Source organism: Daphnia pulicaria, chromosome 3 (assembly GCF_021234035.1).
Source record: "Daphnia pulicaria isolate SC F1-1A chromosome 3, SC_F0-13Bv2, whole genome shotgun sequence".
NCBI lineage: Eukaryota > Metazoa > Arthropoda > Branchiopoda > Diplostraca > Daphniidae > Daphnia > Daphnia pulicaria.
The window spans coordinates 6,830,874-6,902,962 of NC_060915.1; the positions used below are offsets into that span (position 1 = coordinate 6,830,874).

A 72,089-nucleotide genomic window follows, 5' to 3' on the forward strand; every position below is an offset into this window, starting at 1 on the left:
AGCGCACAACCCTGGTGACGATCCGTTACTGTTTTTCAATGGCCAGCGTCTCCGCACGGTACCACCATAGACTACAAGGTAAAAACTGAACTCCCCTTTAACCCTCCTGAGTCCTGAAGCGATGTTCCTGCATGTCGGTAGGGGTTAGGTCGTACGAGGTACCAAGGATATCAGTCATTCCCCTTTTTATTTGACGATTGAATTTAAAAAATCGCGCATAAGACTTTTTTTATGCACCCGAATTTGAAAGTAAAATTAAGTAAAAATTCAAGAGACACGGGGAATGGCTATATGAATTTATAGTATAAAATCTAAAAATCTATATGAATTACATATACCCTGCGTGTGTGTGAAGCACGTAATCCGTAGGGAAACGGGGAACGACTGATTTTCTTGGGAAACCGTACGACCTGACCCCTACCAACATGCAGAAGCATCGCTTTAGACGATTCCTCTCAGGCTTTTGGAGCCAATTGCCGTCTTTACTTCGTAGTCTTTTATTGTGGTATGGCACACCGAAACCGACACATAAAAAAATAAAAAAAAAAAAATAATAAGTTTCGTCGTGACGCCATCTAGCGGTCAAATATGGAAATACACGCAAAAATTCCTCTTTCTTGCCCCAAAACGCGAAAATTTGGTTCGCTTATTCGTCAGTACGTGAGAAGAGAACTCAGATCACTCAAACTAAAAAAAAAAACGCTTGTAACCTAGGAAAATCATTTCATCTGAGTCAACAGAGAAATAAATCAAATATCGCATGATTACTAAAAATAATACCATAACAACTTATTTCAGTACGTAGGCTACGCTTATAATTTTAATTTTAAGCTTCAGGTAAATGTAACTGCTACTACCAGCCAGCTATTACCTCCCACGCTCAAACTTTTGAGCGGCATACAGCTCAAATAAGTTTGAGCGTGGGAGGTGCGACGCACAAAAAAGTTTGCGCTGTGAACGCTCAATCTTCCGCTGAAACGTATCAGCCAATCAGGGTCGACCAACCCCTATGGAGCGGGAGATCGACAGAGAGTTGGCGATGGCGAGAGGGAAGAAAAGAGCCCAACGGAGAGAGCGATTGAAAGAGACCTACGGGAGGAGAAGGTCGAGAGTCTGACAGCAAGGCGACGGCGAGCGATAACGGAGAGTGCGAGAGACAGAGAAGAGGCGGAGAGAGAGAACAAGCGACAGAGGAGAGAGCGACAACGAAGAGAGCGAGCGACGGAGGAGAGAACGACGGAGAGCAAAAGTGACGATGAGAACGGTTGAGTGTTAGACCACGGTTTACCAGGAGAGGTAGCCAAACGCCCTATCCCTTTCGTCAGCCAGAATAATCAAGGGACTTGATAGGGGGAATCCCAACCCTAGCCGCCAGCGGCAATTGGCGGTAATGGCAGCATTAAAGAGTTGTGACCAAGCTACGCCCGCGATCCAAGCGGCATTTTTAGGGAGCTTCTAAGTCCCTTGATTATTCTGCTGCCATGGCGTTTGGCTACCTCTCCTGGTAGACCGTGGTTAGACGAAGGGAGGGAGGAACCGAAAAATTATTTTTCCTGTTGTCACGTTATCTTTTTAAAATTACAAAACAGTGGTTGCTATCGATAGGAGAGACTAACGGGTGACGATCTGGAAGTCGAACTGAGTTAATTGTTTGTGTCATTTTGTACGAGATTTATTTTTCAGATGGTTGCGGTAGTTTTTTACATTTTTTTCAAAAGTCTTTGTACTGTTCCGTTTTTCTTTGCCACAGAGATGCGTGGCTTAGTGTTATATTAATTCTGTGCGATAGGGAAGCGTGAATGAATTATTTTTTGCGCTGTAGATGCGTGTATTTTTTTCGTGTAGATTTATTTTGTTGCTATTATTTGTTTACGATTGCTTTTTTTTGTCCTTACTTCTCGGCCCTTTCACGTGCGAGATATTTCCCGACGAGTGATTTATTTTTGCTGATGTGAATGTTTTTATGTGTAGTTTTGCGTGTTGTCGAATGAATTTTGTCGTTGTGTTGCCCCAGTCGAGGACGACTGCAAGTTAAAGAGGGGGATGTCGCGTGGTCAATGACCACGCTATGTGAGACGACTGGTATGTATTCCAACCGGACGTATTGAATGACTGTGCCGGCCTAGCCGGGTATATAAGCGTAGAGCATCAGACTGATCAGGGCTGTTCTCTGGCTGTCCGTGGCTGCCTTACAGTGATTGTAATAGAATGTAGCATTATTAATACACCCCTTAACCTGGTACGTTACAATAGAGAGGATCAATTTACCACTTCTTTGAGATAATCTCAAAATACTCACGATACTCTCTTTCATCAGTGCGAGAAATAACACCCAAACCTGTATATGAGATTACCAGCAAACTGTCACCGATGCAGCAATAGTGGATCTTACACTTTACTGTTTTAAAATGTTAGCATAAAGCATAGATAAAGAAGAATGGTTTCCCATGTGCTATCCTTTTACTTCTATCCCTACTGACCCCGAGTTCTTGGAGTGCTTGTAGTGCCTCTAGCGGATAAAGTACTGTACTGCACCGAGGCTACGAAGGGTTTTGCAGACGAAGATTGTTTTCCTTCTGTCTTGGTAAAATTCTTTGCTGGCGTTTAAAAGTCCTAGGTAATTTTGTCATAAAAATTTTTATTAAGAAGTCATATCTGGGCACAATTGCACCGTTAGTGGGGAAAAAATTTGCGCATTTTTCCTGTGTTTTTTTATTTCTTGAATATCTCAGGAAATAACTATGAGATTTTCATGAAAATTATAACAGTTAATGTTTAGTGTTTACACTACAAAGAATAAACTGTAGAAAAATTGGATTTTTAATTTTTAAAATCATTTTTACTATTTTTACCGACCCTGTCTATTGTGGTACAGTGTCCAATATGGGTCCGGTCTCCCCTACTCATATACTTGATTTTTGCAGACCAGACTGTAATTTTTCTTTCCACCTTTTTCGTCATGATCTTAATAATTTCTTCTTGATGATCGAAGACAGAATCCAATTCTTTCTCCTCGACATTTTGAGTTTCCGCCTCTCTAAGTTTGAGTTTTAAAATGCCGGGAAATATTTTTTGACCAACTGTAAATGGAACATATAGTTTAAGGAAGCACTTTTTAAATCTCCTCCTTGCGCTGGAGTTTGCCGTGGCTCTTCCTCCGGCCTTAAGTTCACCAATTCCTGGCGGTCCGCAACGAAGAAATATCTACGAACCTTTTCAACAGTTTTACGTGAACGACTTCCGTTTTTTCTTCCCCGGTAAATGTACCTCGTAGTTCAACGGTGTCAGGGGACGCAACACCGTATATTGTCTTTGCCAACGGTGTAGTAGCTTCTAAGCCTTTCCAACCTACCGGGTGGGTCGATAAACTAGTAATAATTGGCCAACCTCTAAGATGTCCACTTCCTGGAGTTTCTGGTCGTAGTATCGCTTGTGGTGGTCCTGCAGTGTTTAACTACGCCTATCAACTTCTGCGAACGCGCGGTGCAAATTTCTCAGCATCCACTCTTCGTAGCTGCCCGGTCCTCCCGACTAACACTTCGCCATCTGTACCCGATTTGGGTCCGCTCCGAAGATTGCGTCGATCGGAAGCATTGGGGGCCGGCCGTGCACAAGGGAAAATGGCGACTTACCGGTCGTTTCCTGGCGACTCGAGTTGTACGCGAAACGAACGAAAGGTAAGGCCAAGTCCCAGTCCTTGTGGTCTGCACTCACTTACATCGACAGCATGTCCCCAACGTATGTTTCAAGCGCTCCACCTGTCCATTCGCCTGGGGGTAGTATGCTGTTGTTGTACGTTGATTCGTTCGCATGGCTTCCAGTATTTCTTGCATGATTTTTGCTAAGAGGCATTTTTCCTGGTTCGTCATCAAGTTTCGGGGTGCTCGGCCCACTTCGTCACATAATCGACCGCCACGACAATATTTCTGTTACTAAGCTTGAATACTGGAAAGGGCCCGAGGACATCCATCCCCGTCCTATCCCAGGGCCTTTCCACATGTGAAATCTACAAGAACCCTGGAGGTTTCTTATACACTCCTATCTTCCTTGACTGGCATTTCATCGTAGCGTTCCACATCATGTGGCAAGCTATACCAAAAGTACCGTTGTTGCACTTTGTTGATCGTTCGGTTTCTCCCAAGATGCCCCGCCATTACGTCGTCGTGGCAATCTCGCAGCATCACGTAGTGCCTTTGGTACGCATAGCCGAAGAGTAGCCTCGCCGGGCTCGTTGTCCGTTAAACGCATTTGGAATAGCAGCCTGTTGTGAATTACGTAGTTTGCTGTCTACTTACCTTTTTCTCGGTTCACATACACATAGGCCCATTCGGACCGTTGTCCTTCTTGAAGCCCGTTCTGGTCCCCCTGTGTCACTAAATTTACTTCCAACGGTAGTACGAGTATTGTAGACGACGCTCACCAAAATCACACTTTTCGTATTTCCCCTTAAGGCCCTAAGGGCGAAAGAGGGTTGTATTCAGCCGTAGGCAGTACGAAAAGGGTGATTTTGGTGAGCGTCGTCTACAAATTCATCACAAATTAAGCATCGCCCATCAAAAATGGCTGAGACCCAGTTTTGAAATGGGAGGCGCTTATTTGAACTTTGAACTAGAAATACATAAAGTTAGGTTCATTTAAAAAATATTTAAAAAATACCATGAGAATCAGCGTGAAAAACTGATTCTCATGAAGTATGTTTAAAACAAATCGAAATTTCATGCAACGACCCTATTGTGACGACGACGAGATGACATTTAACTGAGCGATTAGGTCGGTTGGGTTATTGCAAGGGAACTCGAGAGGATGATGTCACAAAACAGGAAGACTCACTTTTGTTATAGTCTTTTCCAACTCATATTAGCTGGTAGATAAAGTAGAAAGACGTGGTTTTTCACTACGAAATTACACGACTCTTGACGGCGTGGCCATAATACGCCATCGTATTCCATACGGCATGTATAGTATCCGCCAAGGAAAGAATAAATTGATCCTTTGTACCTTTATACCATTCCAGACTTCTGTGACCTGAATCGACATAAACCACAATTCATACAGCGGCGGCAAGTATCCTAATACCTCGAATGATTTAGCTCTTTGAACATGAAATCACCTTTGACGTGGAGTTGTCGACAAATCGGAATCGAACGGCCAAATACACGCAGATTTCACGTGGGGATGTAAGCCGATTATTACAGAATGTAATAGGCTACTACTATGCATTTATGGAACGAGCTCTTGCGGTGGCTTTGAATATTTCTCCCCCAAATTGCCAGGAAACGGATATGATAAAACAAAACATCGCCGTGGACTTGATCCTTATCCGCTCGTATAGTGCATGATGAGGTTTACAGTTGTAATGTTATACAACTGCTGTACTACTACTAATACTACTAGTCTGTAGTACATAACTTTGTGGTACCAATCGGAACCAATTACTCGACCATAGAAACAACAAAAGCGTTCGACGCTGTGTCGTCACGACGCTTTGTCGGTCGTGGGCGATATCTGGTTCCTTTTCACATAAATTTTTGGGGTATCCTTCAAAATGCTTTCTAGACTCTATACTAGTTTATAGATGAACTCGTCAGCTAGATGGAAGGGGATTTTCACCCACTTTTAATTCGATTATCACAACAGATTAGCAACCGGATGGGAAAAACTATTTTCACGCGTGACACCGCCGGAATGACGGAAAACAAGGTCTTGAATGTTCGCCTTGCGGAATGATGTGCATACCATCGGTTAGCTATATAGCATTCCCAGTATGGCATGTACACACAACGGCTTGATTGCAGTCTCTTTTATTTCATTTCAAACTGCTAATTCTCCGTCTCGTGCCGCATATTTGTAAATCGTCGACCGTGAATTATTGCGATTTAATCCATTTGAAATTCCTTTGAATCCGTCGTTATTATCTTTTCAATTATCGATAGTTTTGGAGCTGTTTTACGACAGCTGACATGCATCGATTAATTAGACGTCCAGAAAAGAATATACTAGTGGAAAATGTGTTGTGCGCAATTCGACAGGCATCAGGAACTACGTCGTTGCCGCGGATCGACAAGGGCGTCGTCGTCGTCGTTTACTTTGACTGTTCCGTTTGTCGCGTCTCCTCGTCTCATCGTCTCATCCGGAACGAACTTTGGGGCATGGGTTTCCCGGATAGCGGACGGACGTCATCTCCTCTTCGTTGTCTTCAATCAAGTTTCGCCTCTGGCCTAATGACGCTTGAGAGGATTCGTCGTGACAAAAGAGAAGAACCCGAGCCTAATTCATTATTGTATCCAGAATGAAAGCGCCCTCCAGCTTAGCTCCGTGCGGTTGAAGATTACAAATGGGGGGATCCATCTATATATATAGTCATCACTCAACATTCAGGTTCAAGTTGATCATGCAAACAGTTGAAAAGAGATTTCGAGTACACTTAAACGTCTTGGGGTTCGGGTCGGGGTTTCGATCCCCTGCTGAACCCGTCATAAAACTGTTGGCCTGCGCCTTGAGGCTGCGGCATAACACTAAAAATGTTATTAGACAGGATCCTTGATTGCTTTCAAGGATATGACGTTAAATTCGCGTCATTAGAACTTTACTTGGATAGTGCGCGTTACAAATAAATAAAAAAATAAAAAAAATCAAACGTCTGTCTGTATCCAGTTCCATTCAGAGTGCAAAAACCCATGAAACTTATTTCTGTCACTAAATGTTAAGGATTCTCTATTCCAACTTGCTTTCCTCCTCGTATTGCCCTTATAGAGTGTATAGACCGGCGGAAATTTCCCGCTCTTCGCCAAGTATAGTCTGACATGGAAAACGTCAAATTTGTATGAATGTGAATAAAGGAAATATTGATTCGTCATATAATAAAAGCCGAATAATATAAATAATGCCGATATCCATGTTTTATAATCTCTAATGCTCTTGAACTGCACAACGATCTCGGATAATCTTTTGCAAAAAAAAATACCGCGCTTGAAAAAATGAAAGCTGTAAATTCATTATATCGACACTAAAATACGATCCACTGTCAATGAGTAGCCTACTGACACTTACAACGCATCATCTGCGTTACCTTCACCACCCATGATATTGCCAGGTAATAGATTCTGGTGTTAATACTTAATAGCCTACAATCTAATAAAAAAAATAAGTAAATATTTTATCAAGTAATTTTTCTCGCGTTTTTAAACTTGAATAAGATTATATTTGTTGTGGAAATTTACTTTTTACACAATTTATACACAATTTTTACACAATTTACATTTATGAAAGAAGAGTTAAAGATGTATCAATTTAATACACACAAACTCCCACGCCACTTCTAATTTTGCGTCATAACCGTGACTCCAGAATTGTGTAATAATAATAAAGGGCATCGGATTTAAAAAAAATACTGAGATTGATAGTAACTAACCCGTCTTTCATAGCGTGTGAACGTAAGCTATCTCATATTTGCACCTCGATTGCATTTACCTTGACCATGCAGCTGATTAAATTTTTTTTTATTTAATCGGCCGACAGCAGTGGGTTCGAGGACACAAATCACTGTGTTTGGTACACTTGCTTTGCACCGAATTACACCAAAAACCTAATCAAAATCTAGGCCTCTTAAAAAAAGAATTAATTAAAAAAAAGGATGTTTCTCAGATGTCTGTCCATCACCTTGGTCACAGTGGCATTTCTGACCCGTATGCAAGCAACGGGAATGGATTCACAAGGTATTTTATACTATATCTTGGCCTAATTTCACTTTGGTTGTTATTCTTGCATAATTTGATTGAGCAAGGTATTTTAGCTACGTATAGTTCAGATAAACCCACTATTATAGCCTTATAACCTGCTTATCATTTAGAATTTCAAGGCGTTGTTACTACACGTCGTCTACCATTTCCCTAATTTTAACGGAAAATCACATATACAATCACACAATCACATATTACTAATAAAAGTTTAAAACAAATTTATCTTTAGTTAAGGATAGAATGAATTTCTGTATCCGGTGTATAATTCACGATTGGATCTAACTGCATTAATGATAAGTAATTTGAATGAATTTGAAATGTGTTGATTCCCTGTAATTGACGCTAGATTTATTCATTTTTAACTGGACAAAAACACAATGCTGATTTGCTAATCAAAATGTTAAAAACATTTTCCCTCCTAGAAACCGATGGGCGTGTTTCCGTGTGTCCAGCAGATGGAGTGTATCCAAATTACTACAATTGCTCAAATTTCATTACCTGTTCGAACGGTATTCAATATGTGATGGCTTGCCCGGAAGGACTCATATGGAACGTAGATACGAACGCTTGTGACTGGCCTTACAATACAGAATGTACGTGTTGCCTATCCACGGAATATCAATTTAGGCAAGTTGCATAGTAACAAAAATAAAAATAGACCTAGTAAAGTAACCATTGATTTCTTTTTCATTATGTGTAGACGGATAGAGATATAGACTACTGGGTTGTCGTCGAGCGCCTTTATATATTAATCAGCATTTATTATTACCGGGATCTAAATTTAGTTTCTGGATTAAGAAAAGTAAAAAGATACAAAATTTTCCTCCTGTAGTCTATTTTTAAGAATGTATTATTGCAATTTTGTGAGTCGTTGTGGTCCAATACCACGAAATCTATTAGCCTACCTTCCCTTATGTTATGTAATATTGATCTATAGTCCAATAAACAGCATTAGAAATCTGGCCTTCCATCTCTAATGTTTTAACTGAAACAAAACATTTCCTAAGTCACATAGGTTTAGATTAATTTTTTTGTATTGTATTATTTTTATTATTTTGTTGCAGTTTATTACATAATTCGATTTGATGTGGTGTCTCTTTCGGTCGCTAGAAGGCGTCCATTCACCTCCCAAAAGAATATTTTTTAAAAATAAACAAAAATTTGAATTTCTGTTTTTTGAAAATAGCTCCAAATTAAAAAAAAAAAATGTCTTAAATAAATTTAATTTTGCATTAAAGTTTATTTTTTGAGTACCGTCTGTTGAACAGTAGCCGCCTAGTATAAAACGTCTGTCTGTAGGCCTATCCAGTTCCCGTCAGAGTGCAAAAACCCATGAAACTTATTTCTGTCACTAAATGTTAAGGATTCTCTATTCCAACTTGCTTTCCTCTGGCGGAAATTTCCCGTTCTTCGCCAAGTATGGTCTGACATGGAAAACTGGATTTCAGGTATTTTTGTTCCGGCTGTGTTTTGATTCCTTCATCGTCTTGTTTAGCTATCTATCCAAAATTTTATGATTAAATACTCTAGTTCGCCGCTTTCGAGATACGGATACAAGATTGGAAAAATATGAACCGTTCCATAGTTTAACAGAAAAAAAATTTTCCTCTTTATAAACGTCAATGATCCTGCAAAGAATAGAAAATCCCTCGCACATTCAGGCTGCCACTTTTTTTTCAGATTTATTCATATCATATCCGCCCTATTTTTCACGGATACTTGTATAAAAATAATTTCGTCGATCCCCCTCCTCGATTGTATAACAGTATAACAGCGCGGATAATTGTTATTCAATGTGAGATTAAAGTGTAATCCGTTCTCCGCTAGATGGTTCCATATTTCTCGATGTAACTGTACATATTTTCTTTCCTTTTTTTTTATTCAGTTGAACCTGACGAAATAATAAATTTATAACTACTCAAATCCATCAGTTGTTATTCTTTCCTTTTGACGGACTCAAACGAGTTCATTGTGTTGCGACCAGCCGCTTCTTTCAATTAATCCAAATTAGTCAAAATGATGGAAGAGCACACATAAGGGGTCTTCCATACAATTTTGAGGGAAATTCAAAAAAATAAAAAAGGAAAGATGATCGTGTCGTCAATGGTACAGGATAGGAAGATGAAACAAGTCTAAGAGAGGAAGGGGGGATAAGAAAAAGGGAGAAAACGAGCTCTTTTACGTTTCAAAGGCCTCACACCAGTGCTGTGTCTTGTTCTTGTGTCGCGGAGCTCATTTACATAAGACTCTCTCTTCATCTTGGCCCGCGTTCGTGTCAATTAACTCCGGAGGAATATAATACACACACAGAGGGAGAGACTACACATAAAAAGATATAAATAAAGGATACAAAAAAAAAATAACCTTCTCACTCGGTGGGAAATGGATAAGAGATCGGAGATCGTTCGCACCAGACTATGTCATTGAAAAATTCGATCCCCCACCGTATTGTCAACTCGCATCCATTTATTTTTTGAAAATATCAGACTGTATGCCTGCACACGGTATACACTACAACCTAATATCAAAGGACTGATGCTCCCACTCCATCCAGCTCCCGCCCCACTTCCCGCTGTTCCCGTTGCTCGCAGCACGTCAAAGAAAGATACGCCTACTCCGAAGGCTGTTGCGCCAACTCTTGTTAGTTCTGCTGTTTCAAGTGCGTCTCAACCAATACCGCAAACCTCGAGTATGTCTATGTCTAATCCTCTATTGCAAACCTTGGCATCAATTGGCGGAACATCAGTGAGCGGAACACCTACATCGGCGAGTTTAGCTGGTCTTGGAATGATGGATCCAGCACTTTTAGCCATGCTATCCATGCAATCCTTATTTTAATCCGATGAGTATATGTTCGGGATTGGATGACCAATGGGAGCCGTAGATGCATCGTCGATGTCTAAAATGCAGCAAGATTATCAGCAACAATTGTCAAATTGAATGCAGACGGCTCTAGCTCAGTCTTACGTTATGTCGAATCTAACCCCACCTTACTTCCCTTCAGCGCAGAGGGGTCGTGGCCGTGGGATCCGCAAATCATCGTCTAATTGCCCAAGTGCAAAAATGAGCTCCAATACAACGAAAAGCTTCAAATCCACTACGAGTGCGGCCAGTGAGGCTTCTTTTGGAGTGACTAATCCAGTAAAAGCGTCTACTCCAGGTGGTTCCCGAAATAAAACCGCTGGATTTTATGAGGCGGAGTGATTCCACTGAGGGAAGCAAATCAACTGGAAAGAGTAACGAAAATCGGGCGAGTTTAACTGCAAAGTTTCCAAATGACTTTAAGCTCCCGCCACCACTGTTTGAAAGTTCAATGATGAGACCACCAACCCATCAGGATGCTGGAGTGAAGCACAAATCTGTACCTTCTGCCGAAAGTAGCAAAAAGAAATCGCTTGCCCCGCCTTCATCACACCCTACTGGCAAACCGCAAACCCCACAAACGGGCCATAACAACTCCAACAGTAGATGTTAGTATAAGTTGATTGCTGGTTTTTCTCAAGCCTTTGATATGGAGGGTTAAGCAAACCTTAGTGTACCGTCGGCTCGTGGAAAAACCCCCAGGGATTTGCATAGCGCACCTTACTCGTCCAAACAATCTAGCAAGCCTGTAGGATCAAAAGATTTACCTGTTTCTCCATTCCCGATCAGTTTAGGTCGGGACATTACCGTAACAGCTACGACTGCATCTTCGAAACCTATTGTTTCTCATTCTTCGTTTCTCTCCTCTACATCGTCAACTGGTAGAATGAAACAGTCACAATTTTCGCAGCCACAATCATCTCATAGCAATACAGGCTATTCAGGAATGGCCTCAACTTCTCTACAGTTTTCGCATGGGGGAAACAGCGGAAGACCTGATCCCCATAACATTGCCTTTTCCGTGCTGCAAAACCTTCCGTCGTCAATGTCGCTTTTAGTGAAACCGAATACTGCTTCGCATCCGAAACATGCCAATAAAGAGCAATCGGGGCCGATGGATTTGGTTGTTAATAAGTCGAGTCAACATTCAAGTAATCAGATGGCTTCTTTGCCTAAGCTGACACCAGCCCCTAAACTTCAAGGAAGCAAAAAAGCAAATCAAGGAAGTTCGTCGCAAGCTCCACCTCTTTCCTTCAAAGCTGTATCATCGTATCGTATCGTCATGCAGTACCGCGCAATCCGTCATTCCGTCCAATCAAAAACCAACAAAAGCAAAGACATTTGAAAAGGATTCAGGCGATGATTCAGACGTGGTAGTTCTTGATTAATATATTTTCTATTCTCATTTTTGTACGGTAGTAACACATTTGCGTGAAATACATTCGTCGAATATAATGTTGTTAATACACAAGGGTACAAATAATTGGAATATTTATCCTATTGTCCACGTACACATATGTTGAAGCGACATATTTAAAAAAAATTTGGCGGGATTATCTAGACTGTTCAGCGTGTTGCTATGCACAGGTTCACGATGTACAAACTTGCAGATTGACTCAGTCGAATAAATAATACAATTAGATTTTCTTCCAGCCCTTAAATTTGTCCCGAAAAAAAACATGCTTATTAACTCAAATGTATTATATTTAGAGAAAATATTATTTATTTCACTGAATGTTAGGCCTACCCCATTTCCGGCCATTGCTAAAGTAAAACAAATGAATAATCGATTATCACTTGTTTTTTTTTCGTTCGTTGACAGAAGCGGACAGAACACAGAAGCTGTTGATGACTCATGCCAGACGGTCGTTTTATTTTTTTTATTGGTTGCTCATTTTATCTACAGTCATCAGTAAAGCCATGTCTGCCACGTGTCTTACTTCCGGGAGCCAACAAAATTCACATCGGGTGCCATCGTTTATGTTCGCCCGCCATCAACATCGCAGCAAACCTTCGTCTACTCGCAGTAACAACATTGTTGACAGGTTCGTTGGTTGATAACTTGATATCAATTTGTGTGTTAACAGAACCTGAACCAGAATTTCAATCTAAAGTAATTTGCACTTCTTCTTTTGTGTTTTTATGATGGGGTCTGGCGTGATGCAGGTTTATTCCATCTCGCTCAGAAACAAATATGCAGTTGGCTCAGCATCGTTTGTCGCCCATGTCACATCTTGCCGGATATTATTACGACTCTGAGCAACAGGACAGCCCCCGACAAAGCACGCCAATTCTCAAGTTCGGCAATAAAGTTGTGAAAGAAAAACCTATGGCTTCTTTGGCTTGTGGTACAACTCCTACATCCAAATTCAAAATCCCCACTTCACCCCATCGAGTGATGCCAGTCCTGCAACCTTTTAGAGAACATGGTAAATTCGTCTGTTGAATACTGTTGTTACCTTTTTCTTTTAATTGGGTTTTATATTTTTTTAAGTTAATTTAATTTATTACCTTTTAAATTTATTGGATGTTGCATTCAAACAGGTAACCAGAGCACACACTGGACGACACCACACGGAATCGAAGGATTCGTGGTGGCCTTAAGAGATGGAGTTACCTTTTATTATCAAGACAACGAGAACAAGGACTACACGGAACATGAGTTTTGGAACAACGAAGAAGACATGGGAAACCCCGGAGACCAAATCCGTCATGTTATATGTAATAGCACAGGTAAATTTGTTTTTATCCAAATTCTCACAATTTATAATGCAAACTTTTTCGATATTCCAGGTGATTCCGTCATTAGCGGATCCATGGGCGGGGAAATTCAAATACTCGATCTCAAGTCTCCCATTCACATCAAGTGGCGCATGTTCTCAGAGTCGGGAATACATTCCATCGCACTGGGACAGGATCATCTACTCACCTGGTAACTTATTTCTTTTTTTTTAAGGGCTAATCTTCGAGAAATTTTTTAAAAATTCTGATTCTCTCCTTTTTTAGTGCCGCCTCAACTGAAGGGGTCGGGGTTTACGACCTCCGCCAAACGGGTGGGTCCACTAAACCCATTTTCTCACTGAATCAGAATCTCGCCGCTCATAGCCTCTCCTGGTCAACCAACGGACATTTACTGGCTGTCGGCTGCGGGTCTGCAACTTCCTTGTGGGATGTCCGCCATCCATCCAAAGCAGTTAATATTTTCAGAAACCCCGGAGACGAAAATCCCGTCAGAGTAACTATATATATTTGTAATCAACATTTGAATAGGCCCTATATTTATATTGTAGGTCATGAATTGGTGTCCCTGGAAACCCAATGTTCTCTTTACCAGCACAAGTTATCCAGAGTCGAGCATCCGCCTTCACAGTATGGTTATTTAATTGTGCAGCTTTTTTTATTTATTTGATTTGATTTTTGGATCGGCTGACGCTTGAAATTTTTTAACAGATGCAACGACGGGAGAGTTGATTGACGACTATGAATGCGCATCAGAAGTTTCGGGGATCCAATTTAACGTCGAGCTGGAACAAATTGCCACCTCACATACTGATTTTGGAAGAGCAGATGCTATGAGACATGTGGGGGACATTTTCATGCAATTAAATTTAAAAGCCAAGACACTGATTAACTTTTTTCTATTTTTCGTGACAGATTGATGGCACAGAAAGCTGCGTTAGGCTCTGGGAATTTACTTCTAACAAATTGAATCCCATCCTGAAAATAAGCTGTAAGATGATAATTACCTAATCTACTTTGATATATCTACTCTAAATTGAGCCTTCTTTCTTTCACTCAAATATTATTAGATCACGAACAAGCCATCATTAGCATGGCTGCTTCCGCCAATAGTCAATTGCTCACCTTGGGCCTTGATGACAAACTGTGTTTATGGCACTGGAACGCAACAAACAAAACCACCCCTCATTCGAATGCAAACAATGAGGCGGGGTTCCAGACTGGTCGTAGTCAATTGGATACATTCAACCTTATCCGCTAGTCCAAGATTTTCAATTTCCCCAAAATATTTTAATGAATTTCAATAGTTTGATTGGATATGGCATGCCGAAAGAGTCACAAACAAAATGTTTTTAAAATAATAAAAAAAAGTTTCGCCACAACGCTATCTAGCGGTCAAATTAAAACTGCATGCAAAATTCCCTTTTCTTGCCCCAAAACACGAAATTTTCTTCGCTTATTCGTCAGAACATGAGAAGTTGTAACGTAGGTAAATAATTTCATCTGATGAGTCAACAATCAACGTTAAGCTAGCTTCGAAAACTACCAATGATTCATAGGCAAACTCGAGTGATTTCGTCTGTAATAGCTTGTCGATGATGTGTTCTATTCCGTGTATAGGGCTTTTTCACATCGCGAAAATCTGACTTCCAGAAATCTGGCAACGCATGATATGTCTAGTTTTTTTCGTTTACATGGCAAAGGCCATAAGAAATCTAAGTGGCTACAATAAAAAAAATCTAGTGTTTTTAATTCGGAATATTTCTTCAAAAGAATTACACAGTGCTCTAGGTAAGATATCGGTCGTTAATTTGATGTATAATTTACTAGGACTAAAAAATTGTTTTGGGCTAAAAATTTAAATGTAAAACTTTGTTTTGGTTTTTTTGAGGGAAGAACGGGGAGAAGAGGGATAATGGGAGGGAGGAGGGCGTACGAAAAAAAAGGGGACTTACGTTTCCTCTTCTCCCTCATTCGTCCCATTCTCTCTCTTCTCCTCGTTCTTAACTTTACACTTGCGTTAATTCTTCCAAACGAGAATTCCTGGAGGTCTTCCTTCTTTTTTATCTAGAGAATCAGTGGCAACAACCCTGTAATGAACGCGCAATACAGAACGGCATCTGCCATCTGTGAGCAGTGGCTTTCACAACACAAGATACAGTGCCATCAAAACATCCAACTGTTTTCATTTAACTGTTATTCATTTTAATCAAATCTTGTCTTTCACCCATTGTTTTTTCTTTGCACTATTAAGTATTTAAGCCTTTTTGTAAATTTGAATGATCTTTTATTTGGTGCAAACAGCGTTGCATGCATCCCGGCCTTCCCGGGTATTTACTAAAGAGAAACTTCGCAAGAAGCGTCTGTAGTGTGGACTCGGCATCAACATATCAATAATTTCACGTTTAGACATTTCGTTCTCGACTCTTGTTAAGGAGAACATAGACAGAAAATTGTGAAAATTCATCAGAGTTTGTATGACAGTCTTTATTGTTTGGTCCGTAATTTTAATTATTAACAAAATTTTACAATTATAGTGTGAACTGTTACGGGCGACTCCGAGATGGCGCGCAAGCAGCCAGAAAAGCAGACGGACTCGCGTCGCCTGGTGTTCTGGGAGTTGGATGCAAGGAGAAAAGGAGTCGGCACTCTATACCTAGACAGGGGAACCATGCTCAGTCCACTTGGCCGAAAAACGCCCAAAAAATTGTATGAAAAACACCCCCTTTCTCAAGGCTTTAGAGCTGAAAGCCAGATCCCTCGCCATCTTGTGAGATAGCCAATGGCAATATTAATGAAGATTACACATATTTAGGTTTGTCATCTGTAATGCCACATTAACCGGGATTTATGAAATCGATTGTTCTCTTACGTCATATCGCCATTGGGCACCCTTTTGTTCTAGTTCTAGTTTTAGCCCGAATCCCTGCCTCCGCTCCACCGCCCACACTTGCCAGAATCGCGCCAAGCACTAGCCTATCAATGGGCCAGAGAACCCTCTAGAATCCCGTAGCCCACCTCGCAAAAAACCATGCGGCAGCGAATCCCAACTCCCCCCTGTGATCGTGAAACTAACGGATGACAAACCCAACTTCAAGAACATGCCTTTGGCAGAACGAAAAAGGATCCAAACCGAGATCATAGAAATAGCCGGGGAACCCAAGGACTCTTCGATTCTGATGGGAGGTGACCTGGCCATCCACGCCCACGACAAGGACCAACAAGCCATCCTCCTTGAGCTGAAATCCCTACAGGGCATACCAGTGCTTTGCTCTGTCCCTAATAGCTCTTTCGCCTACAGAACCAGAGTAATCTTCGGGGTCCCTATAAAAGATTCGACCGAAGAGATCTGCGACCAGGAAGAAATGGATCACGCCGCCAGTAACTATGATTAACCCGACTACTGAAAACTTCAAGTGCCTACAGTGGAATGCAAGAGGCCTCACTAAATCAAAGTTAGAAGAATTACGCCATTATTTATCCTTGGTTAACCCAGAAGTAGCCCTACTCAGCGAAACACACTGGAACAGCGGTTTCGCCCATAAGTTCAAGCCCCACCACATCCTCAGGAAGGACCGCCCCAACAGACTGGGGGGAGGAGTGGCCATATTAATTAGCAAATCTTTACAGTTTTCCCCAATAACCCACAACCCACCTGACACCATTGAAGCAATTGGTGCCAGAATTCTCTTCAAGAACAACACATTGATTTCACCTCCATCTACATACACAGAGCCAACTGCGAGACCGAAGAGATTGAGGCCATGCTAGACAGAAGCAACCCATACTTGCTTGGTGATAACTTCAACGGACACCACCCACTATGGGAATCTAACGCCACTGTGAACAAGGCCGGTAAATCCGTCTGCGAAGCCCTGATTAACGACCAAGACGCCTGCCTCATCACCCCACCCAACCTTGGAACTCGCCTGGAGCCAGTGTCCGGGAATTCATCCACTATCGACCTAACCATCACCGCAGCATCCATCGCCACCTCAGCCAAAATCACATTAGGTCCCTACATGGGTAGCGACCACCTACTCATCATCATCACTCTGAACGCCAGTGTAGTACACTACGCAAGCCGTCCGATAGCCTGGGCCATTAATGAGGAGAAGGGGCCTGCCTGGAACAAACGACTAGAAGAGCTCCTCAAATCCCAGAACTTCAGCGCAATACCAGACCCGGTTACGGCGACAACAGTGTTCACCGACGGCCTTGAGGCCAGCAATGAACAATTCTTTAGGAGAACCAGCCCAAGCTGCAGAACAACGCACAAAGGCCCAGCCCGTCCGTGGTGGGACGAAGAATGTAAGACAGCGGTAAAAGAAGCACACCGAGCCTTCGGGGAATGGAGGGACTCCCCGATATCTACAACAAAACGGGAAGAATGGAGAAAAGCCGAAGCCAGGAAAAGAAGAACCATCATCACGGCCCAAAAGAATGCATGGTCAACCTTCATTGCTAACCTGGGCCCAAACGACCAACCAAAAATGTGGGCCTTCGTCAGGAACATGGTTGGGAATGGATCCGACGCCTCTGCCACCGGCTAGGCCCTCAAGTCTTGCGGCCACACATTTCAAACTCCCCAGGAGAAAGCCGACCTTTTCCTAGACAGATTCAGTAGCTTGCACCCCAGAAACATTGCCGACAACAGGCACTTTGAGGAAGCAATAAGAAACAAAATCCGATCGCGGAATACTGACCCCCTGAACGGCGCCTTCACGCCGGAAGAACTCGACAAAGCCATGCCAAGATCAAAAAGTAATGCGACAGGGCCCGACCTGATCCAAAACAAGATGATAAGGAACATGTCTAAACCCAACGAAACATCCCTTCTCCACCTTTTCAACACGCTATTTACTAACACCCATGTCCCGACACAGTGGAAAAACGCAGTGGTTATCCCCTTACTTAAAAAAGGCAAGCCAGCAGACGACCCCAACTCCTACCGACCAGTCTCACTCACCTCCTGTCTGGGTAAAACGTTTAGAAGACTGATGGCTAACCGACTACACTGGTTCCTTGAATCCAAAGGAATCATCAATACACCTCAGGCAGGATCCCGGAGAGGATGCAGCACAACAGACCAGATCGCCCAACTGGACGCCAACATTAAGTACAGCTTCAACCAAAAAGGCTCGACGGTGGCCACTTTCCTCGACATAAACAAAGGCTACGACACGGTTTGGATCCAAGGCCTGCTTTTCAAGATGGCAAAAAAAGGGATCGCTGGTGCGTTCCTAGGATGGATTAAGGAGTTCCTAACCGGACGTAGTATGAGCGTCAGGATCAGAAGCATCACCTGCATTCCAGCCCCGGTAGAAAACGGAGTTCCCCAAGGCGCAGTACTGAGCCCAATCCTGTTCAACATCATGTTAATCGATTCCCCAACCTCCACTCCAGAGACGAAGATAACACTCTACGCCAACGATTTGTTTGTCTACTCAATAGTGAAGCGCCCAGCGGACGACGAAGTGACCCTACAGCCAGCCCTAGACAGAGTCCAAAAATGGGGAAGGAAATGGAAGTTCAGGTTCGCCCCGGAAAAAATTGGGATGGTGGTGTTCACGAGAGCCTACAAACCCGGAAATGATCCTCTTCTCTTTCTGGACGGCCACCAAATTCCCTCCCAACCCACCTTTAAATTCCTGGGACTCTGGTTCGACTCCAAGCTGCTGTGCACATCGATCACGTAACCAACCGTTGCCTGAAACTTAAAAACCTGTTCTCTATTCTTACTAGATCCAAAGCTGGCCCAACAACTCAAATACTCGTCCTCCTATACAAGAGCCTCGTCAGAAGCCTGATGGACTACGGGGCAATAGCCTACGGCAGCGCCAGCAAAACGAGCCTGGATAGAGTGGACGTAGTGGGGCGCGCTATACTAAGAAACATTCTGGGCGCAAAACGATCTACCCCAGTAGAAATGTTGTATTCGGAAACAGGGAAAAAATCACTCAGCTGGAGAACCAAACTTCTCACCCGTAAATATCTGGTAAACCTAAGTCACAAACCTAATAACCCAATGTATAAGCCTCTCGTCCAGCTCGCTACTACAACCACCCAATGGAAGCCTAGAAGCACCCAGGCTTAATTAAGGAATTTGACTTCGTCAAATCCCTGTGCATAAGCCTCTTCTCACAACAACTTCGACTCCCATCCACCTACAAGTACCCACCACCCAGCAGACCACCCGACTGCAAAACCTCATGATTCCCTCTCAACAAAGAACAAGCCATGACATGCAGGCACCGGACAAAAAGCCTCTTCAACACCCTCAACAGCAGTGCACCGGCGACATCAATCAGGGCCTACAGCGACGGATCCAAATCATCATCCCCTGAGACCACGACCTGCGCTATCTTTATCTCCGCCCTAAACAAGGATCACGCCTGGACGCTAACGAAAGGCTCCAGATTTTTTACGGCGGAAGTCACGGCTATATACCAGGCCCTGAAACTATTTTACGACATGGGCGACTGCCCCCCAGAAGCCATCATCTACAGCGACTCCAGTTCAGCCATCACTGCCATCTCATCAAACTCCCTATCAGAAAACGAAGCGGTTACAGCCACCCGGAAAATAATTGCCAGCCTCAAATCAAGTGGCACTCGAACCAGACTGACATGGATCCCTAGTCACACTGGTATAGAAGGGAATGAAAGGGCGGACAGACTGGCAGCTACGGAATGCAAAACCCAAGACGGAGAGGAAGTCCACAACAGCCTTTCCCCCAAAGAAATGGTCTCAATAATAAGGGCCAACTGGGCCACCAACCTCCTCCGTAACCAGAAGACTTGCAAAAAAAGTTGCATACAGAGGAGATCCAGGCTAGGCACAATCAAATGGCACCAACACCCAAACAGACAAGTAGCAATGTGCCAACACAGACTCCGCTCATGGCACAATCAACTCAATGCCTTCAGCCACAGGATGGACTCGGAAGCCGACCCAAGCTGCCGCTTCGGATGCGCAGCTATCGAAAACGCCCGCCATATACTAGAATCCTGCTCAAGAAATGAAGAATTCCGCCTTAAAATCCGCCAGTTCTTTTCGGACAGGAACCTCGAACTCAACGCTAGTACCATGCTCGGTCTCAACCCAACAATCGATGCGGATACCCAGTTTAAAATCCGGAACCTAACGACCCAGTTCCTAACGCAACAGCCCTGATCAAAATAATCTAGCAAGCCACAGGTAACCGACGAGAGAAAGGATTTCAAAAACGAAAGCGTTTACGAACGCCACAGGATTATAATGGGGACCAGTCACTTTTTAGTGGTTGTGTGACTACAACCAGACCGGACGGGGTGGAATTCTCCCACCACTCACTTCCTGCTTCAAAAAATCTGAAAATGAACCTCGCAACTTACCCAAGTAGGATATCATCCGTCCAAATTCCAAGCAATAGCCAGTAGGAGCCACAAAGAAAGGAATACTGTCCGTCAGTAACCCGGCATGACAGGGTAACATGTAACCTAAAGAAAAAGAAAAAATATCAATGCATGCCACCAACTCCCAGACACATCGAATACTACACCAACAGCTAGACCAAAAGAGCTCAGGGACCAGGAAGAAACAGAATCAATCGCTCAAATTGTAAAAAAAAAAGAACCTCACAATTCACTCCAGTTTGTGTGTTGTCCAATTGTGTACCATCCGGCCAAATTCCAGACAATACCCAGTAGGAACCCACATGCAAATGTAATATCACCCATCGGTTATCCCTGCACGGCAGGGCGACGTGCATTCTAAAGAAGAAGGAAAACGAATCAACGTATGTCACCAAACTCCCAGACACACCGAATACTACACCAGCAGCTGGACCAAAACAGACCAGGGACCAAAAAGTAAAAGAAAAACAATCGCTCAACTCTACAAGCCACGAACAAACAAGATCCTAATCACCACCCACTCACTAAACTCGGCCCTTCTACAAATTACTTCCCCAGCAGCAGGGTTATTCCAAACAAGATGCCACGACCACAGCGTATACTATCCACTCAAACACAACAGCCGCCATTGTACATGCAAGTAGCTACGGACCAGCTGAGAAGCTTGGAACTCACAGTCCAAACCTCGATCGCTAGATGGCCTTTACACCCACAACACAACTCCTTAATACTCCCCTCCCCCGCCTCACCAAAGTAAGCAAACAGCAGCACCGGTGCGGAAAGTCTTCAAATAGAGGACCATTTGCTGCGACGGGTCGTCAGCAGCAGGGCACCAATCCACTAACCAACCAACCAACCATGCTGAAGGACGATGTTCCCTGTCGTCCTGTCGAAAGGGTGGGTCGACTCTGCTCAACCGATCTTCACGTTTGAAGACAGTACAATCGCAATCCTTCCCCCCTCCCCCGTACACACAATTTGGAAGGGTCAGTCCGCCGGAAGGACCCAAAACCTCCAAAATCTAAGCACCTAAGCACTATAACAGAGTCTTCGGAAGAGGAAGAAGAGAATCTACCACACCGTTGTCGCCTTTTGCGTCGCCACATGCGTCCCTCTCCGGATAATCGAGACGAAGCGCCGACTCGTCCCAGATCGATAGCATTGCTAGCATCGAGGGACATCGTAATACTTCCCCATTCCGTCGCGAGAGTTTCCGGAAAACTTATGTCGAAGGAATCCCGAGACTTGGTTTTCCAACCTTTTCTCTATTGCGGCGACGAGGGAGAGTTTGTGAGTCCAAAGTGCGAAAAAAGAGAAGTGTGAACGTGTTTGAAAAGTGAATAATATATATCATATCAAACTTCATACATAATATTTATAATCATACTATATATACTTGCCTGGAAAAGTGCCGTGCAGGAAAGCCAAGTGTGGAGGGCTTATGCCGTATGGCGTCATTTTGTCCTCGATCGCGACAAGAAGGTCGTTAGCTATACCACAGTTTCAAATTTTTACGCCGTAGAGTACTTAGAGTTCAAACCATGGCAGAAAGAGTAGAAACAATCTTTTGGGATTCCGCGTTTAAACAAATTCTCTTTGAAATCTCTCTGCCAAATAAAATTTGTTTAGAACAGAAAGTATTGTTTAATACTAATTTTTACACTATTTTACACACTATATTTTAAGGGTGGAGAAGTTGGTTGAAGGTGTTTAAAATACCAAATGTTGCACCGAAATTGTGAAGCTTGTAGTTTGTGACATTACTAGAACCACGGTGTCACGTGGTTTGTATCGGCGAACCAATAAATTCCGGTAGAAAACACATTGGTTGCCAGTCTGCTTCAGAATTATTTATACATATAGATCAAGAAGAAATGCTAGAGGTTGCCCTGACGAGTGCCACAAAGTGGGCACCTTTCACCACCTTTGAGGGAAAACCTGGTCGGTTGAACAGACCGAACGGCCTATGGTGTATCGCTCGGTGTATCGCTGTCGCTATCGCAATCGCGAATGTTTTGGTGACTACATGGCAGGATAAAACCTATCACAGAAAATTTTAAATTATAAATTAAAATTATAATCAGGAAATCATACGTGAATCTATGGTCAACAACTTGACCATCGCAAAATATTGATTGGAATATTATCGATCGCTACTGTATAACCGAGATCAAGATCAATTTTTTTCTTCCACCTTCGACATCGTTCTAAACTGTTGTAATATGAGAGAGGTTGGTTTGCTTGAACTGGAATCATTCAAACTTTTACTTTTTTTGTATCTGCTGTATTCTTCATAATGGCAGATATTTAGATGCTTGTCGAAGTTAGAGAATGAAGTTAGTTCACCAGAGGAATAGACTGGCTTTTTGTTTGTTTGAAATTTTCCGGTTTTCCATCAAGCCCAGACTTGATGGCCACTTCTTCTATTTTTTTTTCTGCCCAACGCCAATCTGAGAATCATTCTCTTCTCCACTTTTATTTCTATGACTGAACAGTTAAGTTTGGTATGGGATTTTCTGGCGGAGGTAGAGGCTCAGCAGCATTGATTGTGATTGTGGTGTCATTAATATGTCAGTCACATCCATTACTTCATGTTTATCTCCCTTTCCTGATCCAATAATTCGTGTTGGTCATCCGACTTAGGAATTTCATTAACGATTTGAAGAAGATTTTCTTCTACTGTTTACACAGAGGATTGGCCACGACCTTGTGAAACTAATAAGCGTGTTCTTCGGGCTACCCTTTTTCCTCTGGGTGCCATGGCTATGACTTACAGGAACTATAAGATGGATATTGAAGTTCATAATGCTCTGTAAGAGAAAAAGCGTTAATAATAATATCAATAAATAGGGGGTGAAGATCATTAAAAATTAGTTGTTTAGCCAGCCTGGTCTCTCTTGACGTCAAAAACAGTCTTGACATCCATGGCAAAGCTTTCTGATTGACTGTTTTGTGGCTAGCCTTCCTGATTGTCTTATGCAGCAACCAGCAATAATGAGAATCACATGATCGGTTTTTATTGGTTATGGCAGCCATTTTTGTTTTGTTGGTGTCAGTGTCGTATTGATTCAACCAATTTGTAATGAGTGAATTGAATCCCAAAAGCAAAAGAGTGAAAATGGACGAGTACAATGAAAGGAGAAGAAACTCTAGAAAGAAAGAGATTCCCTTCTCTGGTACTCGTGGTTTTTGGTACTTGCAGTTCAAGTGCCCTGTCAAGTAACAGTAGTCCCGAGTTAGAAAAAGGTCGTGGAAAGAAGAGAAAAGGACCCTTAAAATCTTCTTCTGGTGGTTTATGATTTAAAAGGGCCGAAGTATGGCCCAGGGTATGACCAGGGATGGCCGAAGGCGGTGACCGAGTATGGCCCAGGGTATATGCCAGACGAAGGGATAGCACGATTAGAGAGTACAGAGAGAGAAGGAACGGGGCAGTAAAAGCTTGTCAAGGAAAATGGAAACAGATTTAGGGCGCAAGACTAAAGGGGGAGCAACGGCCACAGATTACTGCTGTAGTACGGGCAGAAAGAGAGAAAGGACCAGCTGGGCCCCCCTCTCCCTAGCCCGACCAGCCCCGGCGCCAGCCGCCACCGTTTATAGATGTGGGCACCGGGTGCAGCCGAGACCTAGGTCGGATGCCAGCACCACCCCGTTATCTGGGGGAAGGCGCAAAATTCTACACTATTCGCACCGCATGGCGGAAGGAAGCCTTCCGTGCCCTGCACTGGGCTTGATGGTAGGCTCCTGGATTGTTCTAAACCCGGAGTTTGCGTTACTGCACAGCCGCTTAGTCTTGGACAGGTAGCGGAGGAAGGCGTTCCTGATGAGGCTAGACTGGGAGAGAGCCTGTAGTGGGGAAGGGGATGCCAAGTGACCTTGGAGTTCGCGAACGCCGATATCAGCTTTCCTCTGTGAGATGAAAACCTTGGACAGTTAAATAAAAAATGAAAAATGTTTTCATCCGGCCAACCACAATCGCAACCGGGGGCTGGGGCATAGCCTAGGCGGTATAATTGGTGATTGAGGCGACAGTGGCCTGTAATAAGTTGATTGGCTAATACGTTAGACCTCAGCTTGAGGGGGGAGTGGGCGGCATATACGTCGGGAAAAAAGCTGTGAGCTGTAGACCCGGTTTTCGCTGTCACCCACTCATTGTTCCACACAGCGAGAAGATGTTCTTTGATGGAATTTTTGAAGAACTTGGGGGAGAAGGTGGGGGAACCATCAAACAAATAGACTGAGATTTCGCCCGGCTTACAGCAAGTAGGAAACCAGCCGACGAATGATTGGCCGCTAGAAACAAATGGCAGAACGAGCCTAAGGCCGAGAGAGAAACCAGCGTCGTAACTTCTTCTGGTTAAAGAAGAGTCGCAGGGAGAAGAATGGTTGAGCCGGCAGACAGGAAAAGGTTGCAGGATGAGTAGGTAGGTTTAGAGGCATATATGAATTCCAGGGTTTTTAGAAGCGAAATGCAGCTAGCCTGGCGATGAGAGATTGAGCTTGGAAGGGACGCCTTATAAACAGATTTGATACCTACGCTGTCAGTGGCCACGACGGCAAAACTGGGATTGTAACTTGATCACAAGGTAACGACAAAAAGTTGGAGGGTGCCGGGGACACTTTGAAGCAAATATACAATTACAGAGGGGATGGCGGAGTTGCGAATTTCTAGCTACCAAGGGGGTTGATTTGCCAAGTGAGGCAAGCTAGTGACTAGATTTTTTGGTGAGACAGCCAGGAAGGGTAGATGCTTACAGATGATCTCTTTGGCAGAACTAGCGAAAGGGGCATTTGCTGGGACTGAGAGGAAACGACACGCCACAATTTCCAGGAGTCTGAGTTCAATAGGGAGGAGGTTAGAGAGAAGAAATAGGGATGAGGAGGGAGCTGATTTGAACGTGCCTGTAATCATTCGACATAGCGAGAGTTGAAAAAACCTGAGTTTTTTTTTACAGCTGCCTTATCTCTTACCGCAGAGATCCAGACCGAGGCGCCATAGGAGAAAATAGGCTCAAACACTGTGGAATATAAAAAACGCAGGCGATGGCCATCGGAGTCGAAGGCTTGGCGAATACAGCTACTGGCTGCAAACATGGCCCGCTTGGCCAACCCGATTTTTCCTTGCAAATGTCTGTGCCATTTCAGGTTGGGGTCTGAAGTGAGACCAAGAAAAGATGCATCAAGTGAAGGGGAAATCTGAACCCCCTTAATGGATAAAAAAAGGGGCTCGCTCGACCCGGAAGAACTCCTACGGGCAAAAATCATGAAAACTGTTTTACCACCATAGAGCTGAAGTTTCCTTGATTCCAACCAAGCCCCGATGTGATCGCAGACGATCTGCAAGTTTTTTGTCGCCACGAGAGGGTCTTTGTGAGACGTGGCAATCGAGAGGTCATCAGCGAAGCCGACCACTTTGACTGGAAAATTGAAGGAGAGTTTGAAAATATCGTCAATTAGGACGTTTCATAGGAAAGGAAATAGCACTCCTCCCTGAGGACAACCAAGGCTCACGGGGTGCTCCGAGTAAAATTCGCCAATGGAGAGAACTGCCGACCTGTTCTTAAGGAAGTTGGAAATTATGTTAACAAGATAGGTTGGGCAACCACGACTGGAAAGTGCTGCAATAATAGCTGGGTGCCAGGCCGAGTTGAACGCACTCTTAATGTCTAGGAATGCAGCGGCTACGACCTTTTTTCTGAGAAAGCTGATTCAATAAAAGAAATAAGAAAGTGAGCTGCTGCGTCCGTGGATTTATTCTCTCTGAATCCATGTTTACAGGATTTTAACCAGTCGTGGGCGTTTGCAAACCAGAGCAGGCGTCCGAGCACGACTTTCTCGAGAATCTTCGCCAAATTTGACACCAGACTGATAGGCCTGAAGCTTTTTAAGCTGGTGTAGTCCAGCTTGTTAGGTTTACCAATTACCACCACCTTTGATCGCTTCCAGGAGGAAGGGAAGAGGCGCAGCTGTAAGCAAGCTCTAAGAATCGCAGAGAGATAGCATTTGATTGCCGGTAGACTAAGAATAAGTATCTCAGCAGAGATGTCATCAGAGCCGGGGGCTGCTTTTGGGTTTAGAGACCGCAGCGCCGCCTCTTGCTCCCAGTCGGAGATGACAGGCGGTTGGACAGAGACGGGCATGAGAGTGAGCGAACGACGGAAGCCTCTAGTTCCACGTGGTAAGTATTTGACGGAGGCTCAACTGGGAAGAAGTGACTGGCACAACCATTAGCAATGGTGGCAGGGTCAGACGAAAACTTGCCGTCGACAACCAGCTTGCTTGGGAGGGGAATAGACCTAGATTTGCCCATGAAAGGGAATAGAGCGTGGAACGTGTCGCTGGATGAGGCGGATTGTCTGAGTTTGGCAGAAGAGCGCAGGCTTTCTTGCTCTGCTTGCTTGCTTGCTTTGCTCTGGGGATAAAGCAGTTTATTTGGGAGATGAGACTTTTGGACAGACCTCTGGCAGGGGGCCAGGGCCAGGGCAGGCTCTGAATAGGGAGCGAGTTTTTGAGCGGAGTGCACATAGTTCCTTGGACCACCAGGGCATGGATTATGCTCTCGACAACACTGGCCGAGAAGTTTTGGCCGCATGAGCGCACGAGTTAATAGAGGTGACTAGTTAATGTGATCCTCGTCTTGTGATTCGGAACTACACGTAAGAGAGTGAGGCCAGGTCATCGAGAAAGCAAACAGGTTGGACGGTACAGATTCAGATTCATGTTGGACAGGGAGGGTATAGGTCTGTTGGGATAAGCTATAGGTTTGGGAGTGAAGTCTTGCGAGTCAACCTCAAAGTAGATAAACGGATGGTCCGAGTGGGATGGCATCACCAGAAAAACCCACCGAGGGATACACAGATGAGAACCGGTCAGGGGAGGTCAACAAACGCTGTGCCTCCTGGGACAAAATCCAGCTCAGCGCAAACCCTGTTTGCGATGTTAAGGCCAGAGCCAAAAATAAGGGTTTCCAGATCTTCACCCCTTTTGTCATTGACCAAGCTGTTTCATGCTCGGTTTTTTTGCGTTGGAGTCCAGACTAAAAACTGGATAGCATAAAAAATGGATTGAACGGTGCTGGGGAAATCGAAAATGGAGAGACGAAGGTAGATAGAAGCGAACAGCAGTGGGACCGATTTTGTATGAAGTTCAACACAGGATGGGAAATTCGAGAGATGCATGACGCTTAGGATACCTGCTGATGCAACAGAATCCTTGATTAGAATAGCTGAGCCATACGCGTGGTCATTTGAGAGATGGTGGAATGCCGAGAAACCGGGTGGGATATTAGCCACGACTGGGATTACGGCTAAGTAGGCTTATGGCTCTTGAATTAAGACTACATCGATATCAAGGTCCAGCACCGTCTGAGCCGGAGAGGTCGACGCTAACTTGGAATGATGGAGGTTAATCTGGATGCATCTAATACGGTTGGGTGGGAGAAAGTTCTTAGGTAGAGACGACGCAGATCTGTTACACATGAGAGTCTAGAAAGGTTCTGTACCGTGCCACCGCTTTGATCTGCTCCTAACAAAGTTTGTCTCCAGAACGATAAGAGCCATCGCAATTTACACATTTCAACGCGGAGGAATTAACGCAATCCGAGGTTTGGTGATGCATGGCACATCTTCCACAGGCGGGTGTGGGAGCCGTGCAAGATTTTGGGTGTGGCCATACCCCTGACACTTGAAACAGCGTCTTACTTGTCGGTCAAGGTATACCGGGACAATTCTATGATTCGTACCAAGAATGGAAACTTTTTCCCTGAGCAAAATGCTATCTCATGCTGCCCTAGTGCGAAGGAAAATCTTAACATGCCCTTCCGATGTGTGGGGTTTAGTAGAAATAACTTTAACCGACTGGATCTGATTTTTCAGCAGTTGGTTGCGGTGTTCTATTTTATCTGTGCAAACTGGCCGTGTCAGAAACGTTGACAAAAAGGGCCAACACAGGAAAAAGAACGTTGAGCTTTGAAGTAGTATCAAAACGAGCCTGGAACTCAGGCTTCTTATTGAGAATATCCACGGCTTTGGCAACGGCTACCTCATTGTCAAAAGTGACAAACCATTTTTTGTTCTTAAGACGGACATGGGAGGGAATTAAGCCACTGTTGGGAGTGTCAAGAAGCTTTTCCACTTCCAGGAGATCGACGCTACTGGCTTGGTCGTCGATGCAATTAGCGACTAGTGTGGAGTTAGGGGAAGCCAAGCTATTGACAGACGCATAGGAGGGTACAGGGAGAAGAGTGGGAGCAACAGTGTTATTGAGCTTTAGGATGGACTCAGCAAAATAAATTTTGTTTCTGACTTGTCAGCTTCAATTTCAGCAATGCGCTTGTCTTTCTCATTCAAAGTGGCGGTCAACGAGTCAAACGAGTTTGCAGAGCCATCACCAAGAGAGGTCTTGGCAGGGCCACCCCAGTCCTGCAGAAAAAAACAGGGCTGTAAAAAGACGAGAAGCAAGGTCCTCTTTGTCTAGTTCATGGACGTTAGCAACCAAGTTATCATCCAAAAAAAGTTCTAGATCAGTTTTACCTTTCTTTGGTTTATTGGGAGCCACACTGTTTGTGGTATTACGTGAGGGAACGCTTGTAAGAGACCGTTTTCTCAGGCAAAATTTGTTTATTCGCCTTCTTGGCATTACAGTCCGCCGAGCATCAGCGATGGCCTTTGTGAAGGTATTGAAACTTTTTATTACAATGTAAACAATACCTCGTCTTGTCAGGAGTGACGGCGGCGGCGCCACCTCCGTCGTCCACTAAGACCATGGCCGTAGACTGGTCTGGAATTATCCAAACCGTGAGGAAAAAGGGGACCTGAGAAAGCAGCAGGTATAGCTCCAATGTTTGCAGCAAGAAAAGCGCTACAAAATAAGCCGGAACTTTGCCACACACGGGAAAAGAAAACTATAAAAATTTGAAAATACTGAGAGCTAGGCGTTGAGCTGTTTAGAAGCTAGACGAGCAGACAACTATGATTCGTATACAACTTATTTGTTGGTTCCTTCTTTCAAATATTAATAAGTTTCCATATCTTTTCTAACAGGAACCATTGAAAGTCAAGCCAACACCACAAAAAAGGTTACGTCAATGATCATGTAAATTCTTGTTCATCTTTTCAAGAATATATGAAGCATGTCAATCAAACAAGTAAGCATGTTCAATTATACTCTTATATGGCAGTTTATCTTTGATTTTGTGCGTTTTTTTATAGGTGCATTACACAACCTTATTAAAAATAGTGTCATAGATGAAAAGAATGACACAAGAATGCCAAAGAAATCTTGGAAAGAAAGGGTAGAAGCAACAGAGTGTGCCTGGAAAGAAGCATTTCAAGCTCTGCTTGAATATAGATGAAGATATATTTGCAACACAAGCCTTTCATTTCTTGCCTTGTAAAAAATGTGGTTTGCAACTCACAGCATATGTTGTTCGATATGTAAGAGTTGCAATACGTTTTCTTGTGGAAAATGTGAACACCATGAATCACATACTTTTCATAATCGGACATTGGATACATTGACATCATCAACGTTTTTACTATCTCATCAGTTCGTTGATGAAAATGGGGAACTATTTTCAAAAGGTTGGAGTAAAAGCCTATTTGTATTGTACAAAATAACCTAAATTATTGTGCAATAGCTGTGAATCCTAAGGGCATTTTGAAATCTGGGCAGGTGATAAAAGCATTGCTCTGGTTACAAAAGATAGTAAGACAAACTTTAAACAGTGGTTCAAATTATTTAACGAATATATTTTACCTTTATTTTTTTTTAAATTGACATAGGTCGATTTGATTTAAAATCCACAAAGTTTAAATGCAAGAATTTCAAAAAAGAAACCAAATAATCAATAATTGATTGTGTGTAAGAGTAGTCCCACAGTCATGTGATTCATGAACAGAACAATAATTTGCTTAGGGAAAAATACGTTCGAGCAAAACAATCAACGCATGATTGATGAATTACATTTATAAAAATTTTAATTAATAAATTAACACCATGAGAAATTTTTGACAAAAAAAATTGCTAAGTTTGTTCAAAAAAATCAAAGTGTTCTACGACCATAGAAGACAAAGGAAAACAACGATGAAAGGGAAAATGTTTTTTACTTCAGTTTTTGACAGCTGACTACAGCGTGCATATTAATGTCTTACGCAAAAAACGAAGAAGTAATTGTGTTAGACAGCGACGACGGAGAGTTTTTTTAGCGAAATGTTTAAGACCAGAAGGGAAATATTTTATGAAGATTAACTAAAGCAAAGTATCAGCTTGCAAAATGAAGCGGGGAGCGAGGTAAACCATAATAGAAATCAATTTGGTCGAGTTATGATTCTGATATTTAAGATTTCCCATTAAACGTATCTTATATCGTAATGTACTGCATCCGAAGGTTAAGAAATTGTGATCTAAATACGGCGAATTGCTCAGTGTAATTGAATTTTTAGTAATTTGGAAAAACTGAATTTCCCATTACACACCGCTCGGTGCAGCGGTGAAGACAACGAAACTACTGATCGACCAATTTTTCAACTAAACAATGATGGGACAATTTAGACAGTACTATAAGTCTATAAAATAATTTTGTGTTGTGATTATGACCCTGTCTAACAAAAACATACATTGTTTATGTTACGCAGACATTTTCCGATCCCAAAAGCTATCATTTGCTACGGCCAAAGATGCACACACGTGTGCAGTACTCATGAAAGAACAAATAGTAAAAAAATATTGCTCTCGAAAACGTAATTGGTAAATTGTTATAGTTTACGGAAAAATCAATCGGTGGATGTAATTGATTTTAATTTTCTAAAGATTCTGTAAACAAGCTAATGCCGTGCTATCAACGTCCTATAACGCAGACTGTAAACCAAGACATTTCAAAATCAAATTTCTCCTGGCCACAACAAATTCTACGATGGATATTATTGTGAGTAGTTTAATGTTGTTTACACTTCAATACTATCTCTATCGAAACATGAACACAAAAAAATCCCAGGAATTTGTAATAGGTAGTTCATGAAAACCTAGACTTCACAATAACAATTTGTGAGCCTGCCTGCCTTTCAAAAAGCGACAAAATTGATGACTGCCGTAGTAGTTGGGTTAGAGCTAGCAGATTAAAATATTTCTCGATCCTGAACTGTCACTCAGTAATTTTAAATGAAAAAAAAGATGCCTAAGTAAAGTAATTTTTTTGAATTTAATTTAATTAAGAATACTCTTTCAAAGAAATTAAGGTCCACGCAATATGCAACCATAAATCGAAACATTCAACCTGAAGAGGAGAGCAGATGCTATGCCTACCACTCCAAAGTCTACATCTGATGCAATTTGTTCCTATGTAAGTTTTGTTTTAATTCTGACAAACAGCGTCCAAAGTAGTACCCTGCATAAAAATCTGAAAGTGATTTTATTTTTTAAAACCATCTAGCAATCAAACATTTAATGCATTGTTTACTACCCTTCCTTCATCAAGGTAATAGGTTCTGGGATTATATTTAAATAAATGAAAATAAACTTCCTAGATTGCCAACTTTTCAATACGATTTGAGGCTGGAATTGTTGTCAAATTTTGTTATTCCTGCTGCATCGGACAGAATTTTATTCTTGTTTGTTCACCTGAACAGGGGCCTGCCAATACATATTGTCGGACTTGTGCGACGCAGTCTCTCCAGAAAAACAACTCAGCTGTGAGTACACTTCACACGCCTTGTTTATTCAGACTCAAATACGCGTAGAAAATCGTCCGCCATTCAACTAGAATAATCAGCCTAGCGTCAATTATCTTGACGTCGGCTTAGTATATTACGTTAGTTTACGTCATAGTTGTACGAAAGAAGATGGCTCTTCCCGCTAAACCAATTCAATAATCTATCTCGAAGAAAATACATCTTCACCAAAATAATATATGTATTTGTTGATGGCGGGCTGGAAGAGTAACATGGAAACACAATTTCTTAACGCTGCCATGGCAACGCATACGACATTTATTCTTAAAACGTTAATCATCTTTATCGACGTCGCGGGGATATCAAAATAGCACCAAGCGGACAGATTTTATTGCAATTTTGATACACCAAACACTGCGGCGGGAAATTCAAAACTTGATTGGCTAAAAGACGATAAAGTTTCGTGTGAGTGGGTGAATGTAGACGCCATTTACTCGTGACATTCACGCGATGAGTGCAGCGCGATTCTAATCAATGTGAATTTGCCATTCGCACACACGCGCAATATGTACAACATCCGCTCGCTCTAATAAAAGTCACGGCAAACGGATCAACCGCATCCTAAGATTTTGATGGAGGCCGGAAAACATTAAAAAACACGGCTTTGACATGCGACGATCGTAATAATAAAAATAAAAACAAAAGTTGTCAAATAACTGATGATCGACACGTATCGTGGATTCTGGAACACTTTCTTTCTTCGCTAAAAAAGTTGGGAATATTTTTGGTATCATAGCGATCCAGATAGCAAATTAATTACTTATTCCTGCAAAAGTAATGCGAAATTTAGAGGTACCGATTTTGGCGCCATTATTTTTAAAAAAATATTTTTTTCCTATTTTAAATCGTGAAAACATTTAAAAGTGGAACTAGCTTATTAAAGAAGGGTTGGGTTTCTCGCAACTAAGGTATATGGGCAACGTTTTTGGCACATTCAATATCCATATACTTGCCTATTCCACTTGGACAACCAGTAGTCTGATTTGCACACAGATATTAAAATATGAAAACCAAAAAGAAAGTTATTACGTTTTCTCAAGTCGAGTTCCATAGAAAAATGTTGCATCCTTTCTGCGTAAAGTATACTAGCATTTTCGGAAAGCATTGTTATGAAAGAAGTTGCAAATAGAGAAATGGATAACTTGCAATGCAAAATTTTATGAACAAGGGGTGGGAACAGACTCCAGCGTAGGTAACCAAGAAATTGCGTAAAGAGACAGGCCACGGTGTGGATCAGGGAGTTGATGCGTGTGATGAGACCGATAGAAGCCCCAGAAAGGTGATGAGGTTGAAAGGACACACCGTATTAAATATTTGTTTTAATTGTTTAGAAAACGTTGATTTTATATCCGTTTTTAATGAGAGTGTTGGAGAAAGTGATTCGCCTGATATGGAGTTATCCGAAGTAAATGAAGAAAAAGATATTCCAATTGTTTTGTTCGGGGAAATAAATTATTTGCAACAATTAAACATTTGTCTTTTTTTATCGTTTGTTTTTCTAATTAATTTTTTGGTTATGATATGGTAAGTAATGGAAAAAAATCATGGAAAAAATTATTGAAGGTGTGTTTTTATTATTTTGGCCCCGACGATCAGTTGTGGTTGCATAATGTATGACGTGGAAATAATTCACTGTGCGGATAGCAGGTGTGGTCATAAATAAACAAAGCCTGGCGTGGGTACGGGTTTCAGGGTGGACCAGAGACAGTGTAACTATAGGATATAGTGTGGATATGGAGTGTAAAGTATGGATCATGTTAGGCGGGGACCACGGCGTGGATATAATATGGCGTTCTCCTCGTCCTGGCGTGAAAAAATATGGCATAGATTTTTCGGTGGTAAAAGAAAAAACCAACGTGACCAGCAATCACGTTGTTGACATACATACAAATTATTTGGTAGTGGCGTGGACGTGTTGGATTTGTAGTTGTTGATTGTAGTGTTTGAATTTAAGGCTGGGAATTGATGCAAGTAATTGCGTGGATTTAAACCAGAGTGTAAATAGTAACAAATGTGTAAAAAATTCATACGTATATAAGTCACAGCATCATCGAACAATTTTGAAGCCTTCTTGCGTAAAATATACTAGTAGTTTCGGAAAGAATCTTTATGAAAGAAGTTGCAATTAGAGATGTGGATAATAATTTTAGAGAAGAAATTAAAACTTCGCCAAAACAATTTGAGTTTCTTCCACTAATTAATGACCACTGTAGCTTATTTAGAATAGAAATTTTAAAATACAATTTTTGAAAATGCGCAAACTCTTTATGGGTACAACACTTATATAATGAAATAATCTGTTAAATTTAAGCTAATATATTGAAGTATTTCATTTTTTGTTGCAAATCAAGTGTATTTACATTGTTTTGTGTTTTGATTGTCACTGTAATGTAAGATATCGTATTATAAATAAAAACAAACTTATTGAATTACAACCCATAGAAAGTGTAAAGAGTCTTGAATCATATGAGAAATATGTAAATGGATACTTAAGAGATGTGTACAATGAAAATATCGAACGGGATGTTGTAAAAGGAATGATATCTATTATCATAACTCGTGCATGGTGTAATAAATATCATTGTTAACAATGTAACAATGTAACAATGTAACTTTTTACCAGGTTACTTTTTATAACAGGTTACCCATTCCATGGCCTTTCGGTGTGTCTTGAGGGCATTGCGATTTTAAATGCTGGGTTTGATCAAAAGTTTGCTATGTACACTACACAACGTTCAATTGTATTTCATATTAATATTGACATGCAGACTTGGAAAAAAAATTGATTCAATGAAAAAATGATCTTATTCCGCTAAATTGATAAACAGTTTTCTGTAAGCTTTCCACAGACATTTTCCCGAGCAATTTTACTGAATGATATCACATTTTCATCCCCCCCGTCACATACTATGTCACAAATGCAAAGAGCCCTTTTTGGGTGACATGCTTTACAGAAGCCTTGATGAAGTAAGAAAGCAACAGAATAAATTTGATGAAATATGGAAAGACATTCACAGAAATATTTCCTTTTAGCCAAATTATACGAATTTATAAATTAACCAGGTGTATAAGTTTCAACAGAGACCCCGTCAGGTCTGTGGGACTCAAAGACAGATGCTGAGGGATTATGTGTGGTTCCTACTTATTGTGAATTTTGCGTAGATTGGGCTACACTACCAGTATATAGAGCATTCAGATTTGACATAATTATTTGTAATTTCATCAGTTTCGCTTTATCTGAATTTACTTACTTACTTACGCGGAAAGGATGTATGCATTCTGCCAGCCAGAATTGTCCCCACAGACTTCAGTGGTGGTGAAATTTTGCCTTTTTTCGGCGACTGAAGTGCCTGTACACGATAAAATTGGACAGCAAAAATTCGGCCGAACTGATTTTTTAAAGTTGTTTTAGACGTCCAACAGCTGCTTGCAGCTCTTTCAGATTGTAATTGTATGTTTTGTCGAAATTAAACAATTCTCTAGACCTAGAAGTTTTCACATATGCCCCGTCGTGTTCCAAGGAAGAGGGAGAGAATTAAGCAATGTGGTTTCTAATTCTTCGTTGTTTGGGCCACAACACCTTGAAATTTAGCATACAGGGATTGAGAGAATGATATGTATCTTTCAGTTTCGCTAGGTCTAAACATACTTTATTCCACGGAAAAATGTAAACCTATGGAATATGAAATAGGTTCATTATTCATGCAATTCTTGTGGGATGTCCTTCAGCGTCATCACATGAAACTCAATATGTTAACTATGATGACACAGATCACAACTTTCTTGGTTATAAGCTTGTCCTGATTGTATTTAGTGGAACATAATTCCAAACCGTCTTTTTTCTAATTTTAATATCTTCCTACAAAAGGTAATAATTCCCAAATTGAAGCGCCGAAACGGGTGGGCACCAGTAAAAATCTAGGTCGGGCTTAAAATTGTTGAGCATATAATTACAATGTGTTCCTAGATCTCGAAATAAAGCAATCTCTACAAATCTGAGTGGTCAAATAATGTACTCAGATAGCTCTGCGTGCTTGCAGTTCTGTGATTTATTTCATTTTATGTTGTTATTATGGCATCACGGAAAAGAAGAAGTGTAGAACAACAGCCAAATGATGCTAAGAAAGCCCGAATAACTTCGAATCTGGAGGATCAGTCCCCCCCTTGAATAGTTGAAGAGCCAGGGAAAAAAACGACTTTATTTTGTATTGCATTCTTACATACTTTTTTTTTATTTCCAATGATCTTTTTTTTTCAATTCTAGAAGTAAAAGTGTAAAAATTCCATGAAAGATTGTGTCATATCTAATGGGACAAATTAAAACTATAGTCAGCACAGATTTACTGGGAGGCCAAGCTGCACCGCGAAAGAATGGCATAGGATGAGTAAGCTACTTCGCGAAAAGGATAAGCTACTTCGTGAAAAGGATGAGCTTCTAGATGTCAAAGTGTGTTGATTGTGACAAAGAAGTTCTTATATCTAAAGGAGAAAATTATCTTCAACATTTAAAGGCATGTGGACGGCCACGGCCACCAAGCTCTATCAAGGAAGAATGGAACAGGATTATGGAGTAACTTCATGAAAAGGATGACACAATTCGTCAACAACAGATCCAAATTTAAGGTAATTAAAAATAAAAAATTAATTTGTATGTATCTAAAGGAAAGACATGTAACACGACCTTATTTTGTTTCAATCTATAACTTAAAGAAGCTCATCAACGTACTATCCCCAATGAGTCATCTTCTCCAACGATTGCTGCTACCTCAAATTCTGATAAAGGTAGGGGGATTTTACTAATTGACACACATTTTTTATTTTCACTTCCTCTCTTCGATTTACCTTACTCAACTTTTTCAGAATTTTTGAATCTAAAGACTGGGTATTGCCTGATATTGACATTCCCAGACAAGCACTTTTCAAAAATGGGGGAAAAAACGAGCTTATGTTGAACAAAACCAGAAAACAGATTAGGAGTGGATAACAAAACTGAAAAAATGGATCGGCCCCTATGACCATTTCATTATTGACATCTCGTCCCACGCGCAAAACAAAACATCTCCGACTTCTGACTCCTGGGAAATGAATTTTGATTCTTTGCAATAATGGTTTTGATTTTTAGTTTTCTGATTCTCATCTGTCTTCAGATATTTCTGGGAAGTTAATTCTGAGTCTGTGTGCAAGTTTTATAATTATTTCTATTCCGGACGTGGTCCAGCATCAAAGGCAGCCCAAAAATTACACAACCCGAGGAGGTTCGACTTTTGTGGATTGACATAAAAAGTCTGTTTGATTTTGTTGAGTTTCTTTTAACCATTATTTTTTTGCTCGTCTGTTTTTTTTTTTCTTTTTCCATGTGATGTTGCCCAGCGATGTCGCAGGCAATTCAGCCTAGTTTCGTCGAACCTGGCGGACGTCTTTTTTCGAAATATTTGCTGCGGCCTCGTCGCCGATACGCTCTTGCATTCAGACTTACTCGTCAAATTCTCATCAGGTATCATCAACATCATCATCCTCCTCCTCCTCCTCCTATCATCTCGTTTCATGTTTTATTCATGGTGCCTCGTGTTTCACTCCCGCTTTGATTATTTGACCTACAATCTTCTTCTTTTTTCTTTTACTTTTCTGGAACGGCAGCACCAGAGGATGCTTTTTTTCTTCGCCTCATCTGATCCAAATTCCCACGGATAGTCCTCGACGAAGAAGACATTCTTGCTGTAGGCTTATCAGTTTTGAACTTTTATTAGATTAATATGGATATTGGATTTTGCTAAAATAGATGTTATATTAGATCATCTTCTGGTTCCAACATCTTTTGCTGCTGGAACTCCAGAAAATGTCGGTGATATCCCAAAATATCATACCCCAGCACCAAAGTAAGTTGGTAACTTTTGGTTAACTTGCTATTTCCTCTACTTATTTTTTCTTTTATCCAGGCGTGTAAAAAAAATCTTCAATAAAAGTGTCGGGGACATTCCCATCTTCGGCTTTTTGACACATTTTGGTTCCACCCCGAACCGAACCGACCCACCTGTCCCCCGAACATTGACGTTTTATTGCGAACGAAAATGACAAAATTTCCATGATTTTATATTTTAAAAAAACTTGGGCCTGAATGACGTCAAAATTGGGCCTGAAAGGCACGTAAAAAAGGTAGGGCTGAAAGGCACGTAAAAAAAAGGTAGGCCTGAATGTCGCGGGCCTGAATGACTGGGCCTGAATGTCGCACACCCATTTTGTTTTCACTCTTTCCTTCGAGATTCTTTAGCATCTGCGATTTATTTTCTCAGGTTAATCGATGCAAACGGTGTAAAAAACCATTTGTTTGCATCATTTTAACCAAATAAAAAATCCCATAATCTATGGAAAAATGCTTCAAGAAACTTCACAAAGTCTGCAAAGGTACTGCATTTTCAAATATATTTGAATATATTGCCTAACCCCCCAGATCACCAAATCCAAGAATACTCGAAACAGTGATTGGTTAATATTGGGAATCCTACTTACATTTGAAATTACACCAGCCGGAGATCTTACTAAAATCCGGAAAACCAAAAATTGTAAGTTTTCATTCTGTCTCTCTTTCCTCCAAAATTGAAAGAATATTTGATTTATTTGTAAAGGTTGTCCGATGTAGACGTTGTCCCAGCGAGAACGTCTGCACCAAAGTAGCGATATACAGAGGCAGTGAGGCGATCACAAATTTCTTTAAGAATCTTCATAAAGGCTGCAAAGTTATTACATCCTCACATATTTTTTTGCTTAAATATTGATGACTTACGCAATTTTATTGATAAAATTTGCATGTCTTGTTTTCTATGAAAGGTTCCCTCCATTGGCAACATTTGTGCTCCAAGCCCGATTAGCCTAGTCGTTCTGTTGAGGTCACTTGCAAAGAGCAGAGGACGCAAAAAAAGTGATGTTCACTTAAGTGGAAGCTGTAACTGTTGCCAGCGGTGAGGAAGTTGCACAACTCCGCTTCCTTTGCTGCTGCGACTGTGCACTGAACGCCTAATAGTATTTTACCGAAAAATATTTTATATTTCTTTCAAATTAATCACTGGCAATGTTTTCGCCAAAAAGGACGAGCAAGAAGGCAGCAAGAGGGGAAAATAATGACGGAATACTTCTTAGTTCTTAAACTTCTAAGTATGGGCATGGATTCAAGCCATTGCTTTAATTTAAACCACTGTGGATGGACAAAAGTGTATAAAGATATATGTACCTAAGTTGCAACTTTTTTTTAACGTCGAAGTGTGGACAAATGTTACTTGCTTGGATTGAACTAATAATGTGTAGATAAGTAACTACGTAAATATATAAACCATGTGAACAGAATTCAGAGCGAGGACTTAAGTTAGCCAGTTGGTAACATCCATTGGTGGATTTAGACCAAGATATATTTATGGGGAGCGTTGGTTTACTACATGAGATGATAAGAGACCAAAGTAGATTGAGGCCGAGAGCCTCTCTGTACTGTTGGGAACATCTAATAGGTTAGGGGAGGATTGGTTGCTGCATTGCCAGATGTGGTTATCTGGTCTCTACGGTGAAACCCGACCCGAACTTTCGGGGTGATTGTCTCTCTCATCATACAGTGTTGCCAAAATGCGCCTTAAGTTTCCTTCAAGACGTCAGATTTCAAATCAATAGGGATGGACTATTTTCTAACGAAATTTAAAGGCATTAGTTCCCCAGGGCTAAGGGGGAAGCCTAATTACGGTATCAGCAGTCGAAAAATTAAAATCGATGCTAAGCCCAGCAATCCCATTATTTTTCAAAACCTTTCGACAAAAAGTCTTATTTTAACCCATATCTAAGATTTGTCATAATTTTTAGTATAGAGTGGCTTGAGGTTGCCATCTTGGATAGTTTTTGCTATAAGAAAAGTGTAAGAATGGAAAGACAAAGGGAGAGTGAAAAAAGAGAGACCGACCCCTTTCTTCCCCATTCTATTCTTCCCTTCCTTGACTTTCTTCCATTCGTAACCTTTTCTTGTGGACAATGTCAAAACTTTTGGGTTGTAGTTGCACCAAACTGGGAGTAAAAACTATCCAAGATGGCAACCTCGAACCACTCTATGACTGTCTTTTTCTCCCCCTGCCCCTAACATTTAAAATCTCGGTATTTGGAAAAACCGTCAACTACGTGAGGGGGAACAAAGGAAAAATAACTGCCTGTCCAAAAATCATTTTCGTCCGACGAAAACTTGATTCAAAAAACCATTTTCCCCATAAGCTTCTCTCAGCTCTGCGGAAACTTTAGGTAGTTAGTGTAAGAAAATCGAAATTAACATGTAGTTTCAAATTTGATGTTTTTTTTGTTAGATTCAGGGTTTTAGCACAGACAATCAGACATCAGACATCAGGGTAACTATAATTATATGGCATCGTTGAGTTCGATTTTGTAGCAGACGACAATTACTGTTGAGTCGCTGTCATTTCACCGCCGCTTTAGGAACAGAGAGGATCTGATTGTTTTCCTCCACATTCTACTTTTATTTACTTGCCGATTTTCCTGGATTGGAAGATTCCTCATAAGGCAGGGGTACATCAGCGTTGCCCGCATCAGCATTGGCCGCAAACTGTACGACTTACCAAATTATCTATCCCCGCGTCGAAAGTAGTCGAAGTTGTCGAAGTAGGATAACTTGAACTACTCCGTAATGTTTTCTCTGCTTGCTTAACTTTATCCAAACTGAATCCGCGAAAGAAGAATGAATTGTTGTGTAGATTATAAAATTAATAAAACATAAAAAAGGCATACTTTTCTAATCGGTCAATCAGATCATACATCAGCGTTGCTTAATTGCATTAACATCCAGACTCTTCTTCTTTCGCACCAAATTTTGGACATCATTAGTGGGTTTTCCTAAATTGGAAGTTATTTAGGAGATTTTTCCACATCAACGTTTTTCGGCAAATTCGCGAATTTGCTTATCTTCGTCGATGGTTTAAACAATTTCGTATTTAATTTCATTAAGCCAAGTTTCCAAAATAGTAATCTCGGTTATTCTCTGACGTGGTTCCAAAGATGGTTCGGAATTTCTCCTATGATGTCATATTTTATCATAAAAACGCTGTTCCAAAACAAATCAATCTACACTAACTCACTTCAGGTTTTCAACCCTGACTTGAATGACATCGGTGGCCGATCTGAAATACTTAACTGCTTCTTCGAATATTTTAATGGATTTAAACGTCATTCAGAGTAGAAAATATGTTTTGACCAATGCTCTAAAGGAACAATAAATATTTTAAGGGGGAGTTAAGTGAAATTGTTTAAAAAATTAAATACCTGTTGTGTTTGGGGTTCAAAGTTTTCCGAATGGCAAGACAGTTTTCCACGTCTTCAATGGCAGTTTAATATTCATTTTTAGAATCTAGCGCAACTTCTAACAATTTATAAAGGGTATCTGCAAGTTTTCGCTTAGCTATACAGGGTCTTCTGGGTCTTTTAGAGATTGCCTAAAAAACATAATAATTAGTATAACATTTATAGCCTACTTACAAATAAAACTCGCAATGACAAAAAGTTTTAATGGAACATTGTTCGGGTGCGTAGCACAATGACGGATTCCCATAAGTAACACCGTTAAAAAATAAATTGCAGCAGTAACTTAGCTCACAAAGACGTGTGCTCGGTAATAAATTTTAGCATTAGAAAAATTTTCCATAAATAAAAATATTTATTAGGACTGCTATTAATTACATATTTATCATAGATAAAATGTTGGACAAGTAATAAATTGCATAAGTAGAATATATTTTTAAAAATACGTACATGAATATTTCCACAAGTAAAATGTTTTTTTAATAACTAATTTTGCAAGTACAATATTGCATTTGTAAAATTTATTATGAGTAAGTTCTCAATTTTTTATAAATTATGTTTGTTATTTTCACAAGTAATATTATTCATATATATAGCATTTTCTTTGCGCGATTAAGTATTTAGGAATTTTGCAAATTTGAATGATCTTTTATTTGGTGCAAACAGCGTTGCATGCATCCCGTCCGCTCCTGGTATTTACTAAAGAGAAACTACGCAAGAAGCGTCTGAAGTGTGGACTCGGCATCAACATTTACATAATTTCACGTTTTGGCATTTCGTTCTCGACTCTTGTTAAGGAGAACATAGACAGAAAATTGTGAAAATTCATCAGAGTTTGTATGACAGTCTTTATTGTTTTGGCCGTAATTTTAATTATTAACAAAATTTTACAATTATAGTGTGAACTGTTACGGGCGACTCCGAGATGGCGTGCAAGCAGCCAGAGAAGCAGACGGACTCGCGTCGCCCGGTGTTCTGGGAGTTGGATCTGTCAAGTGTTCTAGAGCACAACTTTTTGGACTCAGCTGCAATACACTGATTGTTCTTCTATCTACGGAATCTAAGTGCATTTAACGAGCGAAGTTACATCTGGGGGGCTCATCCGGGAACTCATTACTTTTTGAACCCTGGCCAATCTAATTTAATTGTTTCTTTTTGTTTTTTTTTTTTTTCTATTATAAGACAATTTTATTATCAGTAATTTTCTCAATCAACCACAATCAACCAATCTTCTAAGTAAATCCCTCATTATAATGTACAGGCACAATAAAAAAATTCTTCCTACTCCTCATAGAAAAAGGGGTCTTCTCTTGGCTTTTGCTTCTTCTTCTGTAATTCTTTTCTTTTCACGATATAATTTCAATTTTTCCATCTGAGATAGCCACCTTTTTTCTTCAGTTGGAACAGGCCTAGAATCCTTAGAAGGCTTACTGATCCTAGCACAAATTCTGTCTGCGTCATTGTTTGCTTGCCTGATAAATTTCAAAAGCTTGGTATAAAATAAAATTATGAAGTGGCTTTCAATTTTAATGGTTACCTAGCAGTTTGACAAATTTTATCTCTCGCATGCCAGAAGGCTATAACTTCGAGGACGTGCTTATCAATGAGCTTATCAATTTCAAGGCTACGACACAATAAAAAATTCTTCCTACTCCTCATAGAAAAGGTGTTCTCTTCTCGGCTTTTGCCTTTTCTAATGTTACTCTCTTTTTTTCTCGATATAACTATAATTCTTCACTCCTAGAAAGTCGGAAAAAATGGATAGCCTCGTCTTTACCCAAAACCCCCCTCCCATAGTAATTGTAATTATCCCGCCAGTTGGGCAAGTCCAAGCAATGATCGACACGGGGGCGTGTATTTCAACTATTGTAATAATTTTGCACAACAATTGCACGGGTCCATTCACCAATGGGAGGGAGAACCTTTAGTGGGTTTCACAGAGGAGGAAGCCCGGCCGATAGGCACAACCAACGTTACCGTTTTTTTGAAACTCCGCGTGCAACATAACAGCGGCCGTCATGCTGAAATCTCCGTTCCCTGTCGTCCTGTCGAAAGGGTGGGTCAACTCTGCTCAACCGATCTTCACGTATGAAGACGGTAAAATCGCAATCCTCCCCCCCCCTCCCCCGTACAATCAATTTGGAAGGGTCAGCCCGCCGGAAGGACCCAAAACCTCCCACAGCTAAGCACCTTAGCACTATCACATAGTCTCCGGAAGAGGAAGACGAGAATCTACCACACCGTGGTCGCCTTTTGCATCGCCATATGCGTCCCTTTCCGGATATTCGAGACGAAGCACCGACTCGTCACAGATCGATAGCATTGCTAGTGTTGAGGGACGTCATAATACCTCCCCATTTCGTCGCGAGAGTTTCGCGAGAGTTTCCAGAAAACTTATGTCGAAGGAATTCGAAGACTTGGTTTTCCAACCTTTTCTCTATTGCGGCGACGAGGGAGAGTTTGTGTGTCCAAGGTGCGTTGAATTGAGGTAACAAATATAGGTCGTTCACCAGTATTACTGAGGCAAGGGCAGGAACTTAATTCAATCGACCAGGGGGAAAACCTAACCATCGTAGCGTTGCGTGATCATACCTTCCAACCCCCACAACGCCAGCCATGGAAGACAACGAGCTTGGGGTAACACTGGATGACTCCCTTGACGGAAGCCAAAGACGGAAACTATTAGCGATCCTTTCAAAGCACAAACACCGCTTTCGGAAAAAAACGGATGTCGGAGAGGTTCCTCGTGAGAAACTGCTGCACAACGTCATCAACACGGGAAACAGTAGACCCCTGTCTGTAGCCCCACGTAGAATTTCACAAAAGGAGAATACGGTCGTCAACAAACACGTCCAAGAAATGCGGAAGAGTGGCGTCATTCAGCCGTCGGACAGCCCGTGGTCTTCTCAGGAAGTTCTGGTCAAGAAGAAGGATGGATCTATTCGATTCTGCATAGACTATAGGAGGCTCAATCAGGCTACCACTCGTGACGTGTACCCGCTTCCGCGGATCGACGAGATTCTAGCCCGTCTGAATGGAGCGTCCTTCTTTTCTACTATAGACTTGTACAGGGGCTATTGGCAAGTCCCAGTCGATAAAAGTGACATCAAGAAAACAGCTTTCGTCACCTGGGATGGGCTTTTTGAGTTCAAGCGGATGCCGTTCAGGCTTTCCAATGCGCCCGCCACGTTTCAGCGCTTGAGGAGTTCCTGGCTTCACACAAATGGTTGCATTGCCTCGTATACCTCGACGACGTGCTAGTTTACTCAAGGGAATTTGACTTCCATTGCGAGCGCCTAGACCTCGTGCTGACAGCCTTGGGGATGCGGGTTTGTGTCTCAATGTGTCGAAGTGTTCGTTCGTTCGTCGCGAGGTTGTTTACTTGGGCCACAAAGTAAGTGGGGAGGGAATTTTGCCGGACCCACAAAAGTCAGCGGCAATATCACAGCATCCACCACCTACCAACGTCAAGGAACTCATGAAGTTTTTAGGCTTGTTTTCCTATTACCGGAAGTTTATCCGTGAGTTTTCGACCGTAGCGCAACCGCTGGTATCGCTGCTAAAAAAGGGAATGAAATTCGTTTGGCACGGACCACAGAAACTTTCCTTTAAACATCTAGTCGACGCCCTCAGCTCCCCTTCGACCTTAGTTCATTTTGAGGAAACGGCCGAACTGTTTCTCAAGACCGACGCAAGCTACGCTGGGTTGGGTGCCGTACTGATACAAAAGAAAGCTAGGGAAGAAAAAGTCGTCAGCTTCCTGAGCAGGAGACTCCTCACGATAGAGGCCAACTGGTCGTCCAACGATTTAGAGTGCTTCGCCGTAGTATGGACCATAAAGAAACTCAGGCCATATCTGTATGGTAGGGAATTCTACAGTGACAACGTAACAGCAGTGTCACTGTTGAGGAAAAGGACCTCATGGGTAAATTTATGCGCTGGGTCATAGATCTGACCGAGTACGATTTCAAAATTTTGCACTGCACCGGTCCGTCTAACGTAGTTGCGGACGCATTTTCCCGACCCCTTACAACTTCCACTTTTCCCGATGCACACCACGCTTCCTTGGAAGATGTTTGCGAGCTTTGCTTAAAGGGAGTCTCTTTTGGTGAGGGGGTTTCCGATTTGGTTGTGGGAAAGGCCACAGACAAAAATACTCTTCGATGCCCAAGTTTTCCTCAGGATAGCCACATTAAGGGGCTCGCTCGACCCGGAAGAACTCCTACGGGCAAAAATCATGAACACTGTTTTACCACCATAGAGCTGAAGTTTCCTTGATTCCAACCAAGCCCCGATGTGATCGCAGACGATCTGCAAGTTTTTTGTTGCCACGAGAGGGTCTTTGTGAGACGTGGCGATCGAGAGGTCATCAGCGAAGCCGACCACTTTGACTGGAAAATTGAAGGAGAGTTTGAAAATATCGTCAATTAGGACGTTTCATAGGAAAGGAAATAGCACTCCTCCCTGAGGACAACCAAGGCTCACGGGGTGCTCCGAGTAAAATTCGCCAATGGAGAGAACTGCCGACCTGTTCTTAAGGAAGCTGGAGATTATGTTAACAAGATAGGTTGGGCAACCACGACTGGAAAGTGCTGCAATAATAGCTGGGTGCCAGGCCGAGTTGAACGCACTCTTAATGTCTAGGAATGCAGCGGCTACGACCGTTTTTCTGAGAAAGCTGATTCAATAAAAGAAATAAGAAAGTGAGCTGCTGCGTCCGTGGATTTATTCTCTCTGAATCCATGTTTACAGGATTTTAACCAGTCGTGGGCGTTTGCAAACCAGAGCAGGCGTCCGAGCACGACTTTCTCGAGAATCTTCGCCAAATTTGACACCAGACTGATAGGCCTGAAGCTTTTTAAGCTGGTGTAGTCCAGCTTGTTAGGTTTACCAATTACCACCACCTTTGATCGCTTCCAGGAGGAAGGGAAGAGGCGCAGCTGTAAGCAAGCTCTAAGAATCGCAGAGAGATAGCATTTGATTGCCGGTAGACTAAGAATAAGTATCTCAGCAGAGATGTCATCAGAGCCGGGGGCTGCTTTTGGGTTTAGAGACCGCAGCGCCGCCTCTTGCTCCCAGTCGGAGATGACAGGCGGTTGGACAGAGACGGGCATGAGAGTGAGCGAACGACGGAAGCCTCTAGTTCCACGTGGTAAGTATTTGACGGAGGCTCAACTGGGAAGAAGTGACTGGCACAACCATTAGCAATGGTGGCAGGGTCAGACGAAAACTTGCCGTCGACAACCAGCTTGCTTGGGAGGGGAATAGACCTAGATTTGCCCATGAAAGGGAATAGAGCGTGGAACGTGTCGCTGGATGAGGCGGATTGTCTGAGTTTGGCAGAAGAGCGCAGGCTTTCTTGCTCTGCTTGCTTGCTTGCTTTGCTCTGGGGATAAAGCAGTTTATTTGGGAGATGAGACTTTTGGACAGACCTCTGGCAGGGGGCCAGGGCCAGGGCAGGCTCTGAATAGGGAGCGAGTTTTTGAGCGGAGTGCACATAGTTCCTTGGACCACCAGGGCATGGATTATGCTCTCGACAACACTGGCCGAGAAGTTTTGGCCGCATGAGCGCACGAGTTAATAGAGGTGACTAGTTAATGTGATCCTCGTCTTGTGATTCGGAACTACACGTAAGAGAGTGAGGCCAGGTCATCGAGAAAGCAAACAGGTTGGACGGTACAGATTCAGATTCATGTTGGACAGGGAGGGTATAGGTCTGTTGGGATAAGCTATAGGTTTGGGAGTGAAGTCTTGCGAGTCAACCTCAAAGTAGATAAACGGATGGTCCGAGTGGGATGGCATCACCAGAAAAACCCACCGAGGGATACACAGATGAGAACCGGTCAGGGGAGGTCAACAAACGCTGTGCCTCCTGGGACAAAATCCAGCTCAGCGCAAACCCTGTTTGCGATGTTAAGGCCAGAGCCAAAAATAAGGGTTTCCAGATCTTCACCCCTTTTGTCATTGACCAAGCTGTTTCATGCTCGGTTTTTTTGCGTTGGAGTCCAGACTAAAAACTGGATAGCATAAAAAATGGATTGAACGGTGCTGGGGAAATCGAAAATGGAGAGACGAAGGTAGATAGAAGCGAACAGCAGTGGGACCGATTTTGTATGAAGTTCAACACAGGATGGGAAATTCGAGAGATGCATGACGCTTAGGATACCTGCTGATGCAACAGAATCCTTGATTAGAATAGCTGAGCCATACGCGTGGTCATTTGAGAGATGGTGGAATGCCGAGAAACCGGGTGGGATATTAGCCACGACTGGGATTACGGCTAAGTAGGCTTATGGCTCTTGAATTAAGACTACATCGATATCAAGGTCCAGCACCGTCTGAGCCGGAGAGGTCGACGCTAACTTGGAATGATGGAGGTTAATCTGGATGCATCTAATACGGTTGGGTGGGAGAAAGTTCTTAGGTAGAGACGACGCAGATCTGTTACACATGAGAGTCTAGAAAGGTTCTGTACCGTGCCACCGCTTTGATCTGCTCCTAACAAAGTTTGTCTCCAGAACGATAAGAGCCATCGCAATTTACACATTTCAACGCGGAGGAATTAACGCAATCCGAGGTTTGGTGATGCATGGCACATCTTCCACAGGCGGGTGTGGGAGCCGTGCAAGATTTTGGGTGTGGCCATACCCCTGACACTTGAAACAGCGTCTTACTTGTCGGTCAAGGTATACCGGGAAAATTCTATGATTCGTACCAAGAATGGAAACTTTTTCCCTGAGAAAAATGCTATCTCATGCTGCCCTAGTGCGAAGGAAAATCTTAACATGCCCTTCCGATGTGTGGGGTTTAGTAGAAATAACTTTAACCGACTGGATCTGATTTTTCAGCAGTTGGTTGCGGTGTTCTAACTCTCTGTGCAAACTGGCCGTGTCAGAAACGTTGACAAAAAGGGCCAACACAGGAAAAAGAACGTTGAGCTTTGAAGTAGTATCAAAACGAGCCTGGAACTCAGGCTTCTTATTGAGAATATCCACGGCTTTGGCAACGGCTACCTCATTGTCAAAAGTGACAAACCATTTTTTGTCTTAAGACGGACATGGGAGGGAATTAAGCCACTGTTGGGAGTGTCAAGAAGCTTTTCCACTTCCAGGAGATCGACGCTACTGGCTTGGTCGTCGATGCAATTAGCGACTAGTGTGGAGTTAGGGGAAGCCAAGCTATTGACAGACGCAAAGGAAGGTACAGGGAGAAGAGTGGGAGCAACAGTGTTATTGAGCTTTAGGATAGACTCAGCAAAAGAAATTTTGTTTCTGACTTGTCAGCTTCAATTTCAGCAATGCGCTTGTCTTTCTCATTCAAAGTGGCGGTCAACGAGTCAAACGAGTTTGCAGAGCCATCACCAAGAGAGGTCTTGGCAGGGCCACCCCAGTCCTGCAGAAAAAACAGGGCTGCAAAAAGACGAGAAGCAAGGTCCTCTTTGTCTAGTTCATGGACGTTAGCAACCAAGTTATCATCCAAAAAAAGTTATAGATCAGTTTTACCTTTCTTTGGTTTATTGGGAGCCACACTGTTTGCGGTATTACGTGAGGGAACGCTTGTAAGAGACCGTTTTCTCAGGCAAAATTTGTTTATTCGCCTTCTTGGCATTACAGTCCGCCGAGCATCAGCGATGGCCTTTGTGAAGGTATTGAAACTTTTTATTACAATGTAAACAATACCTCGTCTTGTCAGGAGTGACGGCGGCGGCGCCACCTCCGTCGTCCACTAAGACCATGGCCGTAGACTGGTCTGGAATTATCCAAACCGTGAGGAAAAAGGGGACCTGAGAAAGCAGCAGGTATAGCTCCAATGTTTGCAGCAAGAAAAGCGCTACAAAATAAGCCGGAACTTTGCCACACACGGGAAAAGAAAACTATAAAAATTTGAAAATACTGAGAGCTAGGCGTTGAGCTGTTTAGAAGCTAGACGAGCAGACAACTATGATTCGTATACAACTTATTTGTTGGTCCTTCTTTCAAATATTAATAAGTTTCCATATCTTTTCTAACAGGAACCATTGAAAGTCAAGCCAACACCACAAAAAAAGGTTACGTCAATGATCATGTAAATTCTTGTTCATCTTTTCAAGAATATATGAAGCATGTCAATCAAACAAGTAAGCATGTTCAATTATACTCTTATATGGCAGTTTATCTTTGATTTTGTGCGTTTTTTTATAGGTGCATTACACAACCTTATTAAAAATAGTGTCATAGATGAAAAGAATGACACAAGAATGCCAAAGAAATCTTGGAAAGAAAGGGTAGAAGCAACAGAGTGTGCCTGGAAAGAAGCATTTCAAGCTCTGCTTGAATATAGATGAAGATATATTTGCAACACAAGCCTTTCATTTCTTGCCTTGTAAAAAATGTGGTTTGCAACTCACAGCATATGTTGTTCGATATGTAAGAGTTGCAATATGTTTTCTTGTGGAAAATGTGAACACCATGAATCACAACCTTTTCATAATCGGACATTGGATACATTGACATCATCAACGTTTTTACTATCTCATCAGTTCGTTGATGAAAATGGGGAACTATTTTCAAAAGGTTGGAGTAAAAGCCTATTTGTATTGTACAAAATAACCTAAATTATTGTGCAATAGCTGTGAATCTTAAGGGCATTTTGAAATCTGGGCAGGTGATAAAAGCATTACTCTGGTTACAAAAGATAGTAAGACAAACTTTAAACAGTGGTTCAAATTATTTAACAAATATATTTTACCTTTATTTTTTCTTAAATTGATATAGGTCGATTTGATTTAAAATCCACAAAGTTTTAATGCAAGAATTTCAAAATAGAAACCAAATAATCAATAATTGATTGTGTGTAAGAGTAGTCCCACAGTCATGTGATTCATGAACAGAACAATAATTTGCTTAGGGAAAAATACGTTCGAGCAAAACAATCAACGCATGATTGATGAATCACATTTATAAAAATTGTAATTCATAAATTAACACCATGAGAAATTTTTGACAAAAAAAATTGCTTAGTTTTTCCAAAAAAATCAAAGTGTTCTACGACCATAGAAGACAAAGGAGAAGAACGATGAAAGGGCAGTTTTCGACAGCTGACTTCAGCGTGCATATTACAATGTCTTACGCAAAAAACGAAGAAGTAATTGTGTTAGACAGCGACGACGGAGAGTTTTTTTAGCGAAATGTTTAAGACCAGAAGGGAAATATTTTATGAAGATTAACTAAAGCAAAGTATCAGCTTGCAAAATGAAGCGGGGAGCGAGGTAAACCATAATAGAAATCAATTTGGTCGAGTTATGATTCTGATATTTAAGATTTCCCATTAAACGTATCTTATATCGTAATGTACTGCATCCGAAGATTAAGAAATTGTGATCTAAATACGGCGAATTGCTCAGTGTAATTGAATTTTTAGTAATTTGGAAAAACTGAATTTCCCATTACACACCGCTCGGTGCAGCGGTGAAGACAACGAAACTACTGATCGACCAATTTTTCAACTAAACAATGATGGGACAATTTAGACAGTACTATAAGTCTATAAAATAATTTTGTGTTGTGATTATGACCCTGTCTAACAAAAACATACATTGTTTATGTTACGCAGACATTTTCCGATCCCAAAAGCTATCATTTGCTACGGCCAAAGATGCACATACGTGTGCAGTACTCATGAAAGAACAAATAGTGAAAAAATATTGCTCTTGAAAACGTAATTGGTAAATTGTTATAGTTTACGGAAAAATCAATCGGTGGATGTAATTGATTTTAATTTTCTAAAGATTCTGTAAACAAGCTAATGCCGTGCTATCAACGTCTTATAACGCAGACTGTAAACCAAGACATTTCAAAATCAAATTTCTCCTGGCCACAACAAATTCTACGATGGATATTATTGTGAGTAGTTTAATGTTGTTTACACTTCAATACTATCTCTATCGAAACATGAACACAAAAAAATCCCAGGAATTTGTAATAGGTAGTTCATGAAAACCTAGACCTCACAATAACAATTTGTGAGCCTGCCTGCCTTTCAAAAAGCGACAAAATTGATGACTGCCGTAGTAGTTGGGTTAGAGCTAGCAGATTAAAATATTTCTCGATCCTGAACTGTCACTCAGTAATTTTAAATGAAAAAAAAAATGCCTAAGTAAAGTAATTTTTTTGAATTTAATTTAATTTAATTAAGAATACTCTTTCAAAGAAATTAAGGGTCACGCAATATGCAACCATAAATCGAAACATTCAACCTGAAGAGGAGAGCAGATGCTATGCCTACCACTCCAAAGTCTACATCTGATGCAATTTGTTCCTATGTAAGTTTTGTTTTACTTCTGACAAACAGCGTCCAAAGTAGTACCCTGCATAAAAATCTGAAAGTGATTTTATTTTTTAAAACCATCTAGCAATCAAACATTTAATGCATTGTTTACTACCCTTCCTTCATCAAGGTAATAGGTTCTGGGATTATATTTAAATAAATGAAAATAAACTTCCTAGATTGCCAACTTTTCAATACGATTTGAGGCTGGAATTGTTGTCAAATTTTGTTATTCCTGCTGCATCGGACAGAATTTTATTCTTGTTTGTTCTCCTGAACAGGGGCCTGCCAATACATATTGTCGGACTTGTGCGACGCAGTCTCTCCAGAAAAACAACTCAGCTGTGAGTACACTTCACACGCCTTGTTTATTCAGACTCAAATACGCGTAGAAAATCGTCCGCCATTCAACTAGAATAATCAGCCTAGCGTCAATTATCTTGACGTCGGCTTAGTATATTACGTTAGTTTACGTCATAGTTGTACGAAAGAAGATGGCTCTTCCTGCTAAACCAATTCAATAATCTATCTCGAAGAAAATACATCTTCACCAAAATAATATATGTATTTGTTGATGGCGGGCTGGAAGAGTAACATGGAAACACAATTTCTTAACGCTGCCATGGCAACGCATACGACATTTATTCTTAAAACATTAATCATCTTTATCGACGTCGCGGGGATATCAAAATAGCACCAAGCGGACAGATTTTATTGCAATTTTGATACACCAAACACTGCGGCGGGAAATTCAAAACTTGATTGGCTAAAAGACGATAAAGTTTCGTGTGAGTGGGTGAAAGTAGACGCCATTTACTCGTGACATTCACGCGATGAGTGCAGCGCGATTCTAATCAATGTGAATTTGCCATTCGCACACACGCGCAATATGTACAACATCCGCTCCCTCTAATAAAAGTCACGGCAAACGGATCAACCGCATCCTAAGATTTTGATGGAGGCCGGAAAACATTAAAAAACACGGCTTTGACATGCGACGATCGTAATAATAAAAATAAAAACAAAAGTTGTCAAATAACTGATGATCGACACGTATCGTGGATTCTGGAACACTTTCTTTCTTCGTTAAAAAAGTTGGGAATATTTTTATTATCATAGCGATCCAGATAGCAAATTAATTACTTATTCCTGCAAAAGTAATTCGAAATTTAGCGGTACCGATTTTGGCGCCATTATTTTTAAAAAATGTTTTTTTTCCTATTATAAATCGTGAAAACATTTAAAAGTGGAACAGTTTATAGAAAGTTGAGATTTAGACGGACGAGCTGGCGACTTGGTTCGTTCAATTGAGTTCGTCCGGAATGCTGTTTGGTCCAGCGGATGGGAACTTCGGCGAGATTGCTGTTATGTATGGGGCAAAATGTCGACTGCTGGACTTAACACAGAGTAAGCCATCTCCTTATCTCTGGTTCGGAAGATAAATGGCGATTCAAATCGTAAATGATTTCAATCGGGATTTAAATCAACATGTTTGTGATTTTGATTTTGATCTAAATCATTTTTCTTTCGAGGATTTTTTTGGGTGATTTTTCGATTTTAAATCACTTAAAAAATCAAAATCACAAAGAAAATTTTTAAGAAAACAGTGTTCAATGAGTAAAATTTTTTATCTTGATTCAAATTTCCGATTTGGAGAATTACTTTTTTTATTTAAGAAAGTCCGAGAAAGTGAATTTCTTCTTTTGATTTATGCTAAGTAATTTTTTATTTAATCAGATTCGTAAGAAGAAGGCCGAAAATGAATTTCTTTGGAAAAATTATAATTTTTTGTGATTTAAATCGCGATTTAAATCAAAAATCAAAATCGTGATTGATTGATTTTTCAACTTTTTTCAGTGATTGATTGATTTTGATTTAAATTTTTTTTTAAATAATTGATTGATTGATTTTGATTTAAGTTAAATTTTTAATTGATCTTCCGAATCTTCCGATCCCGTGATACCCCCATTTCGACTCGAGATGGGGGTATCACCAGAGCTATAGAATACTGGTACCGCCACACATATGGCGAGCCCTTCCATTGCTTTTTTTCTCTAGGAGTGAAGCCTGCTTGCAGAGATACAGATGTATAGTAGAACCATTTATATGGAAATACCTTCCATTGCCTTTTCTTCCTGGAAGTGTTCTGGCTGGAGACCTTAGTTACAGAGCCACAGCGGGTGTGTTGGGAAACACATGTTTTTTTTCAGTACCAAAATTAACAAAGTTTCAGTAGATGGCCGCTGTTGGCGCTGACAATTAGGTCTAGATCGATACTTTACGCTATTTCTCGTCTACTCGATCCGCACATTTTTCCACTTTCGATTCGCGATATTGGCTGCAACTTTAGGAAAAATTTTCGAAAGGAAAATTTTACTGGCAGTGGTTCAACCATCATCTACCATCACGGCGAGTGTGTGCGGGAATAGGGTATAGGAATGGAGGGAAAAAGGGAGGAGTGGCAAGGGTCGAGATCGATATCGTTAGCTCCAATTTTCACTATCGATTCGTAAAGTTGGCTTCAGCCCCAGAGAAAACTTCCGAGAGAAGGAGTTAACATGGCAGTGGCGCTACCAGTATTCTATAGCTCTGGTATCACTAAAATCGTAACACATAAAACATCTTAAAGAATTATTAAAAATCCTTTTGGAATCTTAAAGAGGGATGAAAGGACTACACTTTGTGAATTAGTTTTTTTGTAAGAGCTGAATATACGGCTAAAAGCGATGTAGTCGGAGGGGGAGACTTTGGGTTTTCGTCGGTTTTCGTGATATTCCACGATTTTCGCTCCCGATTACCTCGGGAACGATACAACATAAAAATCCGGATTCTGAGCAGAATATACCTAGTCCGGATTTTAGATTCCCTGAAAAACTGATGTATTTGTATTTTATTTGTATTTTTTTTTATTATACACCTTTTTTTAATGATAAAAATACTGTATTTTATTTGGTATTTTTTAAAAACACTCGGAATTGTATTTTTAAAATCCAGTATTTTAAAATAAAACTATTTTATCATTTCAATTACCCTAAATTCTTATCTGAGTGAGGGCTGGGTGGGGGAGGGGGTAGTTACCAAGCCAAGACTCGGGGATTTGGCATTACGCGTCAAGGACGTTGCCGTGCGTCAGGATTGACACCCTAGCGGTGTTGTACCAAAGCGCAACAGCCGTTGCGGTCCCAACCCTACTTACCCGATAAAGGAAGGAAAAACGTCTATATCATGCGGTTACATGTTGCATTAAATAAGTAAATGTCTCGGCTGATGGATAGCGAGCTAGTATTCCAACCCATGCTTATAAATCCCCTTCATTATAAATGTTATAAATATATACATACATACTATAATAACCCATGTTTATCATCATCATATGTTGACCCAGTAATATGGGAAATCTTTTTGTTCAGGAGAATCGCGTAAGCAACGGTTGTACTTAACGTTTTCTCCAATGAAGAACTGATTGGGAAACCGATTGTACCTTTTTTCAGCTTCCATTTTCAATATTTGATTGCTCTCATTAGCAGTATTTGGAGATGAATGTTGATTCTGATATCGAGTTGGATGGACGAAATGTGGCGTAGATTGCTTGGTCGCTAGAGTTCTTTTCGATGTTCAGCATTTCTCTTTCCCTAGCACATTGCAATTCAAACTCCTGCTTCCGTTTCTCGAATTATTTTTGCTCATTTTCCATTCTTATTCTCTCCTTTTCTTGGTAGTGCAGAACCATTTCTTAATGGTTTTGTAGTTGCTCTCGGTAGTAGTCTTCCATTTGGCTGTTTGACATTGCTGGATTGTAATCCACTGCACTGGAAGTTAGTTGAAGTCCTTGTGGCTTGGTTGTAATAACAGCTGAATAGGACGTAGAAGTAGTGGATGGGATCGTTATCAATGGTGTTGGATTGATTCGACCAAAATTGCTTGAGCAGCAAAACGTTGGATAAGATTGTTGATTTACCCTTTAAGGAGCATCAGAAATCTTAAATCTTAAAAATAAAATTAAAAAATAAAATAAATCTTAAATTTTAAAAAATGCGCCCGGTAAAATTTTCTGATATGATACAAGATTTTTACACTTTTTACACTTCTTGTTAGCCAGACCGGACTATTACTCCTCATACTACAAAAGGTGCTTTTTTCATGGCTCTTGCCTTATCTGCTTTCGATTTCTTCTTTTCTAGCCACAATCTTAATTCTTCCTTCCTTACTAGCTTCTTTGATTTTGGCCCAACTGAATCAGTTAAATTGTTAACAGTTAAATTGTTCAAACTATTAATTTTAGATCTTTTCGTCAGGATTATCAGATTTGCTACTTACTAGTCAGGCAAAGAGTGCAGTAAGCCCCTTCTTCAACAGACCATTCTTTATGGGTGGGCTGATTCTGGATCAGAGATGACATAATTTCGTTTCCTAAATCAATCGATTAACCGAGTTCACCATCACCACTATACTTAAAGTACGGATAAACTTTAAATTAAGAACACAATCAATAAAATTTCCAGAAAACACTTGAATTGCACACCATTATCGTCAAGGAAGGAGCGAAATCGATGACATCTGGGACATTCCCATGAGCTTCCAATTTTACTTTATAGATGAATTACAAAAAAAGATGAAACATTATTTCACGAAATCATTTTTTTCAATTTCAGGAAAACAACGTACAACGTGGAATTTCACCATATTTTCCACTTTGTTCAGCGCAGACATCGCCCAGCACACGAACTCTGTAAATAACGTTGCAATTGTAAACACAAAAATGTAGCCTAAAACGTGTTTAAAATTAATAAATAATCGTTTGTAATAGTGTCAAACAAATTGACAGTCATGAAGAGGCTGTATCCGTGGGAAAGGAGATGACAATGTCGTGGGGAAAAAATAAATTCAGTTTTGTGAAATTAATATCAATGGATGATGATAGGACAACTTTTACTTTGAAGCTGCAACACACTTTTCCGAAACGAACACCATTCAACAAAAGTTTCATCTCGATGCGAAAATTTCCCGACTAAGCATTGCATGTATTCACAGCCTTTGTTATGTTGACCCACATAGAGCTGTATCTTACCAACAAGAATCTCACCAACAACATTCCTATTTTCTGTTATATATTAAAAGGTCAAAGAATATAAAATAAATGTTGAAATGCATAATTTGTGTCTTTTTGTCTAAATTAGGCTCTATAGTTTCCTTGATCCCTTGCATTTCTTTTTTTTTGCTACTCAGCATTTTGTATACTAATCTGCTGTCATAGTCTTTTCTTCTTTGGAGTCCACTTCGGATTTGCGCTTCTTGGATTGCCTGGACCCATCTTTGGAGCCACACGGCTTGTGATATCTATTACAGAGAGGGAGGTGGGAATTAAAATCTCTAATTAACGTTTACACCATTGCTTGTATACTTTTCGATGCGATTCATTTTGGTCCGTTCAATTCCCGAAAGGATTAGCTTGAAGACTTTGAAGTTTATGACGCCATCTTGATTTGCCCAATCCAAAAATGAAAAATAACAAGTTAAGCGCTGTTACCTTCATTAAAAATTTTTAAACAAAGATTATCTCACCTTAGACTTGGAGATACAATCCTTGTATATGTTCACTAAAGTGCCTATGGCTCCCTTTTTGATTTTCAGAAATGGAAGACCCGGAAGGAAATCGTTGCATTAGGGTGCACAAAAGAATCCAGTCATTGATGGCGTGGTCCAAATCAAAATCGAATGGAAGATTTTGGACGCGTATAGATCTACTTCCAGTTATTTTCGGAGAACGCCCAGGCGAACAAATGTGTACTGATTCGAACCTTACTCTTTGCGAATAATGGTAACGTTGCTCTCGTGGGTCACCATCCCAAGAAAAATCAAATCTGTGTCAGGCCCACATATTACATGCTTTGTGTTCAGATCACAGTTGGGATGTTGTCTCTGATGTCGGATAAAGACCACAATTTTGTGTTCACCTTCTCCAGGAACATTTGCATCAGAGAAAATTACGGTGATATTTTGCCAATCTAAGAATTTGCTTAATAAACGTCTATGAATATAATAATGCATGTACGCCAATAACGTAGACATGAATTCAGTGCCCTAGGAAAAATTACAATGAGTAAATATATATTAATTAAGGTATGTCAAGTAAATACGGGTGTGATGCAATCGCTGTCCAAATGATTTGTTTTGAATTTGGAAGTTGCCTGACGTTCTGCTGTATCTTTTCATCTTTGGAATCTCCTTGAACGATGCTGGTACATTCTAAAATATAAATTTTACTTTTAAAATTCCTCCTCCATTTTAATGGTGTAGATGAACCTTTGCATTTAGCTTCTCACACGCAAAGAAACGATGTCAGCGCAAACGTTTCTTTACCGAGATGTGAGATGTGAAATAGCAACTTATCCCTCAGAACTTTTTTAGTTTCGCCATGGATAGTCCATCTACCTCGGCTTCGTCTTACGAATTACGTTCTCGTGTGTTGAGAAGTCTGTCTATCGACTCTCATATACAAGATTGGGCTGTTTGTAATGACGAATTGATTGTTAACGAGGGCCCGGATCAAGGAGCGGTTGTTCGTAAGTATCAATCGAAAGGGAAGCTACTCAAATCTCCGGTCCCCCCTCGTCCTTTGCCATCTCGTTCACCTTCACGTGATGGTTCGCATCGTTCCGTATCGCCTTCTCAGGCCCGCTCAAGATCTCGCACCCGCAGCCGTTCACCTAACCTCGTGAGGCGGATCCTGGTTCGGGGGTTTTAAACATACCTCTCTTCATGTCACGCCAGGTCCGTCAATGGGTTTGTCTATAGAGGAGTCTAAACGACTTCGGAGTAAGTACACGCCCGCCTTCGAGGGAAATTTTGTGTTGCTTTGTCCAAAATAGGACGAGACCATGGTGTCGATTTATTATCTTCGACAATAGTTTAAGAAAGAGTTCGTTGTTGCAACTATGCAACGAGTGAATGAGAATCTGTTGTTACAATTCTAACTTTGTATTAACAAGAGAGAGAATAAAGATGACCTTAGTCAATGCGAATAAAAAAGAAACTGAAGCTAGTTGCTACAAACACGAGAAAAGAGAAGAAACGTTTGGGGTAAATTGGGGAAAACCAGTGCATCATATTTGATGATACGCGGAAGACCTTAATAAATCACTAAGAATAAAAATATAAAAACAATTCTTAGAAATATTTAGGCCTTGTACTAGTATCGCGAAAACGACACCTGCTACCTTCAACACTGGCTATCCGGGGGGTCGACACTGGCTACCCCAACACTGGCTACCCCACACTGGCTACCCATACGGCCAACACTGGCTACCACGACACTGGCTACCCGACACTGGCTACCCGACACTGGCTACCCCCTATTTTCTCCCCCTGAAAAACATTAGTTAAACAGAATACTCCCCTGGCCTTGTGTGTTGTGGCCGGCTGATTATTGACTGTAACAAACAGTCTAAGGCTTTTGGAATATGTCTGCCTATTGTGATATGCTTCTTTCAGACAATTTGCTTTGAATCAACTAAGTAAATTAGAACTAAATTTTTCGTTAGGAATATTTTAATCTCCAGTACATTAAAATATATTATAGAGTGTTGACAGTGAAGTCTTGGATAATTGATTGCAAATTCTCCAAAACTTTTTGTTCGCAGTCAATTATCCAAGACTTTTTTGTTAACAGTCAACAATCTATAATATAAATTTTGCCTAATTTTGAGTTGACTGCTGTTGGTCCTTTGCCATGAATTGGGGATTAATCTCCGACGAATTGCCAATAAAAATTTGCTTCTATAAGAATGTCCGGAAAGTTTCTTGTACAGTGAAAGGATGATGGAGGCACAAATCTTTGAGATGTGCAAGATCTTGGAGATTCTACTGATATCCGTCTTCCAATGGATTAACCAGAAAATTGATTTTTCAAAATCGATCGAAATTGTAACTACAACGAGCTCAACCATGTCATAATATTTTGGCGCAGTGGGAGCATTGGCAAATCCCAATAAGTTAAACAATTCTTTGCTCCTTGCACGAAGGCCTTGCCGTTTGGATGCGTCTCTCGTCATCCATGAGCGTTGTGCTCCCTCGTCAAAGAGTGCATTAACTTTCTCTTCATGCTGCTGTGATTATGCTCTGGTGATAGCTGTTGTCAGGAAGACAAATGGATAGATGTCATACACACTGGAACTTAAAACTGTCGTTTGACAATGGACTCCGCTGACCGTCGTCGCAACGTTGAAGGATTGTCGGACTTAGCAGGACCGAAATGGAGACTGGTGTGATGACGAGCTCCACAAATTCGACAGGATGAGAGAGAGTGGCATTCTTTGTTTTGATGTTTCGGGCTGAAACAATTGGAACATAGCTTTTTATTTCCAATTTTTTTTCCTTTCTTCGACTGACGTCACTTGCTAACATTAAGTCACGGCATGATCTCCACTGCAGAAAACGCACAAAAAAATCTTGAACTCGCATTACCACTGAATAAATTGACAGTCTGCTTTCCGCCGTGATACTGCTGTTGTTGTCTGCTGGATAACGGCGATTGTTGCTGTTGAGAAAGAAACACTGACTGACTTGGTGACTTTTAGAGGACTATGTCATCCACCTTTTGTGAAAGTTTCAAAAAACAATTTACAAATTTGGATTTTTGGCAAGTTTTTAAGTGCCACACCCTATCGTATGGAAACATATTGTGGAAGCGCCAATGTTTCCAAACTTAAAATCTATTGATTTGCGGGTAAAGAAACTTTTCATAAAAATTTCAAAAAAAATCATGTTGAAAGCTTGTTATTCCCTTTACAAGAGAATTTGTTTAGTTTTTCTTTGCGATAACTCAAACGTGAGGTATCACGAAAAAAGGGGAACACTTTGGCCCGTAAACCGCCATGTTAAAAGTGCGGAAATACTCGTCGTGTTTCCAAACTTAGTGTCGGTATTGTATTTAGGCCCTGTACTAGTATTTAGTACATGCCTTTCACGTGATCAAATGACTTTTACAATACTAAGACAAATAGAGGGTCGGAAATTTCCGACACATGGTTTGTTTTCGGAAGCAATGGTCTGAAGCTGATGGTAGGGACTGGCGTTAAAAATTTAATGATTTTCAGGAGTAAACGTTTCAGTCAGTTTAATTTCATCTGTTGGACGTTTTTCGGCCCTTGTTGAACACATGGAACCAGCTGTCATTGGACAGCACCCTCTTGGATTGTGTGGAGACATCTTTAAAATTGTTGGGCAATGCCTTTGCTTCTATTTCCAAATTGAGGCGTGGTAACGCCATGCGTCACGTGAATCCGGATTTGCTCCCTCTTCTCAAAAGGCTCGCTTTGGCGCAAAACCTTCAGTATTCACTTGAGCTGAGGTGAATTGTAATTCACCTAAATTATCATTTTGGCGTCCATTGTTTTTAGCTGAACTGCTATTTTGGCCCGAATTCGACAATTGCAATTCATTTCAGCTGAATTTCGTTATTAATCTCTCCCATGTTATTCTTCATCGTCAGCTGAGTACATCTCCGGACCTGTAGACTACTCAGCTCCACACTTCACTCCAATCTGAAGCCACTCCCTTCCCCCCTTTTTCAAATTGTTCGAATATCTTGCAATGTTTTATTTTTATCAGACATAACAAATAAACAATTGAACTAAGAAGTGATACCAGTTTGCAACGAAAACAATTTTTCTTTTCCTTGAGAATTTCACTATTAACCTGTGATTCCTGTTTTCGAAATAACAATGTTAAAAGATGAAATAGTTGAAACTAATTTTGTTTGAAATGAAACTCAAGAAAACAACAATAATCATGAAATGCAAAATGATGCTATTGTGATTTTAAAAAAGTGGTTTGGAATGGCAAAAAAGGTAAACTAAAGCTAGAAATAGACCATACTGCCAATCTGATTTTTCTCGGTAATTTTTGTAATATTATTGTATTATTGATGTATTAACTAATGTTTCATAATCAAAATGTTATCACCAAAATAGATTTAGTGAAACAGAATTACCAGAAGTTGTGTGACAAATCACACAGAACATTGGACATGTTTGCAATAATTGCTAATGAGATAGAACTGCTGGGTTACTATTTTTCTCGGACAGGTGAGACATCACACAAATTAAAAGTCAAGTGGAGAAACTTCCGTTCCACACGTAAAGCCTATATGGATAAAATATCAGCTACTAGGTCTGCCGTTGATGTTTTGAAGAAAAAACCATCATACTATGATGAAATGGAACTGTTACTAGGTAGACTGTTTAAAGAGAGTTAATTTCCAAACGATAATTTCAATGTTTATTTGTAATTTTAGGCAATTCACTTTCCATTCATCCAGCGAATGTTGGCGATAGTCTGGATAAAATTCAAGCACCAAGACATGACACAAAATGGAGAAAAATCGAGCATGTATATCTTTTTTCTATTTGTGTTTAAATACCATACATTAATTAAATTGTTTTTTATGTCGTTTCAGTGTCAAGCAAGTCAAAATAAAGCATGGATGAAGAGGATGACATGAATTTGAACTCCGATAATTGCAAACAACGCAAGAGAAATCCAAATTAGACATTTCTAGCGATAGTTCGACTGGGAAACATTCTCCTCCAAAGAAAAAAAGGACTACTAGAAATATATCTTCTAAAGCAGAACTTTTAGTTCGTAAAATGAGAGAAACTTTGCCGAAAGAAGAGAAAAGGCTAAAGTGGAAAGGGATACGTACCATGCTTCAAAAACGCCACGACGATCAAATAGCACTTGAAAATAGGAGACTTGATGCTATGATGCTACTGATTTCAAAAGTTCTTCCAGATAAATCTGTTGTCAAGGACAACGAAAACAACAAAAAGAAATAATGAGGGGAAATGCCGGAAATGGATTTTAAAAAAAAAAAAAGAAAAAGTCCAAGAAACAGGAATAATCTTCATTGTCTGATAGTAAATCGTCCAGTTAATGCGCTTCAAAGTAGACCAACATGTTTATTTTTTTACAAAAATAACAAATCAATTTGAAACCAAATTCAATGAAGTAGTGTAATTTCCAATTGCTTTCCTATTTCAAAATACAATTACATCATTTTCAACTATAATATAACACTCAATGTGGGAAGGCTGCGACAACCGTACGTTGAAATCAATTTCACAGTATTTCTCGTTTGGCGTAACCAGCTCTGTTGTTATCAGCGTAATGATGTAACGAGTGATTGACATTGCAATGGATTGGGGCATGTTCGTGTAAATTGTGGTTCAAATCGCCATTTCTAACTCAAATACTGTGTATGACACAACTTGCTACCACAATGTAAACGGAATTTTCAATTGTGGCATCCACATTTTGACATCTTTTCTTGTATCACCAAAAACATTTTCCACAATATTTCGAGTTTGTGATAGCCTATTGTAGCGATCCCACCCGAATTGCATTTGATTCGAATCGATTCGAATTGATTCGAATCGATTCAACTTGAATTGTGTTTTTTGAGATTTTTCGAATATTCAGTTCAACTCGAATTGGAAAAATCAAAATTCATATTCATTTGAATTGTGATATTTTTGGGTAAATATTCATGAAAATTTACCTGAATATTCATTTCCCGATTCATGAATATTCATTGTGAATATTCACGAATATTTGGGTCAATTCGTGTCAAATTTGACAAAATTTTTGCAAAGTTGGAATATTTTTAGTTTCAATTTCGACCGCTAGATGTTCCACCTCTTCGTTTCGATAAACGAAAGGGATGGATATTGTTTGGGTACTTTCAAATGGACAACTATTCTATTATTATTGAATTATCACTAAATCCAGTCGATTTAAGTGATATTCTACTGCAATTATTTAAAACAGTTAAAATTATGGATGTTTTAGTGTAATATTTCTTGCCTAGTAAACAAAAACAATTTTTTTTTATTTTTCTTGATTTCATTCGAATCGATTCGAATTCCATTCGAATTGATTCGAATTGAGTTTTTGTCAATTCAAATCAATTCAAATTCAACTCGAATTGTATTTTGAAAAAAATTATTCAACTCAGATTGCGTGAAATACCTCGAATTGATTCGAGTGGGATCGCTAGCCTATTGTTGAACGCCTTTTGAGATGCTGTTAGTCCACCAAGTGTTTTTTTTTTGTAAGATAACATCATGTATGGTTTAATAGCAACAGTGGAATCTCCAGCAATTAAGTGGTATCTATTACGATTGAAAAGTTGTTTGTTTTCCAATTTAGGCAAAATTGATGATCTTTGGAATACATATGAATCGTGACTACTTCCGGGGTAAACAGTGAAAATATAAGAAAATGTTATCTGATTTGACAATTGCCATAAGGACAAAACTGTGGAACTTTCTATAATTACGGTAAGCTATCTCTGTCTCTGCTGTGGGGTAAAATGGGATATGACAACCATCTATAACTCCAATTATCCCAGGGAATTTAGAACATTAAAACAACTTTGCTGCTAAGAGTAGCATTTCGTTACGTGCAGGGAATTAAATAAATTTTACTTGAACACGGAAAAAAATTTGAAGATTAATCTCACAGCATTCTATATGATAGATTCTGTTCTATCAAACTTATCAGTAAGTAAACGGATTGCATCCTGATTACCCAGGTACTGACGGGGTATCAGCAACATTTCAGCATTCAACATGGGGTGAAAACCACCATGATATGTCACATTTCCTCTAAAATTATCTACACGAAGGTGTTCCAGAAGCATTCAACACGGGGTGAAAACCACCATGATATTTCACATTCCCTCTAAAATTATCTGCACGAAAGTGTTCCAGAAGTAAACTAAAAGTAGCTTGGCTTACCCTAAAATGTCTCAACAAATCTAAATCAGAGTAAAACACCCGAATGAACAATTTGCTGTATTTACGGTTCATAAAATCTGGGTCATATTTCTGTGTGGGTCTGCCTTTCATTAACCGAAAGATGGTGTGCAATGAATATCAACACGGTAGAAGTTGTGATGAAAACGTTTAGTAATCAAAATAATTGAATAAACTGCTACCTAGTGTCAACTCCGATTCTCTAACCAATTGCTAAATATAAATTCGAATGTGTCATGGCGCCAAGGTTTCATGGCGTAAGAGAGTTTGTCAGAAACAAAACGGGAAGCAAATCTTACAAACTTTTGCGAATAATGAACCTGTTCTGACTATTGAACCTGTACTGGAAACAAAGTCAAAACAGAAAAAATGGATGGAAGATTACAAATTAGTGGCAAGAAGACAATAAAAAAGAAAAAGCCGAAAAGACAAAATAAAAAAAAATTTTAAATTTTAAGATTTATTTTTTTTAAATAATAATTTAATATTATTTATTAATAAATATTAATTTTATATATTTATAATATTAAACAATTTTTATTTCATAAACAAACATTCACGTCAATAAAGACAAGTTTAGCAAAGGCAATCATCGCCTTGGTCACTTTAAAATCCTTGCTAAAATTCGCACATAAGACCATAACTCTCCTCATACTCCTGGTTATCACAGCGGATGTGTGACCACCGTCGGGCGTTGGTTAGTGAATAGTTTGGGAAACGGGGCCTGTTTGTTTGGGGGACGGAAAGCTAAGCCGAAACCAGACTGCGCTTCTTCCTGCTCGCTGCTTCAAGCTTCAGCGCTTGAGCACCACATGACATCTAGCGGTCACGGGAAGAAGGGTAAAATAACACAACAACTCTCCCCAAGCTGTCACGCCGTAACAAATTTTACTCAATCAGGTCGTGACAGCTTATAAAACACAACAGAAACGAAATCAAAAGCATAGAAATAGACGCTGCCGCTTTCCCAGAACGGAAACAGAGACCACGCCTACATGGCTCCACAGCTTTGATTTAGGGTCCTGCACGGTTATGTTGGTGCCGATCAGCAAAGGTTCGAGGTCGTGGGAACGGAGATCGTAGTGCGTTTTTGCGTCCGCATTGGCAGCCGCCTGACGATCTCTTGCCTCAATGTCGGATTTCCAACACGTCGCGTAGGCCGAGCGATGGGCTGGGACGATCGAGCGAAGCTTGTGTCCGAATACCATTTGAGCGGGCGATAATCCGTTCTCCCGGGGGGTATTCCGGAATTCCAAGAGCCCCTGCTTAAACTCCTCAGTGTACAGGTTTCCGGATGGGGAAATTTTCCCATCGGTCCATGGTAGATCGGAAAACGTCCGCGTCGAATTGAGGGCCGTTGCCGGATCGAAACCACATTGGGACGAAGAGCTCGGCGAAGTTGTCAATAACGGCGTATAACACTTCCCGCGTGGTTGGGTCCCGTTTCCACCTGTAAACAACCGGCCATCCCGACAATCGGTCAGCGTAGACAAGCACGTGCAGCGGGCCCGACTGGAACAAGTCGGCTGAAACATCCTCAAACACGTGTGCCGGGAGAGGGTCAGACATCATGGGCTCCTGTTGGTTGCTCGGCAAGCGTTCCTGGCATGTAGAGCAGGTCGAAAGGAGCGTCGTGATCTCATTCGTAATGCCCGGTCAGTACTGTCTGCCGGGCCCTCCTGTTCGTCCACACGATCCCCTGATGAGCTGCGTGGAGCTTCCTGAGGACATTCTTTCGAGCCGCCTGAGGTATTACAATTCTGTTTCGGAACAGCACGATACCTTGTTCCACTGATACTTGATGGCGGATGCCCCAATAATTTCCCACTTCGGCGGGTGCACGGTCTCGACGATCGGGAAAATCGGACTCGATTGCTGCGATTAGCGCTGAGTAATCTCCGTCGCTCGCGGCCACCACACGGATCTCATCGACTAACGGGTCGGGTAGATGAGGGGGAACGGCGGATTCATCCCAATCCAAGTTGTCGTCGTAGAAGATGGCGGCGATCCGGGAAATGATGGTGCGGTGAGCAAACGCTGTGACGTCCGAGTTGGCTGCTCCATTTCCCGGGCCGGGGTCATTTATCGGTGTCCGTGATAGAGCATCCGGGATGGCATGCTCTTTCTCCTTGCGCCACACGGTGGTGTAAATATACGGGGCCAGACGTTCTTTTAAGCGCTGGATCTTTGGATTTTCCACGGCGTCAAGGGTGTAGTTGTTAAGAATGGGCACGAGTGCTTGGTGGTCCACTACTAGCGTGAAAGCAGGAAGACCCTTCAAATATAGCTTGCATTTGCGGATGGCCCATTCAGCCGTTGCCAGTTCGAGTTCCACGATCGCTTATCGGGATTCCGTGTTTGTGCACCAGCGGGAATTGGCGTCGATGAGCCGCCACTGAGCATCGTGTTTTTGTAGGAGGGCGTACCCCATTCCATTTTCCCGGGATGCGTCCACCTGTAGAGATGTCTCCCGTGACGGGTCAAAACTGGCCAGGATTGGGGGCGCCAGTAACGCCGACTTTACCGCCTAAAACGCCATCTCATGGTCGGCGGTCCAGATACAAGATTTCTGGGAGCTGAGTAACGGGCGGAGCGGCCCTTTTGCAGCGGTGACATCCGCCGAGAAGCCAGCGAGTTATTCCACAAGTCCCATGAAGGATCGGAGCTCCGTGATGTTGTTAGGGCACGGGAAGCGGGAGATAGCTTGCAGTAACGCCACCATGTTGGATTTCGTATCCCACCCACGCTACCTTGGGTTCCACGAATTGGAACTTTTCAAGGTTGAGGGTGATGCCGTCGTCCACGACGCGAACAGTGTTGACTTGGTCGGCTAAGGCCATACCCACACGGCGGTTAAATTAAGGCCCAAACAACTAAGCCCCATAGACGCCCGTAAGATTTTGAATCGTCCCCACGGCGTCATGAAGGTAGTTAGGATTTGGCTGGACAGGTGTAGCGGGAACTGGTAATAACCGTTTGCAGCGTCGAAGCACGAGAAAAAATTTGCTCCGCGGTCGATTTCCACGACTGCATCCCGAGGTGTTCGAGTGGGATGGGTGGGACGGCGGACAAACCGATTGAGGCGGGTATGATCCACAACGATTCTCAGCTTTCTGTTGGAGCGGCGAAGGACCACTAGCGGTGCTGCCCAGTCAGTGGTTTCCTCTACCGGGGCAATCAGCCCCTGCTTCACGTAGTCGTCCAGCAATTGTTTCACCTCCGGTATATCAGCGAAGGGAATGGGGCGGGCTCCATTAACATAGTATGGGATGGCGTCTTCTTGTATCACCATTGATGACCTTCTGGATGACCATTTCCGGGCCAATCATGCATTGGAGGCCCGTAGACTGATCAAAAACATCGGAGAAGTGATTCACGACAGCTGCTTTAATTTCCGCTTTTTGCTCCACGGATGGGACAACGAGATGTTCAAATTTTCGAGGAAAACATAAGTGACATCATTTGGGCGCGAAGCAGGTGTCGTCACCGTCTGCACGGAGGCTGGTAAGTGAGGGAGCGGGAGCGGGTAGTCGCTGTGTAAGATTCGCAGTGCGATACAGTCCAGCCAACTCAGCAGGACGCCTGGTATTTCCGGACAAATGACTACCGTGATAGTGGCTGCTTGTTCACCGTATCGGATCCGAACGTCCCTCTGGCCAATCAAAAGAAGGGGGCCGACTTTTCCGCCATCACAAGTTCGAAGGAAGAAGATGAGAGGTCCGATTCAGACAGCCCGATGATTGATAGAAAATCCAGCCCACCCACGCTGACTTCTGCTCCTCGGGTAACGTTGGCAAATGACCGCGCTGAAAGCCCGTTTCCATCTAATATTTCCACGGCGATAATGGGGGTGCGGCGATCACGGTGCTTAGCCTTCACGTTGCCGATGCATATGCGTGCCATCTTGGTTTTCGGAGCAATGCCGCCATCCGTTTTATTGCCGCCACCGCCATACTCGTGACAGGATCCGCCGCTGCTGCTGGGTGGTCTCGGTTGGCTAGATTTTGTGGGGCATTTGGGAGCAAAATGATTTGGCTTGCCGCAAATATGGCACATTTTTCCGATGGCCGAGGATTTTTTCATTGGCCCGGGCAGATTCCTCGCTTCTGTATAAATTGACCGCCTGGGTCGTCAGGAATGGACTGAGGGCGACGAGTTTTTTCTTCGTTTCGGAATCACGAATTTGCGCCATTATGCGGGTAGCCATGCGACTGTCAATGCACGCGCCGCATAGATCTGCGGCGTCCACAAGCCGCCTAAGGCTGATGTAGAAGTCGTCGAAAGCGACCCTGTCTAGAGCCACGTTCCGTTTTTCGCGCACGTAGTTTCAAATGAGGTCGAGCACAGCGTCACGCGTAGTAACCGTTGTGGGTAGAATTCCCAATACAATTTCAACTACTTGCTGCATGGAAGGGTCGAGACACATGCGAAGCGCTGCCATCTGTTCAGCTGCAGGGTATGATGCCAATTGATTGAGCGCGGCATAGTCGTCCCATCGATTTCGCCAGGAACGGAGGAGAGAAGTCGTTATTTCCCCGTGCAACTTTTCCATCGTGGAGGGGTCCAGGCGTCAACGTGTGCTGGGTTGCGGCGCCGGAACTCCAGGACCCGGGTCCGGAGGAGGTGGTGGGGCGCCGATCAGAGTCGCCAATTGTTGCGTGATGTTTGCCAGTTGCGTCGTCATATTGGTTTGGCCCGCTTTCATAAGGGCGATTCGGTTGCCTACTGCCGCCACCGCGTCTAGAGTGTCTTGTGCGGTCGCCATTGTGCGGCCGGAACGAACGCGAGGAGGCCGGGAAGAGCTGCGATGACGTGGTTGGCGCGTGCGCAAATTATACTCGTGACTCATGCACGACTGTTGGACGGTATGAGAGCGATTAATGATGACGCGAAGATAAAGATGAGCTGACGGAAGAACAAGTATATTTCAGTAGACAAGACGAGTAACAACATTACACTATAAACTGAGTGTAGTAGGGGAGACCGGGGCGAAATGGAACAACTTTTTTTATCTGCCGTCTTTGTTAAGATATCTGACAAAATAGATGCATTTTAAAATTTCTGCTTATTCTGTATTGTTAAGTTACATCTTGGCTACCCACTTATTTTTTTTATGTTGAAATTGAAAAATAAACGAGATATTAAAGAAACAAAAGTAAGTTTTTTTTTCACTCGGTCTGAACTCGACCGAAAAAAGACGGGGTAAAACGGAACAAACCCCGGGGTAAAATGGAACGCCATTTTTCTCAGCAACGGCTGAATAAAATTTAATGCAAAAACCATGGAAAAATAGAATATTCATTTATCTTCAAGATTGTTACAATTTTTGTAAAAAAAAAGTAAATTATTCTTGAGTTATTATTGTTTAAAAGTGGGACTATTTTTTCTTCAATTTTTTTTTGCTGTTTTCTGGTTGTTCTTACTTAACCCCACCTAATCCCGCTAGTCATTTGTTTTTGCCACTGTTCCGCCCCTTATGTTCAAGAAAGAAGGAGGGCTTAAATTTCAATATTTTTTTCAATTTCAATTTCAAACCATTTAACCCCAAAAAATGTGTTCACTTTAACCCCGTAAAAGTTGTTACATAAAAAGTAACATTTTATCGGTGTACAAGTGAGCAATTAATTTTTTTTTTACGCCATAAAATAGAAAAAAGAAAAATCTTTAAAATGGCTATCTTACTTTAGTTTTAATTGAAAAACCATGCTTAGAAACTAGAAAAATTAAAAAGTTATCCTAATCATCCACACAAGTGATTTCACCTTTTCGATAATAACTTACCAATTATTTCAACTACTCCAATAAAATTTATCCCCAGGTTAAAAAACACCATTTCCCATATACCCTAAAGAAATTAAATTTTTTTAACGAGTTTTTCACTATAAAAGCCCTCTGTTCAACTTAACCCCCTGTTCCATTTCGCCCCGGTCTCCCCTACTCCGACCGAGTGGCCCCAGCGGGTTCATGACCAGGAGATGTGTAAGTTATTCGTTGAATGGTATCTCTTCGTCGATTGCGAGTTGTAGAACGTCCACGGCTTGCTCTCGTGCTGGGTGGATGGCCGGGATAAGTCTGGCCGTTGCTAGGCCATGTGCGACTGCACCAGCGTCGTGAGCGAGGGTTGCTATTTGTGGGCGCTGTGTAGTAGGCTCATCAACCCGTAGAGGTGGGGGCGGCACGGAACCACGTTGCCCGTTTGCGATGAACAGCTGGTGTTGATGTTCCGGTAAGACGTATGGGGCGTATGGTGGAGCCTAAGACTCTCGGGGCGTGGGTGGGACGGCCTGGCGAAATGCCATTCGCCGATATGGTTCCTGATGCACGACCCATCTGCGTTGTCTTGCTAGCTCACGCTCGATTGTTGCAGCCAGCGTCTCCTCGAGCATGGAACGTCGTAACTCTCGGCTCAACTCGCTATTGCGACCACGGGGCATGGATTATATGTCAGTTTCCTCCGCGGTCGGGATGATCGATAAGTATGAGCTCGTGAGCAGAAAACAATCTGCCAACGAATTAATGAGCGGCCCACAATATTCCGGACGAGGTGGCTCAAAGAGCTACGACCATGAATATTAGAATCGTGACCAGCATCAATGAAGGTTGTGAAGCCGGTATAAATATGAGCTCGGAAAAAAAAATTCCAATGAATAATGGGCGGCCTACAATATTCCGGACGAGTTGGCTCAAAGAGCTACGACCATGAATATCAGGATTGCGATCAGTACCAATTAGACTTGTGTATCTGACGTGACAATGAGCTCGTAAGCAGAAAGGATCTGCAAACAATTAATGAGCGGCCCACAATATTCCGGACGAGTGGGCTCAAAGAGCTATGACCATGAATATCAGGATTGGGACCAGCACCACTTGAAATGTGAATCAGTAATATGCATGATGGCACGAAAAGCAAACGACTTTTTTCTACAATGGCCAAGATGGCGGCGCCACGCGAGAAAGCTAGTCCGAAAAAAGGAAGACAAGATGGCGGCTCCCACACAGCTGCAGCGAGAAATAAACCAAGTGAATTTTGGCGTAAAATGTAATCCAAACTGGGAGAATTCCACACGAAATTTTTCGAATTAAAAGGTAAACTATTAAATTAATTAATTAACTAGTAAACTTAGTTGTTTCCTGTCATGAGGAGAGCATTTTTAACAATAAAAAAAGATATGTAAA

General features: G+C 41.4%; 1 protein-coding gene and 3 long non-coding RNA genes across 6 annotated transcripts; all 4 read left to right on the forward strand.

Annotated features, from left to right (window-relative positions):
* The first annotated feature begins 7,481 nt into the window (after positions 1–7,481).
* On the forward strand, positions 7,482–8,576 carry LOC124328912. The gene is made up of 2 exons (XR_006916541.1): positions 7,482–7,715; positions 8,162–8,576. It is a non-coding gene; the product is annotated as an uncharacterized LOC124328912 (long non-coding RNA).
* Positions 8,577–12,426: 3,850 nt separating this feature from the next.
* Positions 12,427–14,722, forward strand: LOC124328874 (anaphase-promoting complex subunit cdc20-like). 3 transcript variants are annotated; one of them, XM_046787703.1, is made up of 9 exons: positions 12,427–12,646; positions 12,768–13,030; positions 13,146–13,334; positions 13,395–13,533; positions 13,608–13,836; positions 13,892–13,970; positions 14,052–14,182; positions 14,256–14,331; positions 14,411–14,722. In XM_046787703.1, exons 1-9 carry the CDS (start codon positions 12,450–12,452, stop codon positions 14,599–14,601), a joined length of 1,494 nt encoding a protein of 497 aa, XP_046643659.1. In that variant the 5' UTR covers positions 12,427–12,449; the 3' UTR covers positions 14,602–14,722. The 3 variants fall into 3 exon arrangements, with proteins under 3 accessions (XP_046643659.1, XP_046643660.1, XP_046643661.1); XM_046787704.1 differs by having other exon boundaries at positions 13,608–13,830; XM_046787705.1 differs by having other exon boundaries at positions 12,768–12,949.
* A 975-nt stretch (positions 14,723–15,697) lies between these two features.
* Positions 15,698–20,605, forward strand: LOC124328917. Its single transcript, XR_006916549.1, has 3 exons — positions 15,698–15,815; positions 15,878–15,885; positions 20,594–20,605. It is a non-coding gene; the product is annotated as an uncharacterized LOC124328917 (long non-coding RNA).
* A 3,212-nt stretch (positions 20,606–23,817) lies between these two features.
* On the forward strand, positions 23,818–30,145 carry LOC124328919. The gene is made up of 3 exons (XR_006916551.1): positions 23,818–24,028; positions 29,776–29,879; positions 29,944–30,145. It is a non-coding gene; the product is annotated as an uncharacterized LOC124328919 (long non-coding RNA).
* Positions 30,146–72,089: the final 41,944 nt, after the last annotated feature.

Coding starts and splice junctions, on each gene's coding strand:
- LOC124328874 (XM_046787703.1), top strand. CDS start 12,450: ATGACTCATGCCAGACGGTCGTTTTATTTTTTTTATTGGTTGCTCATT. Junction 13,971..14,051: donor GTCGAGCATCCGCCTTCACA/GTATGGTTATTT, acceptor ATTTTTTAACAG/ATGCAACGACGGGAGAGTTG. Junction 14,332..14,410: donor TCCCATCCTGAAAATAAGCT/GTAAGATGATAA, acceptor AAATATTATTAG/ATCACGAACAAGCCATCATT.